We start from the raw sequence: 60,948 nt of genomic DNA, 5'->3' as shown, positions 1-60,948 counted from the left end.
AATAGTATTGCTACAGCATCAAATGATTTCTTTTAAATATGTGCTTGCAAATTTGTGAGAACAATTTGTGAAAACCGACCTATTTGTGTGACAGGTAAGCTTTACTGTTAATAAAAATACACTAACATATGATACCTTTCTAAAATCCCCAAAGGCTCACTATCAATATCAATATTATACATTGAACTGTGTATATACTGTTATTGTAGTATATGTATATTCTCTTTTTCATATATTTGCATTTATTTTAATTTGTATTTCTTTGTTTGTTATTATTATTATTATTATTATTATTATTATTATTTGTTTTTATTTCTCTGTTTTTATTTTTTTGTATATTCTTTTTTATATATCTGCATCTATTTTTATTTCTTTGTCTTGCTGCTGTAACATAGAAATTTCCCCACTGTGGGACGAATAAAGTTTTATCTTATCTTAAGTGTGACTTTAGGTTGTTTAAGCTTTCTTGCCGTTTCTTGAACTAGATCGTGGCAATATTAAAAGTGTGATATCATGACATGTGATATGTGGTGTAGGGTAAAGTTGGTGTAGTAATAATATCTTTTTAGCTGCTTTTTATGCTGCCTTTCACTTTCTGTCTAAGCTCTTTGTACATAATGGACTTTACTCAAGAAATAAGCAAACGCTTCAACGTATTCAGGAAGTAAGTGATGACTCGAACAAACCGACTCTTTGAACCGAGCACAGGTTGTATAGAGAGTCAGCATGACAGGAAGGATCCACGGTACTGCTTGTTAATTAAATATTGTATGTAGACATGTATATTAAGTACGTTATATAAGTTAGTAAAAAAAAAAACACAACAAAAAAAACAACCCTACTTTATTTAATATGCAGAATTGGCCCGGTTTTCTTTGGGTAACAGGAGGAGACGACTCCTCATGATGAAATGAGCCAAATGATTTGACTCACTGAAAAGACCTGGAATTCTCATGTCTGGTTTGAGAGCTTCTGCTCGCCCACGCGCTTTTTTCAAACTCCGCCCAATGTTCACTAGTGAATGAGGCGACATTCCAGTGGGCGGAGCTAATGCCTTTCAATTCCTCATGAATGAGACTCGCGGTCGCAGTGTGGAAAAGTTGTGCGCGCGTGTCGGACACACCGCCCGGTGTCTATAGCAAATGCTCAGATAAAATAAAATAGATAAAATAAAAACTCAGAAAAATGGATTACCGCTTTCGCTTTTTGTTCTCTTATTTATTTATCAACAGGATATTTATTCTGATCCAAGCCAAGGAACGTAAGTATTTCAAACTTACTTTTACAGTAGTTTACAGTTCTTTTAAATTGGGAAATATTTATAATAATTGTGGCGACATGTAGTCTTACTTATAGAACACTCCAATAACATAGTCATATAATAAATAATCTTTTAGCACTATAACAGTGGAAGATTTTAAATATTCATGTGCTTTTTAAACTATATTTATTTTAAATATTATAAATTACATGTGAGTTCCTTAATATCACCATGGCCTTTACTATTTATACTGTTTTAATAATGTTTAAAACTACACACATTGTCATGCACAAGATGAAACAAAAGAATATTAACTGGTTTTTCTTTATTGTTTTACAATTATTGTTAAAATAAATTAAAAAAAATTAACAATACAATTTAACACAAAAACAATACAATTTCCTTTTAGACATTCTGCTGGATATGAAGGCATCTGGAGGAGATCTGGGCTGGCTGGCTACACCTAATGAAGATGGGGTAAGTAGGCCTAGGCTTATTGAAAAAACTTCAAATGTTCAAGCTGTTAAAAAGTCAGAATCCCAACCTGCCAGTTGTTTATGTTTAATGTGGTTTATAATACGACTTTGGTTCTTTCTTTTTCAATAAATCACATAAAATAACTTATCAGACATTTTCCTGATTTATCTGGTGGTAAAGTTTCCATATTACGAATGCCTTTTATTGTATTAATATGATATGATTCACATTTCTGACCTTCTATCATATTCATTTATGGCTTAGAAGATCCCGTGAACAGTGTTACATAGCAGGAAAAGAAAGACACCAAAGCCCTGGGTTAGAGGGGAATGTACAGTCCTCTATCTTTAGTCATGCAGTTTCCTTTCTGAGGAACTGGGGGAAATGGAGACATGGTCAGCGGTGAGCTTCTTTACTTTTGTGAGCTATTGGGATTAAAGTATCGCCTGTGGATTCCTCCTGTGACTCCAGAGCCTCATGAGAGATTTACATGCTAAGTTTGTTCTCCTAAACCTATAGAGCCAAGGAGATGACTGTGTAGGTTTGAGGGCAAGTTCAAGGCATTCACACTTTCAGGGTGCCGATAGCAGGGGTTTAATTACTCCTTTGGAAACTAGTCTTGTCATTTTCTTGTTCTGATGTTGGGAGTCTTGCCTGGGATCCTTGAGCTCTTGAGCCACTGTGTCCATACAAGGCCTTTGAGGTTTTCATGCCTGGTCTGATCTGGTGTTCGAGAGCATTTGGGGAAGCTGAGGGAAATGGAAGGTTTATAACTTGGGATAACAAAAGAAAGAGGCTTAAACCGATACGTCATTACATTAAAGACGGTCTGTCTTTCTTTTCTTTGATGCACCTTAGGAAAGATATGTCTGGACATGTAAATCCCACACCCACACGTTTGTTTAATAATTTCTCAACATTGTGAGAAAGGACAAAATGTCAGTGCTGTACAGTACAGTAGAACAACTGCATTATTACATATGATAAAATCTATAAAAAAATACTATAAATGTGCTAAAACTATTATTTGCGTTGTTAACTTACACTGTAGATTGTATTGTGTTCTAATGTGCTTATAATAATATTATAATATATTAGTTACTGTCTACAAATGTTTCTTTCTTGTTTGTGCTTTCTCTCTCAGTGGGAAGTAGTTCAGACAGTGGTGAATGGCTCACTCCTTTACACTTATAGTGTGTGTAATGTGGACACAGATACTGACCAAGACAATTGGCTTCGTACCACCTTTATACAGCGTCCTCTTGAAGCCTCACGTGTTTCTGTTGAGTTGCGCTTTGTTGTCCGTGACTGCAACACCTTTGATGGCATGTCCCCCTCTTGCCGTGAGACCTTCGGCCTTCACCTGTCTGAAACAGACATGGACGTGGGCACCAGTTTCCGTAAAGGTCAGTTCCGCAAGATTGCCACAGTAGCCCCTGATGAAGTGATAGCAAACAAAGGAGGTGGACCAGCATCAGTGAGCGTGAACGTGGAGACACGTAGCATTGGACCACTATCGAAGCGAGGCTTCTACCTGGCTTTTCAAGATGTGGGTGCCTGTGTGGCTCTTTTGGGTGTCAAGGTATTCTACACCACCTGTTCGGCTATCCATCGCAACCTGGCTACTTTCCCTGAGCGTGTGACCTCAACTGCTCTAACTGAGGTGGAGGGATCATGTGTGAAGAACGCAGTGACCGTTGGCCAGGCACCTCCTCGCATGTACTGCACCGCTGAAGGAGAGTGGGTCGTTCCTGTTGGGCAGTGCTACTGCAGAGCCGGATATCAAGCTGTGGGACAGACCTGCCAGGGTAAGTGGGTTGCACTGTGTGGGTAGTGCCACTCTATTTATTTATTTTTTTTGCTGTGAAAGCAGTTGTAGTTAAATAGATGACTTTATCCTGAGCCACTGGATCCTATTAAATCAAGGTTGGGTTCTAATAAAAAAAACACTTGTAAAGCAGTCAGTGGTTTGATGGTTAAGGAACAACTGCAGGGCTTTGTGGGTGGGCTGCGAGTGTGTGTTTCTGGAATAAGTGCGTGTACTAAGATGCCTTAGTGTGTCGCGCTGTTACCAAAGAGCTGTCTAACAAGTTGACTGCGAACACACTGGAGACAGAGATGACTTCAATGTAAAGGAATGTCAGTCTTGTCCACACCCTCTCACCTGCTTGCATTTTATTTCGGATCTGCGTGAGAGTTTATTGCTTTAGGAAGGAAGCTTAAAGATACTGGGTTACTACTGTGGAAGTGTGTGTGTGTGTGCGAAAGAAATTTGTAGAAAGACGATATTCGCAAAACTGGTTTAGATAGACTAGATAAGTAAATGAAATAGTAAAACACTTTGAGGAGTATTGTTTCTTTTACATATTAAAATAAAGAAAAAGCATAAAGAGGAGAAATAGAGCTCAATTCCTTGGTTTTTATTTCTAATTTGAGATTTTGTTGTAATGAAGTAAAGAAGCTGGTTTAGTCAATTTTAGGCTTACATGATAGAAGGATTTAGGAATTTGGGGATTTTCTTTCCAGGCGTTTCTCTGCTGTGAATTTTCATGTCATCCGGCAGCTGATATGACTCAGTGGACAACCCTGGCATTACCTGAATACTACCTTGTTTCTGTGTGTGTGTTTCTATGACTACACTTAACCACAGATTACAGGGAAGGCTTGGCACACCCTTGCTACCCTGACTCAGTTATCATGTAATTGAGGGCTTTAGCTCTTTGGATGGCTTTTGTAATGGTGGGAAATATAGGTTTAGTCAGTGGTGTTGAAATGTAAGTTTTTTCATGCTGACTAACTGTAACACCAAATCCTATCAAAGATAAAGGAGGCGTTGTTAAGTCGACTTCATAAAGCCTTTGCCTGTTTATCAAACGCAAGCCCAATCTGATATGTTTTAATTGTTGTATGCTTTTCAGTTTCCAAAATTGTTAGGAATTAAGAATATTCCCCTCAATTGCAAAGAACAAAAGCCTTTTACAAATCCCTTGACTACTTGCTTTACACATAAAGTGAAGTGATCTTCCTAATGGGGAACATTGTATTGAAAAAACATGAAGGGCAAAACTCAGGAAGGAATGTTTTGGAGACCTTGACTTCTGCTGATTTAACCGGATTCTATCAGGCTGCACCTGAAACGGACACTGGCTTCATTAGGGATTATGAAGATTTATGGGTATGTGGGTCTATGGAAAGGGGTAGATTCCAAAACTTTCTGACATTCCGGTGTTTCCAGGAGACGCTTCAAATGTTTTTGCCCACCTTCAGTGGAAGGCTGAATGACAAGGCCTGGGGGGAGGAATGTGATTATGAAAAGGGCACCTGGTTATCATATAAGTCAGGGACGAAAGTACAAGCCCAGACTTCACACATTATCGTGTTTTTTTTAAACACTTCTGCGGTACTCACTGTCAAATTGGATGTGTTCTACTTATCACCCATTGTTGTGTACATTTTTTATGAAGCTCACTTAACACTATGGTTTGCACTATTCGGCTTGTTAAGCGGCTGTGAACATTAAAGTTAATTGGGTCAGCTGAGCTACTCTTGAGCAGAAGGCCTTCAGGCTTTCAGTAAAAGAGAAGTTGCTTGCGCCTAAACAACTATGAGGACAATAATGTTGCTGGTGACATTGTTCTCATTGGAGTTTTACGAGCGGCTCTTTGTGTACCACTTCTGTCCTTCCAGGCTTATCGCCACCTGCCAGTCTTCATCAGGTCCTCCTGTGATTGGATGCCAGGCTGGAGTGGGGGGTGGTGACTGATTAGTGGGTTTACACCAATACTGAGTAGGGGAATTCTAAAGCTGCTTGATGTTTCTGTTTTCCGAAGATCAGAGTGTATTCTGGCCATCTGATTTTGTAGGGAAGATAGCATTTCAATGATATATGATGGAATGTCCGGCTCCCTCCCTGCTTCATTATAACGACTAATTTATGATGCCGATAAGGCTCCATAAACAATGACATCCAGAGATTGGGAGAGATTAGTTTAACGATTAGCAGTAGGTGCGTCTCCAACTTGTTCTTTTTAGACATATTATATTAAGATAATTGTTAGTAGCCTGGTAAAATCGAAGATTATCATGTCCTTCAAGGCCAGTAATTTGTCTGGAGACTGACATTTCCAGAGCACTTTATTGTTTTAACTGTTGACTCTTCCACTCACATGACCCTGACTAGTCCCTTTGTGTGGTGCGTTGTTACAAGATGACTTCAGAGCTCCAAATTTGTACTACTGCTCAGCCTTATCTCATTTGTCATTCCGTCGCATGAATCAAACTGCTAGGAGATAACAACAGCAATAACAAATATTTCATGTTACAACACAGTCATTTTATTACACTCTTCCTACACAGTGTCACTGATAATCATCATAGCTGTAGCCACCCACAGTGGGCTCAATGCAAATACGTTACTGCCATAGCCAAATCGTGCATCTGTGTATTTCTGTCTGTAACATTAAAAGCCATCCAAGTAACCTACCTACATATTTACCAAGAAGAGCGTGGACTTGTTGACTTTGTAATTTCCAAGACCTATTGTAAACAAATTTGTTATGCAGTTGCTGGTGAAGCAGTATTAAGTCTGTTTAATTGGCAATACACTCAGCTAGAAAGCTTTAATTTAAAACTCAAAGCTCCTCTCTCTGAACAGATACGGACATTAGGGTTGAAGAATAGAGTGGGAGTTTTCTGCTTACTCCCGACTTCAAACAGCATGGAAAAGGGAGGCTGCTTTTCTTATGCGAACATCTATTCCAACCACCCCCCCCCCCCCACCCCCCTCTATTCATACTCCCTTAAACACAAACACATAGCAAATACACAAACCCCCACAGAAAATCCCCCCGGGAGAACTGCTGTCAGCAGTCCCTAAGAGCAAGTCCCCATTCACAAACACGCACACATGCACCACCTACTGCTCGTCAAACTCCGACTTTATTACTTAAAGCAGAGGCTGAAAGACCGGCTCATGGGGGGTCACACACTCATTCAGAAAGAAGCGCCCTTTTTCTATGGAAATGTTTTTTGCAAGCTTATGAGTTTCTCCTGGTCATTAAATGTACATTTATCACCACCAACCACCTCTTTGTACTGTTCATGTGCTTAAGAATGACCCCCTACATCCTCTTTGCTAGTGATTGTTAGTGTTGAGTTCCTTCTTTTCTGGAATCCTGTACTCTGCACTAGCATGTCCTCAGCCCATGACACAGGAAGGAAAGGAGGAGAGGATGAAGCCTATACAAACTCACAATTCCCGCATCCTGTTTTGTCCAACTAACATCCACACAGTGCTCTATAGATCACCTGCAGGGCTCAAAACCTTTCTTTTATTCAGCTCTTAAACTTCAGCACCTGAATTATTTCGCATACTGTTTTTTTTTTTTTTTTTACGGCTTCGCTTTTGTTAGAGGCTAAAATCACCGCAGGTCTGTTGTCTTGATAAGTATATGCTGTGAGGATTTCTGTCGTCGTTGATTGATTCGTCCTGCCTGTAGCTTAGTTGGTGTGAATCCTTTGGTCCCCTTTGTTTCTCTTAGATGGGGAGAGGGGATAACAGCAGCCTCCTGCAGCTCTATCACTTAAATAGATGTTGAGACTGATGAAATCTCTACTTAGTCTCCTTATAAACCCTTTCCACACTAGCATGCCAAGAGAGAAGATTCAATAATAATAATAATGAAAAAAATGCTTAGTGGTAAATATGTAGTATGTGTGTATATGTATATGCAACCTTTTATGAGATATTATTGTTTTTTTTGTTTGCTTTTGCCCAGCCAAGCGCCGTTTTTCAACACTCCCCTTTACTATATTTTTTTTAGCATGTGATGGAGGCTATTACAAGAGTTCAGATTCCAGCCAACCATGTGAAGTTTGTCCAGCAAACACACAGCAATCCGGCCCTGGTGCTCTCGAGTGCCCCTGCTTAGAAGGATTTTACCGAGCAGCCTCAGACCCCAGCTCTTCTCCATGTTCTGGTGAGTGTTGTTGTCTGCCGAGCTTAACTTAACACTTCCCGCTCCCTTTTTACTAGATATTCATACATAAACTTTATCTGCCACTCCCTCAGGTCCACCATCTCCACCAGAAGACCTCAAGTTCACTTCCCGCCTAACAGCAGGAAGCATAGAGCTGACTTGGAGACCTCCTTCTAATACAGGTGGCAGAACAGATATTGTCTACAATGTGGTGTGTGAGCGGTGTAATGGCGCCATGTGCGCACCATGTGGAGGAAGGGTTCACTTCGAGCCTACGCCTATATCTCTACGTGAGACAGCGGTCACAGTCAGTGAGCTGGAGCCTCACATCAACTACACGTTCAAAGTGGAAGCCTTAAATGGGGTGTCACATTTGAGCCATCAAAAATCAACTACGAACATCACAACTCTCTTACATTTCACTGGTATAAACATCAGCTCATAGCATCTTTAAAAAAATTACGTTAAGATGTTGTAAGTTAAATATTTTAAAACTGTTTTATTTTATTTACAGACCCTCCTAAGGTAACATTCCTCCGAGTTGTGGATTGTACCCCTAGTAGTCTTTCTCTGTCATGGGCTGTGGACCAACATGCAACTTCCCATCATTCTCCACACTATGAGCTTATGTATCGCATCAAGGTATGTCGATTATCTATAGTGTTCGATTGCAGAGTGTTTGCCTCGAGTTTCATTGGGTTAACAATGTATTTTTTCGAACAGGATAATAAAGGAGAGCAGGATGTCACCACATACAACGTTCTGAGGTTGGACAAGAACTTTGTCCAGATTAGCGACCTCTTACCTGGCACTAAGTATGTGTTCCGTGTTCAGACTTTAACCCCAGAAGGCCATCCGAGCAGCCAGAGTGCAGAACATGAATTTGAGACGCTGCCCATGGGTAAGTGTGAATGTGTGTGGGTGTGTGTGTGTGTTTGTGGATGTGCTTGGTGATATTCTGGTCCTAAAATAACACAAAAGCCAAGAATTTTTGTGTAACCAGATGCCTTGTATTTTACAACAGCTGAGTCGCACGCACAGGGCAGTTCCATGATTGTCATGGGAGCCGTTGCTGGAGGCGGAGCCATGTTGCTTATCGTGGTGGTCATTTTACTCCTACATAAAAGGTTAGAGAAGCCTTCATGCCTTCTTACTTTTTCCTCCTCCTCACTATTTTCTTATCATATTTCCTCCTTAAAGCCAGCCTCACCCTCTCCACCCTGTCCTCTGTTTACATTAAAGCTTAACATGAAAATATGAGGCTTGTCTCATTACAGTGCAAGCTTAAAAGCACTGATATGTAAACAGAGTTTTGACTCGGCCCTTTCTCTTATCAGGAGGCTAAATTCACGCATCCGCCAGAGATCAGGGGCCAACTATTTCGCCTGTCCAGGTATAAAATAGCCCAGTTTAACTTTATTAATGCCATTTAAATTCTTATATATACAAGACGTCTTAAATACTCTGTTTTAAATACTTAAATAAGTGTCTAATTGATCTGTAAACATGTTCACTTTCTTTTCCACAGAAAAACATCAACCTCTGAAGACATATGTGGACCCACACACCTACGAGGACCCCTGCGTAGCCATCCTTAAGTTTGCCACTGAAATAAACCCCAATCACATTACTAAGCAAAAAGTAATTGGAGCAGGTAATCTAGCGACTAATAAAATTATTATTACTATTCTAGTACAAACTTTTTTAATTAGTTTTGGAAATAACCAACTAATGATTTTAATTAGTTTCTGTTGATATTATAAACATATATTTTATCAATATAAAAAGCAATTAAATATCACTTTCTCGTTCCATAGGCGAATTCGGCGAAGTGTTCCGTGGTGCCCTAAAGCTGCCGGGCCGTAAAGAGGTGGCCGTGGCAATAAAGACACTGAAACCTGGCTACACCGAAAAGCAGAGGCAGGACTTCTTGAGCGAGGCCAGCATCATGGGCCAATTCTCCCATCAGAACATCATACGTCTGGAGGGGGTTGTCACCAAATGTACGTGTCAACTTTATCACCACAGCTCACAATGCACCCACACAGCCGAGTCATTTAACATCTAAAGCGCGTCATATGGCATTGACCGATGACTGTGTTGTCATATTTTAATTAGTTGCTTCTGTTGCTTTCATTTCAGTCAAACATGCTATGATTGTCACAGAGTACATGGAAAACGGAGCTCTGGATCAGTATCTGCGGGTAAGTTGAACTTTTTACAGCACATGTTGTTTGGATTTATTGTATCATGACATTTCTTGTCACTTACTTCCACCATATTAATTATTATTCCTCTGCTTTAATGTACAGGACCATGATGAGGAGTTGTCCTCATACCAGTTAGTGGGCATGCTAAGTGGCATTGCAGCAGGGATGAAGTATCTATCAGATATGAACTACGTGCACAGAGATCTTGCTGCACGCAACATCCTGGTAAATGGCAACCTGGAGTGCAAAGTGTCAGACTTTGGCCTGTCTCGTGTGTTGGAAGACTACCCTGAAGGCACCTATACCACAAGTGTAAGTTACTTGAATAGTGATGTTTAGTACCATAGCTTCGATTTAGATTAGAAGTATATAACAGTGGAAAGGCTCCTTAAAACACTTTAGTTATCTAATCTGTTTTCCTTATTTTTTTCAGGGAGGAAAGATCCCCATTCGTTGGACAGCACCCGAGGCTATAGCATACAGGAAGTTCACCTCTGCCAGTGATGTTTGGAGTTTTGGTATTGTCATGTGGGAGGTGATGGCTTTTGGAGAGAGACCCTACTGGGACATGAGCAACCATGAGGTACATCATTGTTACACTGAATGTTAACTCATTTCATTTACATCATCATAAATAAAAATACATATGAATATATAAGCTGTGTAAAGAAATGTGCACATACAATTGTTTAATCAAAAGCTGTTAGTCATAGGGTGTGGGTTTAAAGAGCAGGAAGGTGACCTGATTTCCTTTCTTTATCTCAGGTTATGAAAGCTATACACGAAGGGTTCAGGCTGCCGGCACCGATGGACTGTCCATCTGCTATTTACCAGTTAATGCTACAGTGCTGGATGCAGGACCGCTCCAAACGCCCACGCTTCCTCGATATTGTCAACGTGTTGGACAAACTTCTGCGCAGCCCAGAGTCCCTTACGGCAATCGCCAACATAGACTTACGGTTGGTGTCACTGCTCATCTAATATAGGAGAGATACAAATATTTATACAAGGTTGAACAAGAAATACTGCTAGCATGATTATGGGATAGCTTGTGTGAGGTGTGTCACTAAATCTATTTACCTTTTTACTCCCACAGAGTGTCTATTCGCCTGCCTAGCACTAGTGGAAATGATGGAAGCCCTTTTAGATCTGTGGATGAATGGTTAGAGTCTATGAGGATGAGCCAATATAAAGAAGCCTTTGCCCATGCTGGAATTACCACCATGGAGCATGTGTTGCACTTAAAGATAGAGTAAGTAAACACACACAGACAGCCCTACACACACTCACACACCTTTAACTCTATCACATTATAATATTTTACTATTGCTTCATACCAATCTCACCCTTCTTTAATCTTGTTTGATAATATAGGGATATCAAGAAGATCGGGGTGCGGTTGCCAGGTCATCAGAAAAGAATGGCCTACAGCATTCTGGGCCTTCAGGATCCCACTGCAGGTCCCGTGGACGTCTTTGCAGTGTGACACCAAGATTTATCACCATAGCTGAATTCTTCAAAACTCTTAATGAGCACAGCCAAACTGGCCTCAGGTCAAATTGCACTGGGCAGGTTGACAAATACTCCTCAGAATGCTCCTCTCTACTGAAATGGACTCCCATTGTGATGGAATGGACCAATTAGCAATTGAATGCTGACTAAAAATTGACTGATATTTTTACTATCATTATTTTCACTGTTCACTGCATTTTGTAACTATATATAATTGTGTGCTCAAACCTCTTAGTGTGCCCTTTTTTCAAATGCTGGCCAAATTTTAAGTTTTGCTTAGTGTTGAATTGCACATCGAGAGTGTGGCACTATAGTGTGTCACTTTATCAAGAGCTGTTGATAAACTAAGAGAGCTATGAGTTCTCATTGACCATGTTAGAGATTGTGATTTGTTTTAGCTTCTTGCTAGTAAAAGTGTTAGGATATAGACAGAAAATGTTTAAACCATTGAATATGTCTGAAAAAGAAACCACAGGACATATTCCATACCATATCAAGAGACAATATGTTTACATATATTATTTCTGCTCTTCTTTTGATTATTTATTATTTATTGTCTGTTTTTTTTTATTTATTGTCTGTTTACAAAGCTGTTATCTGGTGTGTAAAAATGTTGCTTAAATATTGTTTAATTAGTAAATGGTTATATTTAATCCATTGGGACTATTTACATTTATTTTTTAATTGTACAAAAGAGGAGATTTAGAGTAGTATTATACACATGGTTGTTATCTGGCTGTCAATGTAAAGACGAAATGACAATGAAAACAGGTAATAGATTAAAAAGAAAAGCCAGTTAAAAAAAGGTTGTGGATTTTTTTTACTATTTAAGAAATCCTCATTTTTATCAATTTATTCATTTTATAAAGAGATATAGTTATAAAATAATTCAGTCAATTGAGCCCCATGACTCAAATTGTCTAGTTTAGAAGCAAGCTGATTTGTGGCTTGATACACATTCACTTTATTATACTGCGATTGCAAAAGCTGTAACAACATGTACAAACAATGTGCACGTTTGTAACCGTTACCTTCTTTGCTTCCATTTCTGCATAACTTTTAGTAACTTGAATACATGAGATTTATCTTGTAGCTACCCTGCTGAAAAAAACAAAAACAAAAAAATCCTCACACTGTTAACAATTAAAACCATTACTGAATAGTTTCCATAATGTTATGCATTTGGGTGCAACATTAAATCATCAAAAACTTACAAGAATTTGGATGCTTAATGACATCCTAATGGTACCTATTGGTGTCCAATAAATAGCAGCATGTGATCTACCACTTGCCAAAGGTGTTCTATTAGTGCTTAATGGTATCCACTAGACATAAGAGGTCACCAATACAAGGCAGCAAATTACCTGTAGAGACAAAACAGTGACTATAACATTTTCCATCAAAACCAATACTGTTTCTATTATAACCATTACAAATTCTATTAAGGTTAGCATGGCCGTATAGATAAACTTTGTGGCTAGCTGTTTTGTCTGTCTTTTGAATCGGGGTGAAAACTAGACGAAGAAAGTCTTTTTTTTAGTTGAACTTTAATTTCCAGATAAGGTAAAGTAAATAGTTTATGGTTGTGAATCACCCAGGATCATCTAAACTGGACAACTACAGATTAGAAAAAAACATCACCTGGTCTTTTCCTACACTTCAACTTTTGAGTTCAGGTGAGTCTGTGCTCCTGATAGACTCTAATTCTTATTCTCGGCTGACTGAAATTTACCATGACGTGTTCTTCTTCTGTTGGAGCTAATCCACCTTTAATTTGCTTGGAACCTTGCGATACTTTTCTGCTTACTAAAGCCCTAAAGAGTGATTATTTGAGTAACAAAAGACTTCCTGTCATCTCAAACCAGTCTGGTCATTCTCCATGTACACAAGAGAAGATTTGTCCTAGTAATGTCCACATGGGTGCAATCTGTGTGGTATTGTATAGGCACTGAAATGTCTGTACTATTTCAACGGATAAAAGAAAATCACCAGTGAAATAGAAGTTGTAGATTTTCTTACAATAATATTATATTTTCAGTGAACTTAATTATTTATATAATTGATCAATCTGGTTATGTCTGGTTATTGCCCAATGATCTCATTAACAGGGTGTTTCAGACAGCAGATTAACTAGTGGTCTAAAGCAGTGGTCCCCAACCCCCGGGCCGCACAGAAAGAATACATAACTTACATTATTTTAGTTTTATTTATTATCTGATTCTGAACGATGTTTTATTTTGGAAAATTACCGGATTCTCTCCGCCACATCTGTCTATGACTCACTCTTGAAGCATGTCATGATGCCTCGGTCACGTGTCTTTACCAACATCCGCTACCTTCTTAAAGGGGCTGCTCCGGTGTTACACAGTGGATTCACGTTTATTATTTATTTAAAAAAAATACCAGTTTTTATGTCGGTTGTATCATTTTATTTTGTTGTATTTATCCGCCACATCTTAATGGCCGGTCTGTGAAAATACCTGTCACCGGTCAGTGGCGCAAAAAAAGGTTGGGGGCCGCTGATTTAAAGAACAGTCTTACAAACATTTCATTTTTAACCGAAATCTTTAGAAATTTCTCCCTCTCTGTCTTGCAGAATTATTGATCTGGCAATTGTATTTGTATCACCTTTATCTCCTAGAAGGAGTATTTACGGCGCAGCTGCATTCTCTATGAAAGCTGTGATAACTAATTGCTGTACCTATACTGGTCACTAGATGACAGTAGAGAGCACCGGGCTGTTTTTCTTGGTGACCATGTGCACTACGTCACGCTGTAAAAATGGCGACTCAGTGAGGGCTCCCATGCTTGACTGTTGATACATCACTTTGAAACGATTTCTCGCCCAAATCGTGCAGTAAAGCGACCGAAAAGAAAATGTCGCGGCTTATTGTGAAAAACCTACCGAATGGGGTGAGTATGTTTCGATGCTACACAGAAATATAACGGTAATCGTTACTGTTAAACTTCTGATCCTCATCAGACGCTTTGCAAGCTTGATGATGATGATGAAGTACTAATGAAGACATACTGGCAGGTTATTTTAGATGTGCCACATGTGAGTCTATGTGTGTTTTATGTCTGTAAAGATGAAGGAGGAGCGCTTCCGGAAGATGTTTGCAGACTTCGGGACGCTGACAGATTGCGGACTGAAGTTCACCAAAGACGGCAAATTTCGGAAATTCGGCTTCGTCGGATTTAAGTGTGAAGAAGACGCCTCAAAGGCGCTGAAACACTTCAATAAAAGCTTTGTGGACACGTCCAGAGTGACGGTGAGTGCCTGGCGAAACAGCATCAGCGAAACACAAGCTGACTTTTTCCTTGTCTTGTTTTAAATGGCCAGGGTAATAAAACGTATAGTCACAAAACTATACAACAAGGTGTAAAGAGTACTTGCAAATCATCCTTGAGTAAAAGCTACCTTCCTGGAAATCTTACTCCATGATAAGTCACCAATTCCAATATGGCTTGAGTAAAAGTCTATGAGTAGCTGATCTGAACACTATTGTTGTATTAAGTATTTTATTAATATCGAGCGCAGGCTCAAAAATGGACTAGTCAACACCAAGACACACGTTAGTGAAAAGCCAACAGTTGATTTGTGAGGTTTTATTTCCTAAAATACAAACCGAATTGTACGCCTCAACAGTGTATTAGCCAAGATCAACACATCAGCGTCTTCACCATGCCAGAATGAACCAAAGATAAAACTCGTCAAAAAAGACAAAGTAGTGAAGCAACCTTTTAAAAAGGGATCTTCAATTAACAAATAACATTACAGTACCATGTCACAAAGTTGAAGAACCATCAGTATTCAGTGGACTAATAACATGAAAGTAAATAATTTTAGATAAAGTAAAACCAAAATTAAGTGCTGACTGTAATTTGATGCACCTCTCAGTCTCAGAAAGGGCCAATATTTTTCTGCAACTTCAACAAAAGCTGGTTCTCAACGTTTTTGGATTTTATTCCAGCTCTTCTTTGGTCTGAAAATGAGGCCAGCAATGCTAAAAAACAAACAAACAAACAAAAATACCGCTCACAAGCAGCAGATGTGGGTTGGGAAATGTTGATCCTTAATGACATCTTTAACTGAGGTGTAAAATGTACTTGGTACAGTAATGAAGTACATTTACTCTAATACTTTACACCACTGGTAAATGCAATGAAAAGCACTATTTTCAAAAAACAATAATTGAAGAAAACCGCTAAAACACAGTATAAAAAAAGAAATACAAATAAAATATTGCATCTCAGTAAAAATATTACATCCGCTAACAAAATAAATTAAAAAGGTCACAACAAAAGTTTTACTATGTTAATAGCTTTTATGTTGCTCAGAATCTTTTTTTTTTTTATGAATTTACTACAGTGAATGTGAAATTTGGTAAGAAGTCGTTTTGTTTGTGTTTATAGAAACTAAACTACATATCCTTAAACAACACTGAACAACACGAAAGCAAATTTTGGTTAATAAACGTACGTAAAACAATCTAAAAAAGAAATTACATTAGGCACGCTATAAATTCCTTAATTTGAATTTCTACCAAAAACTGTGCTGTAATGACTGTTATTTATAAAAAAAATATATAGGTTAAGATTTATAATCTGGCTCTCTGTTATCTATTTTTCTGAAATGCATGGAGAAATATGTAAGATATTACACATGAAAATATAGTGATGCAAAAGTTTTCCAAACTGAAAATACTCTGAATACGTCAAGTCAAGAAAAATGTAATTTAAGTACAGTAATAAAGTAAAAATACCTTCTTACTGTCCACCACTATTTACTGCTAATGTAGAGTGATTTTATACATTTCATTCAGCAAGTTGGATCTGCAATATTTTGAATATACAGTGGTCCCCCGGTTATCGAACTTAATTCGTCCCTTAAAACCGTTCGAAATCCGATATGTTCGAAAACCGGACCTAATTATCCCATGAGAAATAATGGAAAACCAATTAATCCGTTCCCGAACTCCACCAATACCCAATAATTAACAATTTTTTTCCTGTTTTTAGCTGTATTAATAGTCAGGAATCCCCCTGCCACGCCCCCAAGAGTAAGAAACAAAATGATTACTGTACTTACCGCTAAATATCACTAATATTGTTCACAAACAGAAGTTGCGATAGATGCTTACTCAGCGATGGTTGAAGCGGAAGCAGTTTCTTCCCCTCGCGCTGGGTTGGGCAGCGTGGGTGGCGTTCGATAACTGGAACTTTGTTCGTTCACCGGACCGAAATTTCGTTCGGAAAACCGTTCGCTAACCGGAATGTTCGATAGCCGAGCCGTTCGATAACCGGGGGACCACTGTATTAGTAACGAAACAATTTTCAAATCTTTACTCAATATCAAAACATTTTAAAGTGAATTAATAAAACACCTGTCATTTATTAGGATGTTACTTTCTAGACCTGGTATTTATTTATTTACCGATTTATTTATTTATTTATTTATTTGATTTTTTTTTTGTCAGGTGGAATTTTGTACAGATTTTGGAGACCCCAACAAAGCAAGACCTTGGAGCAAGTACAGCCGGCAGCCTGAGAAAACAAAAGATGAACAGAAGTCAGAAGGTCAAAATAGAGATGAGAGCAAGGTGAAATAGGACTTGTTTAAGGTTGTTTAAGCTCTGATTATTTACAAAATGTGTGGTTTTGTTTTTGTAAAAATATATTTTGCACTTTCTTACAGGGGAAGAAGGAGAAAAAACCTCATGATCTCCTTGGAGAAGTAAGTTGTTTTTTGTTGGGTTTAGTTTTTTTTGTATTATTAGTCTGTATATAAAATATCATAACCAGATTAACTTTTTAGGTTGTTGGTGAAGCAAGACAAATAATAAAATGATCTTAAAAGTGTCATGGGGAATTTGTCTATGCTCTTTCAGGGCCTGAGTATTGTTCCATGCACATGTGTACTCTTCAGGGCAGATCATTAAAGCTTTATATTTTTGCAATTGTGGGCTCAGGGATGTGCTTTAGATCTGTTTTGAGAAGTTGTGACCAGTGATTACAGCGCTATAATCTATTAAACTTTTAATCTGGAATATAATGAAAGCATACAGAGTGTGCTCTGAGCTGTGCTCACTGCACCATCTCATATTGATCTTTGTTCTGCTGCATTTTTTGTTAAGCCCTGCATATTTAGCACTGTATAACTTTTGTAATGAGATCATATGGCATAATTTTTTTTCTTTCCCCAATCCTCAGCTAAATAATGACGAAGGCTTTCAAGAGTTCCTGGCTGTGCACAAAAATCGCACACAGGTGCCTGTTTGGGCCAACGACGCAGTGGAAGCCAGTGCCGTTGAAAAGAGCAAAACGTCTGAGAAAAAGAAAGAAAAGAAAGCTGTCACCGATGACTACTTAAACTTCGACTCTGATGAGTCTGAGGAGTTGAGTGAGGTTGAGGAGCAGGATGCATCTGATGGTGAAGATAAGCAGGGTGTGTGTTTTGTTTAATTTTTTTCTCTCATCTACTTAAAGGACAGTTTGCAGATACATTTATATGTATTTGTGCTTGTGTGGCTTTGTTAAAACATATTCTATCATGATTGCATAGATTCTGGTAAAATGGCCCTGAAAGACAGCCTGACGGATATGGACTACCTACGCTCCAAAGTAGTGACGAAACCCAACATAGTGGATGAGAAAAATGAGGATGAAAAAGACGATGTGGTTGAGGAGGATGATGCTGGTGAAGAAGAAGAAGAAGAAGAAGAAGAAGGTTGTCCAATGAAACAGATGGACAGTGCATATGAGAGTGGAGATAAAGACAGCCAGAAAAGCATACCATCATCACAAAACAAGGTTTGTTTTAACCACTGTGAAACCTTTCTAAACAGTATGTTCCTGATGTTTGAATTAAAGTTTTTCCTACTGTGGATTATTTCATAGTTTGATCCTGCTACAGAATTCACAGTCAAGCTACGAGGAGTGCCATTCACAGTTAAAGAGGTAAGCACCATTTCTCCTTCTCACTCTTAGTTACATTTCTTTCCATTTAGTTTCATTGTAGTTTTAGAATAATGAATGGAAATTATTAAACAATGATCGTAAATAGAGTTCGACCGCTTGATCGGCCGTTTGTGTTGCGCACTCATGTTTTTTGTTTTTTTCCCCATGAACTCATTCGCTAAGCTAATTAGCCAATCGGGTTGTCTTTCTCGTTAACGAGCTTATGCAGAATCAGCCGAGAAACAGCTAATGCCGTCCGATTAGAGCCAACAGTCCCGAAAAAAGCCGACCGACACGTCAAAATGCCCAACATGCCTCCGACGAGGCTGACCATCGGCTTGTTGTGTACTGAGCTTTAGGTTCTTATAATTCGTTCTTAATTTAGTCTTATATATTTCCTTGGATAAATATGATACTGCTTTTGGAGAGAGAATGAAAATAACATTTAGAGAGAGAAAGAGTAACGTTTTGTATCTGTATTGTTAGTGAGCCTTCAAACAGCTGTATTTTGGGTTGCATGTAGACTCGGGCACAATTACCTGGTAACCAGTGCACTGATTGAAGAGGCTTGTGTTGTTCAATACATGTTTAATTTAAACAATTTTCAACATATTATTTAAGAATGAGATTTTATGGCATGAAGGGGAAAAAATAAATCGACATAAACCTGCATCCGTTAGAGAAAAACCCATATCAGTCGATCTTTAATCAAAACAGTGTCAAGTTGAACAGAATAATAATGTGAGATAGATATAATTTCAGGATAACTGGTGTTTGCTCTATGTTACTGTTTACATCCCTGATTATATTTTCTTTGCTGTAGCAACAAGTAAGAGAGTTTATGCTGCCACTGAAACCTGTGGCCATCCGCATCGCCAAGAACAAAGAAGGCCGTATCTCTGGTAAGTTTGAATAGAAGTTAAAACTATTAACAACATGCAGTATCTGTACAGCCTTTGTGATTTTTCTCCTAGTGCTTTAAATATACTGGGTTATAAAGTGTGTCTTTCAGTAACTGTGGAGTTGTAGTGTATTTTAATTACATCACTGCTGTCTATATCTTTCATGCTGTTCTTATAATTCAGTAAAATAAACAAATCGACCCACAAATTTCACCTAACCTTGGTTGAGTGTGGTCAGTAGAAAATTCCAGAAAGGCAGAAAATTATCATAATATGAATTGTGCACTGTTCTGATTGTTTTGAAATCTTGTTCGATATTCATATCTTTTCCAGCATATCCACACCGTATGCACTAACCAACCATGTACAACTAAACCTTATTTTGCTTAAAACTGGCCCCAATCTGCAAGAGTAGTGATCAGGTAGTAATCAGGTACTATTCTCATACCGACTCTCCTTTGATATAGTTTTACTGTAGGTGTAACTCCCAATAGTCACATTGAATATAATAATCTAAATGGCTTTGACTATCACTTTTTCAACTATTTTAATAGGACTTTTTCTCCAAAGAAATTTAAGAAAAATGCTGTGCACAGTTAGACAACATATGACACAAGTAGACATTACTGTCAAGTGACCAAGTACATTTCCAAAATTCCTTAAAGGTGGACCAAGAAGCGCATTCCTGAAAGGTAAAAAAATGAAAGTGTTTCAGAGCAGTATCACTAAATGATCTTCCACATTGTGGTCTCTAAATGTCCAACCTGGCCACCAAGGTAAAAAATAGTTCATTTTTTATATACAAGATCTATGGGTGTGATTTAAGGTTGTGTTCTCTGTGTTTAGGTAATGTGTATGTGGATCTGCACTCAGAAGCTGAAGTGGAGCGAGCTCTAAAACTTGACAAAGATTATATGGGTATGGCTATAAATGATGGATAAGAAGCTTCAAATGGTTAATTAGAATTTGAGGTCAAAGGTGAATCTATAATTCATTGTGGTTGTGTATTGTGTTCATAGGTGGACGCTACATTGAAGTGTTCAGAGTCACAAACTTCACTGACAGGAAGACAATAAGAGGAGCTCCACAGGAAAGAAACTTTGTCTCCGAGTTGAAAGAGGATGAAGAAGAGGAGGATGTGGCAGACTCTGGTCGGCTCTTTGTGAGGAACCTGCCTTATACGTGTACAGAAGAAGAGCTGAAGGAGCTTTTTACTAAGCTTGGTAAGAGGGCAAATCATTGGCATGCATGTTTTTCTGAGCATATTCTGAGTAAACTTTGTACATTAAACAAAATGTATTGTATTATTAAGCAATGTTTTTCAAATTTAAAGAAACAATTATCTTTATTCAAGTTTTAAGACCTGCCACGTAGCTACCATAAAATGATGCGGCATATGCTATCTATGCCAACAATGCTATTTTTCTTGTAACTACAGAGTTCTACTATAGTAATCTACTATAAACAGGTAGTTACTACAAACAATGGTGAATCTTGTTTACTTGTAGTAATCCAGTGATTATCATAGGTATAAGGAGAAATTGGATATCAGGATAATTCCTGAGACGTCAACATTTCAGTTGTTAAAATTGAGGAAATGTACCAGTTTAATGAAAAAATTTGGTCATTTTTAATTTGGAAATTTACTATTTGAAAACACTAAGCGTCATTAAACAGAAAAAAATGACAAAGAAGCCCGAAGGACTGTTGAGTAAACAACTGGTCTCCTCAGTTCCTAGAGGTATACGGACATTTGTTGTTATAAGATGAGGGGATGCTACTCAGTGGTAAACATGGTCATTTTTCAACTTTTTTGAGACATGTCACTGTCCTCAAATTCAAAATTGCTTTTTTTATTCTTTACAATAATGTTTGCTCAGTTTAAATATCTTTTACGTTCTATAGTGAATCTTTTTTTATTTTTTTTTATTTTACACAGCTTCCCAAATTTGTTTTGTTTCTTTTAAGAATTGGCAGTGTATTTGGGGTATATATAAAAATGTATTTGATGTGTTTTTTTTTTTTTTTTGCTGATGTGTTCTTTGCAGGGCATCTTTCTGAGCTTCATTTTCCTATAGACTCCTTAACTAAGAAACCTAAGGGCTTTGCCTTCATTACCTACATGATCCCTGAAAATGCTGTGAGTGCTTTAGCCCAGCTGGATGGCCATATATTCCAGGTAGAGATATGCTTGCTTTATTGTATTTTTTCATCTTTTGCGGATTTATATTGGTTACATGCTGTTTGTCTTGTAGGGCCGGGTATTGCACATCATCCCCTCCAGAATAAAGAAGGAGAAGCCAGAGCAGGGCCCCAATGCTCCAGGCAGTTCCTCGTATAAGAGGCAGAAGGATGCAAAGGACAAGGCAGCCAGTGGCAGGTCCGCATGAGCAAGCACATTTCCTTTGCCTAATAGCAAATTCTTTTTATAAGTTTTGTAAATGGCAGTAGATTTAATTGTAACATATGGCACGCCTGCTGTATGAATAATATGTGCAGTAATAGCATTATTGTCATTTACATTTTCTAATGCTTTATTTGTCTCACACAGCTCCCATAATTGGAACACTTTGTTCCTAGGAACAAGTGCAGTAGCTGACGCTATTGCTGAGAAATACAACACGACTAAAAGCCAAGTCCTTGATCATGTGAGTTACAACATTAATAACATTCACAGCTAGTATTTCACATGTATTAAAAAACTTGGTTTTGCAAAATGAACAGTGTGTCTGTGTGTTTAGGAGTCACAGGGCAGTCTGGCTGTGAGAATGGCTCTTGGTGAGACACAGATCATTCAGGAAACTAGACAGTTCCTGCTGGACAATGGTGTGTCTCTGGACTCCTTCAGCCAGGTACAAAGTTGCAAATTTGGTTACAGTGTTATACAGAATTTACATTTCAACAAAGCTGGCAAAAGTAATCATCATTCACTCAAGTAAAAGTACAGATACTCATTTTTTTGTTTTAAAATACTCTGGTAAAAGTTGTACTAACTATACTTTTTCACTCGAGTAAAAGTAAAGAAGTTTGAGCTTTGACATGTACTTAAGTAAACATTAGTCATTACTACTACCTGTTTTAGTGTCACACTGGTAACTGGACCTGACATCATATCAATATTTTGGCTGTCAGTCGATTACAATGTTTACTCTTGATTAATCGCACAGTTTTATCTGCACTAAATGTACCAGAAATTAATAGTTTTCAAGTTTTTAATAATTTAATCAACATGGCAATGGACAAATATAGATGCTTTATGCAAATGTATGTTTATTATTATTAAAACCATACTCTATATAGAGCATGAAGACGAAATATTCCTGTAAATGTTTTAAAGTAATTATAGTGTTTTAAATTACAGACACCAAACAGAACTTTTGTTATGTTTTCACACATTCAGTTAATGAGGTGATACCAGAGAAACTGTACCTATTCTTTAATACGGTCATCAGAAACTATTTGTAAGAATATTTAGTTTTAATAAAAATTTCTTTACAAATAAAAGTAGACCCTTCACAGATTCAAATAATGTATTGCTTTTATCTGTATGATAAAAAAAGATAAATTTCAGTTTGTTTCAGTGTTCAAGGAAAAAATGACAGTAGATTAATTGCCGGATGTGTGCATCATGGCAGATTTTGGTGCTGATTTGAGACTTGGCGCATCAGTAAAACAAATGTTTAATGATAAATAAAAATAAATTAGTTGATAAGATGACGAGAAATAGGTTGATGTGCTTAAAAAATGGTGCAATGAGAACACTAAATATTGACATTTTACCAAATAGATTAAAACTAAAGTAACGATCCTGTTTTGAAAACGTACGAAGAAGAAAGTACCATATTTTCCGGACTATAAGCCGCTACTTTTTTTCCCACGCTTTGAACCCCATGGCTTAAGCAGTGAAGCACCTAATTTATGGATTTTTCCTGGGTTTTTCACGGTTTCACAAACTTCAAGCCAAAAAACTGAGACCCATAACATTAGACCAATGAAATTGCAAAACGGGTTCAGGTGAACCAATGAAACTTTTTATATTAAATCAGATGCGCTCCCACTGAATCAGACTGCACCACATCATAAATATGAATGAGGTTCCTCTGACGTTTGACCTGCTGCTCACTCACTAACCCCAGTTGCAACAGAAATCATATAAGCACAGACAGGTTTCCAAAACTCGTGCTTTTTAATTTTTGGCAACAGCGTTACGGGTTAGTCAAAGAAACTTAGAAATGAGCATCAGAAAATAATAAGGACATATTCTTCGGTCTTGCACACATGCAGTAATACCAGAAAAATGCGGTGGCAGGCTATTCATATTTCACCTGTTACACCGTGTAACAGACACTGTCTTTCATTAAAGCCTGTGTAAAGTTCATTAGTTTCAGTGTAGAGAAATTTTTTTTATAGTTTTTTATAAAACTACTATAATTTATAGTGTCTATAGGCTTATAGACAGGTGCGGCTTATTTATGTTCAAAATAAAAATCTTTGTAAAATTCAGTGGGTGCGGCTTATATTTGCGTGCGCTTTATAGTTTGGAAATTACGGTATATATATTTGAGTAAAGATTTTAGGTGAAATAAATAATGAAGTAAAGTACTGATACCAGAAAAATGTATTTATTCTTCATTACTTCCCTCCTCTGCATTTCAGTATCTAAAGGTTTATCTTGAAAACCTGGTTAAAGGCGGGTTAAGAGATGTTCTTGTTTACATTTTTGTACCTTGTGACTTTAATCCATTTTATAATTTCCATTTTATTTTTTGTATAATAAAATGTCCAGGCCTCTGGTCAAAGGAGTAACTCGGTGATCTTGGTAAAGAACTTACCGTCTGGAGTACAAGTAAAGGAGCTGGAGACTCTTTTCTCACCTCATGGCTCTTTAGGCAGGGTTCTGTTGCCACCTTCTGGCCTCACAGCTATTGTGGAATTTCTTGAGCCCACTGAAGCCAAACGTGCTTTCACCAGACTAGCATATAGTAAGGTACATATATCCGTCTTGCTGCTCTGTATCCTTTACATCTTCTTTACATTTCCAGGTGCCCATGTCTTAAATTAATTTTTATCTTCCTTTTATCCTAGTTTCAGCATGTTCCCTTGTATTTAGAGTGGGCTCCAATGGCTGTCTTTACAACACCACATAAGCAGCACAAAGCAGGTAAACCTTTTGATATTTATTCCGAGTTGTTTTCAGCTTTGTTGTTTGTATTCCTCATCGCTAATTCTTTTAATCCCGCTCTCCTTTCTCAGCTGAAGTTGAAGCTGTGAAAGAAGAAAATGCATCAGATCAGCAAACAAACATAAAGGAGGACGAAGGTGAAGAGGAAGATGAGGAAGAAGAGGAAAGTCCACCTGGCTCAACACTCTTTGTTAAGAACCTGAACTACAGCACCACTGAGGAGTCACTAAAGGAGGTAGGGGTCAGAGTTTATAGAACCAAGGAAGTGAAGATTGTTTTATTATCACAAAGTATGGAGTTATTTTCTTGTGAGTCTTATTTGTGTGTGTTTGTTTGTTTCACAACAGACCTTCTCAAAATGTGGAGCAGTGAAAACGTGCTCAATATCCAAAAAAAGAGATAAATCAGGTATTATTGAACTCGCTCGTAATCTTTTGTATTCATTACATTTAATTTTTGAAATACAGTACCTGTCAACAGTTTGGAAATGCCTTTTATGTTTTTGGAGAGACACATGCATGTTCCTCTTGTTTATATGCAGGAAACTAGGTAATTTAACACTATGAACATTTACTTTAACCAAACAAATATAAAATTTGCAGATGTTAAACTCTATTTACAGTATTTTTTGGACTATAAGCCGCTACCTTTTTTCCACATTTTTTGCGGCTTAAACAACGAAGCGGCTTATTTATGAATTTTTCCTGGTTTTTCCCGGTTTCACAAACTTCAAGCCGAAAAACTGAGCTCCATAACATTAGACCAATGAAATTTCCGACTCCAGTTGCAACAGAAATCATATAAGCACAGACAGGTTTCCAAAACTCATGCTTTTTTATTTTTTTTGGCAACAGCGTTACGGGTTAGTCTTAGAAACTTAGTAATCAGCATCAGAAAATAATAAGGACATATTCCTCGGTCTTGCACACATGCAGTAATACGGAAAAATGCAGCGGCAGGCTATTCCCAAAATGCCGCTCTGCTTTTAAAGGAGCCACAACATATTTCACCCATGTAAAAGACACTGTCGTTAAAACCTGTGTAAAGTTCATTAGTTTCAATGTAGGAAATTAAAATCTTTGTCAAATTCAGTGGGTGTGGCTTATAGTCCGGAAATTACGGTAATTGAAAAACACTCCCTTAGCATAAATAATAGCTTTACACACTAATGGCATCTGGACAGTTATTTTCTCCAAATGTATAGCTGAAATATGCTTTGCCATGCCTCATGTAAAACTTGGATATTTCTTTCTGACCTTGTGATCCAGTTTATCCCAGAGCAGTTCAATAGGATTTGGGTCCGGTTAATTGGGTGGGGCATTTCATGATGGATTGCACTCTTAATAATGCTGGATATATGCTTCCAGTCATCGTCTTGTTGTTTGCTGAAGTTGGTTTCATTTAGCTGCAGACCAGACAGAATTGCATGGCATTGAAGTATGGACTAGTAGCCATGTTGGTTTAACCCCGACCTGCACCAAAACAACCCCAAACTATTAAGATTTTACCTCTATGTTTGACTGAGGTTGTAAGGCAGTCTGGTTCCATCTCTCCTGTTCTCTGTCTTAATTTCTAAATTTCATTCAATGTCCATTTTTTTTCCCCTTTTACTTTGTTGCATAAATATATAGAATCTCACAAAAGTGACTACACCCCTCACATTTTAGCAGTTTATTGAGGGAAACATGTGACATTGTGAAGCAGAACATGATGCCCTCCTTTTAAACTGGGCCGAACAGCAGTTATCCAACAAGATAACAACCCCAAACACACTGCTAAATTGGCAACTGCCTTGCTAAAGGAGTGGCCAAGTATGTCTCCAGACCTGAACCCTATTGAGCACCTGTGGGACATCAAGTGGAAGGTCCAGAAGGCCTGTGTGTCTAACCTCCAGCAGCTCAGTCATATCATTATGGAGGAGTGGAAGAGGATCCCAGCAACAACCTCTGTAGCTCTGGTGACTTCCATGCCTAGGAGGATTAAGGCAGTGCTACATAACAATGGTGCTCACACAAAATATTGACACTTTGTACAGTTTTGACATGTTCACTTAGGGTGTATTCACTTTTGTTATTTAGACAATAGTGGCTGTATGTTGTTATTTTCGGAGGACAGTAAATCTGTACTGCTATACAAAGTGCACATTGACTAAAATATATCAAATACATTTCTTTAGTATTGTCCCTTGAGAGGATATACTAATATGGTTGCTGAAATGTGAGGGGTGTACTCACTTTTGTGAGATATTGTTTGCAAATGTAACACGCATGCATCTCAAAAAGAAAAGACTAGGTGTTTTCAAAAGTTTGACACAAACTGTGTTATATGCATCAGATTTCAGATTTTCAAATGTTATACAAATCATGTCCAGTAGAGGGAGCATTCAGTGTTATTTTGATCTAAGGTTTAATACTCTATTAGCTATAATGCTTCTGGGGAAACATGTCATGCTTCCGGGAAGCCTGTTTGTTGCCATTGTGGGCTGCATGCATTAAAGGATCATTAGTGTCCTGTAATCATGTGCAATGGCGTCTGCTAAATGCCACAAATCTAAATGTAATCTCTCTTATAGGCAAACTGTCATCTATGGGTTATGGGTTCATCCAATACAAAACTCCCAAAGCAGCTCAAAAAGCCATCCGCCAGCTCCAAGTAAGTACTTTTTAACAAGCATCAGTCCTGTATATTCCTGTTTCTGGATAAGATTAGTGCAGTTGTGAAAAGAAAAAAAAAATTCTTTTTCTCTGCAGCATTGTACTGTCAATGGGCATCAACTTGAGCTGAAAATTTCTGAAAGAGAATTAAAGTAAGAGGAATCTGGCTGCAAGTCAGTCTATAAAATTTTAGTCTGCTGGCTTAGATTCTCATAAAGGATATTTAAATCGGTCTGAGGTGAACATTCTTTGTCATATATGCATGTTCACTTGTGTGTCTGATCTCAGGTCAAGTGTGACGCATACTAACAGGAAGAAACAAACAGCTAAAAAGCAGGCAACATCTAAGATCTTGGTGCGAAATGTTCCCTTCCAGGCTACAGTCAAGGAGCTTAGAGAGCTTTTCTGGTAAGAACCTTTTATGAATCTTACAAAAGTAAATATTTATGGTGAGACCAGAATTGTAATTAATCAAAATTGTATTCTATTAAATGTACTTATTATATATTTTTCATTTGAGAGTATTGTCGCAGTTTAAATTAGAAAAAGGACTAATAATCATGCAATTGTTGACCAGCGCGTTAATTTCTATCGCTCTTCTCCAGTACATTTGGGGAACTGAAGACTGTCCGCCTGCCAAAGAAAGGAGTCGGTGGAGCCCACCGTGGCTTTGCTTTTGTGGACTTTCTCACGAAGCAGGATGCCAAGGTGAGTACATCTGTTTCTGTCCCTCTCTCTTCTGCAGTTATACCGACATTCTGCCACTCCGTTTTTATTAAGAATCCACACTGAATTTAGACAGGAGCATGTAATAAAATTGTAACTTGTCTTTTAGAAAGCGTTCTCAGCGCTGTGTCACAGCACCCATTTGTACGGTAGGAGGCTGGTGTTGGAGTGGGCCGATGCAGGGGAGAGTGTAGAAGAACTGCGGAGAAAAACGGCTCAACATTTCCATGGTAAGACCAAATACTTCAGTAACAATTAATTCAATCTCTACCTACACTCACTGAACATCTTATTAGAAACACTATATACAGTGGAACCTCGATACTCGCAACCTCGATAGTTTGTGACTTTTCATTAGGAACCGGACTGAGAGAAACTCGCGAAAAATCGGATAGTTCATAGATAGAGTTTTGAGTACTAATAAATTACATAATGTTTGAAAAAATATATTATTGTATTATTCATTTAAAGTAGTAAATAAAATGTTTGACAAGTAATTCCCAATTTATTAGAGTTTACCGTATAGTACATCAAAAGGAGAGTTTTCGTTACCCGCGAGGGGGTCATAGAACGTAACCCCCGCGAGTATCGAGCTTGCGCTGTATATATTTGCAGCGCGCAGTTTCTGCAGATCGTTCATGTTTACTTTAATGCTTCTCCCATTTTACCAGATCCCGAAGGTATTCCATTGTTATATCCATGAATCTAGTTTAAGACGACTTTTGCTTTGAGACATGGTTCATTATCATGCTGGAAGTAGCCATTAGAAGATAAGTAAATCGGGGTCATGAAGGGAGGCATCTCATATAGTGTGTAGCTCTCGATTCCACCACTAAGCCCATGTCCAATGCAGCCTCTGGTTTTGGCTGACAGAAGTGGGACCTGGTCTTCTGTTCATGTTCTGTTCATGTTCTGTGCATTTTAAGATGTATTTCTGCTCACAACAGTAGCTGAGAGTAACTGAAGCCTTTTTTGTTTGTTTGTTTTTCTCTTTTTTTATTTATTTATTTATTTTTTTTAAGCTCAAAACATTTTGCCCATTCTCTATTGTAACCCTCTTATTAACAAGATGTTTCCATTAGCAGAACTGATGCTTTCTGGGTGTTTATTCCTTTATTGAAACATCCTGAGTAAATTCAACAGACTGCATATGTAAAATAAAATCCCAGATCAGCAGTTATAGTAATATCAGCCATTCTGGCACCAACAATCAGGCAAAATTACAAAGATCACATTTTATCCCCATTCTGATGGATAATGTTCCATATATAGATGCTTGCCTGTAGCTACATGATTTTGTACACTGCACTTTTTGCTGATTGCATAATTGCAAGAATGGTTAGGCGTTCAGGAATTCATATTAAAGGTGTTCACTGATGTGTACCAGGAATAGTTCATACGAGAGTTGTAGTAATATACTGGGGCAAAATTCTTAGTTATTCATTTATCACACTTTTATTTATAATAAATATATTTACAAGAGTTTTTCTTGATGAAATTGCCGTTGTTGATGTCTTTTTCTAGATGCTCCTAAGAAGCGGAAACAAGCACAAGTTTTGGAGGGCATACTGGAGCAAATGGAGGTTGGGGTCAAAGATGAATGAGGGTAAGAGGGTACATTTTTATAATAAATTATTGTTTCTTCTATTATATTTCTATTTTTTTTTTCTTTTTTTTTATTTATAACTATGTTGTTGCTTTCCCTCAGATGAGCTTTGCATTGGTCACTGATGATTCACATGGAGAACCTCTATTTTGAAGAGAAGTGTTTGTTTGATGGACTCATTTGTAATCTGGATAAACTTTGTAAACCATCAATCTGTCACAATTTGTGTGGGTGTCCATTAAACCAACCACTATAATTATATAAATATTTTAAAATAATGTCATGCCTGTATTTTGATGTTTATATAGTTCTGCAAACTGTTGTTTCTTTGTAATTTAACTTTTTATGGAATGACGGTAAAGTGTTTAATTTCCAATTTTTAGGGTGATATATTTATAGACAAGAAAGTAATGTTGCTTTTGTCTATTAAAATAAATATTCCCTCTCTGTTTCATCTGATTGTTGGTTCTTCACAAGAAGAAACTGAAATTATTTATATAGAGTGAAATTGTACAGGCTTGTTAGTATTGTGCTCCGTTGCCCAATGAAAAGGTTAGAAAAGGTTCAGGGAACCTCTTAAATAGGTTTATGTATTTAGTAACATACCAAGTGTGCAAATGTAAGAATATTTGATAGTGTGGCAGCTCAGTGGTTAAGCATTGGACTCTGGTGGACGGATGGTCTCGAATTCAAACCCCAGCACCACCAAGCTGCCACTGCTGGGCTCTCGAGCAAGGCACTTAACCCTCAACTGCTCAGTTGTAAGCCGCTCTGGATAAGGGGGTCTGCCAAATACTGTAAATGGTAAGCGTTTCAACTATGCATGTGTTTCAGTGATTTATCAGCAGTAATTTGTGGTCCATATCAGTAAATGTTCAGAAGATCAAAGGGACCACATATAATGTAATATATACGATTAGCTTGTGTGTGTTTCTTAGACAATGCTCTTAATAAGGCCCTTCTCTGCTGATTGCTCAATTTGGCTGGGCAAACAGCTTTTTGTAGAGTCCTGGTTGTGCCAAACATTTTTTCATTTGTGAATTATGAAGGCCACTGTGATCTTGGGAAGCTTCAGTGCAGCAGCAATTTTTCAGAGATTATTTGATTCACAGTAATCTTGTCTCTGAGCTCTGCAGGCAGTTTCTTTGACCTCATGGCTTAGTTTGCTCTGAGATCCATTGTCAGCATAAGGCCTTCTGTAAAGAGTTGTATGCCTTTCCAAATCATGTCCAATCAAAACTTTCTAAAGGTAGCCTCTGATCAAGAGTTTTAAACATCATTAAACGATCAAGAGAAATGGGAAGCACCTGAGCTAACTTTTCAATTGTTGTTACATAGAGTCTGAACATTATGTACGTTATTTTTAATACAAAAAATCTGTTTTCACTTTGTCTTTGAGCGTAGATTAATTAGAAAATAAAAATGTAATTGATTGTAGTATTAAGGTGCCACATAACAACGAATTATCGGGGGTTGACTGTGTGTGTGTGTGTGTGTGTGTGTGTGTGTGTACCGTAATTTCCGGACTATAAAGCGCACCCATATATAAGCCACACCCACTGAATTTGACAAATATTTTTATTTTTAACATAAATAGGCCGCACCTGTCTATAAGCGTGTCTACACTAATATACTTTACACAGGCTTTAGCGAAAGACACGTTACACACGGTGTAACGGGTGAAATATGTTGCGCTTCTATTAGGAGCATAGCGGTATTTTGGGAATAGCCTGCCACTGCATTCTACCGGTATTACTGTGTGTGTGTGCGTGTGAGTGTGCGTGTGAGACTGAGGATTATGTCCTTATTATTTTTTAAAGCTTCTGATGCTAGCCAACCAAGTAAGTCATTGTTCACTGTCTTCCTCCTTCCTTTCACAACTACAGTGGTACCTTGACCTACGAGTGCGTTAATGTACGAGTTTTTCGAGGCACGAGCGGTCACTCAGTCGATTTTTTTGCTTTGTTACGCGAGCAAAAAATTGAGGTACGAGCTCGAGACACCGCTGCTAGATGGCGAAGCCAGAAAGCGAAGACTGTGACGAAAATTAAGATAAGCAACAAAGAAAAACAAATTTTACAAATTTTAAAGTTTAGGGATATGTAGAGTGCAGGAGTGATAGTAAAAAACAAGTTTTCCCTCCGCTTATCGCCTCTACCCCCTCTCCACACACACACACACACACACACCCCACCGGTGTTTTTGTTAGCTCAAGTCGTCTCATCTCCAAGGAAAATACACTAAATAAAACCTTATTATATCTTTACATATTCTTTCTATTATGTTTTTATACAAGATTTGTTATTTAGAAATGTATTTTCCAATTTAATAACATGAAACATAAAAACGGGGTGTCATTTTGAGGGTTGGAACGGATTAATGCCATTTTAAGTATTTTCAATATGGAAAACTAATTTGATGTGCGAGCAAATTGAGATACGAGCTCGCCCACCAAACGAATTAAACTTATAGGTCAAGGTACCACTGTATTTCTCTGGGGAGTTTATCTTTTGTCATCGTCTTGCGCCGCCGGTGGAAGTTTTTTTCCCCGATGCCGTGAAGCTCAGAACACAGGTGAGGTTCGTTTTTTCGTTTCCGTTCGGCAATTTCATTGGTCTAATGTTATGGGGTTCAGTTTTTTGGCTTGAAGTTTGTGAAACCGGGAAAAACCCAGGAAAAATCCATAAATTAGCCGCTTCGTTGTTTAAGCCGCGCGTTTCAAAACGTGGGAAAAAAGTATCGGCTTATAGTCCGGAAAAATACGGTAAGTTTAACATCTGCAAATTTAATATTTGTTTGGTTAAAGTAAATGTTCATAGTGTTAAATTACCTAGTTTCCTGCATATAAACAAGAGGAACATGCATTTGTCTGTATGTATGTATGTACGTAGGTACGTACGCACGCCGGCTAATTTATTAGGTACACCTTACTAGTACCAGGTTGGACCCCCTTTTGCCTACAGAACTGCCTTAATCCTTCGTGGCATAGATTCAACAAAGTACTGGAAACATTCCTCAGAGATTTTGGTCCATATTGACATGATAGCATCACGCAGTTGCTGCAGATTTGTCGGCTGCACATCCATGATGCGAATCTCCCATTCCACCACATCCCAAAGGTGCTCTATTGGATTGAGATCTGGTGACTGTGTAGGCCATTTGAGTACAGTGAACTCATTGTCATGTTCAAGAAACCAGTCTGAGATGATTCGCGCTTTATGACATGGCGCGTTATCCTGCTGGAAGTAGCCATCAGAAGATGGGTACACTGTGGTCATAAAGGGATGGACATGGTCAGCAACAATACTCAGGTAGGCTGTGTCGTTGACATGATGCTCAATTGGTACTAATGGGCTCAAAGTGTGCCAAGAAAATATCCCCCACACCATTACACCACCACCACCAGCCTGAACCCACAGCCTGAGCCCACAGAACTGCTGCTCACTGGATATTTTCTCTTTTTCGGACCATTCTCTGTAAACCCTAGAGATATAATATGGGGTGCTATGTGTACATTAATAAGGAAAATAAATGAACTTAAATGATTTTAGCAAATGGCTACAATATAACAATGAGTGAAAAATGTAAGGGGGTCTGAATACTTTCCGTACCCACTGTATATATAATAGAGAGGTTTTCAGAATAACATTCTGCTTAACATATTAGACATAACTTTTCCTATGTCACATGTATGTACTGTATATACATAGTAAATTGTTTCTTTTCTAATGTACACATCTCAGATGTCAAAATTAATGTGTTTATGCCTTATACTACTGTTTAACAGAAACTATGTTACAAAAAAGTTAAAATAATAATGTGTAATAAAATATATTAGAAATTAACTAAGACAGAACAATAAGAAATCTATTCATTTCTTTTCTTCTTTCAATTCTTGGCAAATCTGCTATATGTTCTACAAATTTTTTTTTTTTTTTTTTAAACATCATTTACACATTTTATATGTGGCTTACACCATCAAAACTAGGAGCCAAGTCTCCTGACTACAGCTGGTGTTAATAACACTTGCAGCACCTCCTAATATAACACACCATCCACGGTTTAGACACAACTGTGGTATTCTGTTCTACTAAATTAGCACTTCTCTCAACCCAGGGTCATGCTAAACATGCAAGTCTAAATTACCAACATGACAGCTGGTATGAGATCTATTCTATAGGGCAGTGAACAGAATGGCAGGTTAAATTGTATTAGAATAGTTACACACCTTCATACACATTAGATAATAGGGGTGGTGGGTACATCGATGCATATAGAGTAAAAGTTACAGTAAAATGAATATAAGTACATTTCATGAGATACATGTAATATATACCATCCAAACACATAGATATTCACTGTGAAAGTGGGTCTTTCTTAAACAACAGTTCTGTAATGGAAGATTCAATCATCAACTTTACCATAGCAACTAGAAGGTGGCTGTAAAAATAAACCGAACATCTAGTGCTGCTGCCTCAAGCTCCAGATCTTGAGGTTTGATTCTGAGATTACTTAATGTCTTTGTGGAGATTCCAGTAATTCACCTTGGTTTCCAGTTTCCTCCCTTCCCAGAAACATGAATCCATCTTCAATAATCACACTTATGCACGGTATATATTTAACACCTGATCACCACAAGGTCAGTGAGAATCACCTGGACACCTTCTTGTGCAAAAGTCACAAAGCTTAGTCATTATTTAGTCATTAGTCATTACTCTTTTATATGCTTGTGAGAAGAGCTCCTCAAGATAAATATCTTTGTCCTTGGATCTTGCTGACTAAGATTCATTTACAGGGTGATGGGTGATGTAACTTTTTGATGTAACAGGTTATTGTTTGTATTGTTTGTTTCTTTTCTAATACTGTTACTTTATGGAACTGACTATATTTTTCAGTCAGCAAAAAGCAACTTCAAGAGTTTCATTAACAGTGTTACAGCTCTGTCTTCTTACTTAGGCTTGGTCTTAAAACCACACATCAATGCTCTCAGTCTGGTCATAAACTTGGGTAAAATTGTAATCTGTCTCAGCCTCCAATAGCACCTGACACCATAACATTATTTTCATGAACAATGTGCAAGCTCAAAATGTCTATCTCTGTATGTGGTTGAACATAGCTAATACGTTCAAAGTTTTACAATCTCAAAATACTTTATATGATTATGTTTAAAATATGTGTAATGCACGGTTTAATTTCTTCTATCCAAATCAGCTAGAAAAGATCAGTAAACTATCAAATCTGAGCATCTGGTCTGGGTATCCACAGGAATTATTGGTCTTGGGGTCTTGCCCCGTTGTCAGACTCAGTCTTAACTAGGACTCCATTGGCTATGGTTTTGATCTTGACTTTTCTTGGCTTGACTTTGATCTTGGCTTGAACCCACAACCTTGTGGGGATCTGCTAATCAGTAAACTAACATATTACCCAGTGAGCTACCACTTCCCAATTCTGCAGCAAGTCAATAAGCCTAACGAACCAACATGGCTTCTTTTCCATACTTTAATACTATGTAACTCATTAAAAGTAGGCCAAACAAGTCTTTTAAAAAAGACAAAGAAATAAAGCAATCTTTTAAACAGGTCTCTTTAATTACCAAATAGATTTACAGTTTAATATCACAAAGTAGACAAACTATTAGATTTCAGAAGAGAAATTAAAGTTTTATCTTGACAATGCCAGGGCTTGAACCCCCAAACTTGTGGGGACCTGCTGATCGGTAAACCAACACCTTACACACTGAGGTACCTCTCCCCAATTGTGCACTAAGTCAATAAGCCTAATGAACCAACATGGCTTTGTTTTCATTCAACACCATGTAACTCATTAAAAGTATGCCAAACAAGTCTTTAAAAAAAAAACAAAGAAATAACAGATCTGGGATTTTCAGTACAGGGTAGTGTCACTACAGATCGGGTAGTGTGAGTGTTAGTACTAATCGGGTAATGTAAGTTCAGATCGAATAGTTTCAGTACAGATCTAGTAGTGTCAGTACAGATCTAGTAGTGTTAGTAAGTATTGAGTAGTGTCAGTACAGATATGGTAGTATCAGTAGTATCAGTAAGGATCGGGTAGTATCTACGGATCGGGTATTGTAAGTACAGAACTGGTGGTGTGAGTACAAATCGGGTAGTGTGAGTGTCATTACAGATCGGGTAGTGTGAGCTCAAATCAGGTAGTTTTAGTACAGAACAGGTAGTTTCAGAACAGATCATGTAGTTTCAGTACAGACTGGGTAGTGTGAGTACAGTTCAGGTAGTGTAAATGCAGATCGGGTAATGTGAGGACAGATCGGGTAGTGTGAGTGTGAGAACAGATCGGGTAGTGTAAGTACAATTTGGTTAGTTTTAGTACAGATCAGGTAGTGTGGCAAATCGGGTAGTTTCAGTAGTGTGAGTGCAGATCAGGTAGTGTGTGGACAGTGTGCGGGTAGTGTGTGGACAGATCGGGTAGCAGATCGGATAGTGTGAGTGCAGATTGGGTAGTGTGAGTACAGTTCGGGTAGTGTGAGGACAGATCGGGTACTGTGAGTGTGAGAACAGATCGGGTAGTGTAAGTACAGATTGGGTAGTGTGAGTACAGATCTGGTATTGTGGGTACAGATCGGGTTGTTTAAGTGTGTTTGTACAGATTGGGTAGTGTGAGTGTGAGAACAGGTCGGGTAGTGTGAGTACAGATCGGGTAGTTTTGGTACAGATCTGGTAGTGTGGGTACAGATCGGGTAGTGTGAGTACAGATCTGGTATTGTGGGTACAGATCTGGTAGTCTGACAGTTCAGGTAGTGTAAGTGCAGATCGGGTAGTGTGAGGACAGATCGGGTAGTGTGAGTGTGAGAACAGATCGGGTAGTGTAAGTACAGATCGGGTAGTGTGAGTACAGATCTGGTATTGTGGGTACAGATCAGGTAGTGTGAGTGTGAGAACAGATCGGGTAGTGTAAGTAAAGATCGGGTAGTGTGAGTACAATTTGTTAGTGTGAGTACAGATCTGGTATTGTGTGTACAGTTTGGGTTGTTTGAGTGTGTTTGTACAGATCGGGTAGTGTGAGTGTGAGAACAGATCGGGTAGTGTGAGTTGATATCAGGAAGTGTGAGTTGATATCCGGTAGTGTGAGTACAGATCGGGTAGTGTTAGTATGGACGGAGTAGTGTCAGTACAGATCGGGAAGTGTGAGTACAGATCGGGTAGTGTGAGTGTGAGTACACATTGGGTAGTGTGAGTGTCAGTACAGATCGGGTAGTGTAAGTACAGTTTGAGTAGTGTGAGTTCAGATCAGGCAGTGTGGGTACAGTTCGAGTAGTGTGAGTACAGATTGGGTAGTTTCAGTACAGATCGGGAAGTGTCAGTACAGATTGTGTAGTGTGTCAGTACAGATCGGGTAGTGTGAGTACAGATCAGGTAGTATGAGTGCAGATCGGGTCGTGTGAGTACAGATCGGGTAGTGTGAGTACAGATCGCGTAGTGTGAGTGCAGATCGGGCAGTTTCAGTCAGTACAGATCGGGTAGTTTTAGTACAGATCGGGTAGTTTTAGTACAGATCGGGTAGTGTCAGTACAGATCAGGTAGTGTGGGTACAGTTTGGGTAGTGTGAGTGTGAGTACAGATCGGGTAGTGTTAGTACAAATTGGTTAGTGTTAGTACAGATCAGGTAGTGTGAGTACAGATCGGGTAGTGTGAGTACAGATCGGGTAGTTTCGTTACAGATCAGTTAGTGTCAGTACAGATCAGGTAGTGTGGGTACAGTTTGGGTAGTGTGAGTGTGAGTACAGATCGGGTAGTGTTAGTACAAATTGGTTAGTGTTAGTACAGATCGGGTAGTGTGAGTACAGATCGGGTAGTGTGAGTACAGATCGGGTAGTGTGAATGCTGATTCGGTACTGTAAGAACAAATCGGGTAGTCTGGTGTGTGTGCAGGTCGGGTGGTGCGTGTGCAGATCGGGTGGTTCATGTGCAGATCGGGTAGTGTGAGTACAGATTAGGTAGTGTGAGTTCAGATCGGGTAGTTTCGTTACAGATCGGGTAGTGTGCGACAGATCGGGTAGTGTGGGTACAGATCAGGTAGTGTGAGTACAGATTGGGTGGTTTCAGTACAGATCGGGAAGTGTCAGTACAGATCGGGTAGTGTGAGTGTGAGTACAGATCGGTAGTGTGAGTACAGATCGGTTAGTGTGAGTGCAGATTGGTTAGTGTAAATGTGAGCACAGATCGGGTAGTGTGAGTACAGATTAGGTAGTGTGAGTTCAGATCGGGTAGTTTCGTTACAGATCGGGTAGTGTGCGTACAGATCGGGTAGTGTGGGTACAGATCAGGTAGTGTGAGTACAGATTGGGTGGTTTCAGTACAGATCGGGAAGTGTCAGTACAGACCGTGTAGTGTGTCAGTACAGATCGGGTAGTGTGAGTACAGATCGGTTAGTGTGAGTGCAGATTGGTTAGTGTAAATGTGAGCACAGATCGGGTAGTGTGAGTACAGATTGGGTAGTGTGAGTGCAGATCGGGTAGTTTCAGTCAGTACAAATCGGGTAGTTTCAATATAGATTGTATAGTGTGAAGACAGATCGGGTACTGTGAGTACAGATCGGGGAGTGTGAGTACAGATCGGGTAGTGTTAGTACAAATCGGTTAGTATGAGTACAGTGCGGGTACAGATTGGGTAATGCGGGTACAGATCGGGTAGTGCAAATACAGATCGGGTAGTGCGAGTACAAGTCAGGTGATTCAGTACAGATCAGGTAGTGTGAGTACAAATCGGGTAGTTTCGGTACAGATCGGTAAATGTTAGTACAAATAGGGTAGTGTGAGTACAGATCGGGTAGTGTGAGTACAGATCGCGTAGTGTGAGTGCAGATCGGGCAGTTTCAGTCAGTACAAATCGGGTAGTTTTAGTACAGATCGGTTAGTGCGAGTACAGATCGGGGAGTGTGAGTACAGATCGGGTAGTGTGAATGCCGATCGGGTGGTTTGCGTGCAGATCAGGTAGTGTGCATACAGATCGGGAAGTGTGGGTACAGATCGGGTAGTGTGAGTACAGATCGGGTAGTGTGAGTGCAGATCGGGTAGTTTCAGTCAGTACAAATTGGGTAGTTTCAGTACAGATTGTATAGTGTGAAGACAGATCAGGTACTGTGAGTACAGATCGGGGAGTGTGAGTACAGATCAGGTAGTGTGAGTACAAATCGGGTAGTTTCGGTACAGATCAGGTAGTGTGCGTGCAGATCGGGTAGTGTGGGTACAGATCAGGTAGTGTGAGTACAGATTGGGTGGTTTCAGTACAGATCGGGAAGTGTCAGTACAGACCGTGTAGTGTGTCAGTACAGATCAGGTAGTGTGAGAACAGATCAGGTAGTGTAAGTACAAATCGGGCAGTTTCAGAACAGATCGCTGAGTGTGAGTACAGATCAGTAGTGTGGCAGATCGGGTAGTGTGAGAACAAATCGGGTAGTCTGGCAGATCGTGTATTGTGGCAGATTGGGTAGTGTGAGTACACATCTGGTAGTGTGAGTACAGATCTCGTAGTGCTAGGAACAGATCGGGTAGTGCGAGTACAGATCGGGTAGCGTGCGTACAGATCGTGTAGTGTGGCAGATCGGGTAGTCTGGCAGATCATATATTGTGGCAGATTGGGTAGTGTTTGTACAGATCTGGTAGTTTCACTAAAGATCAGGTAGTGCGCATAAAAATCGGGTAGTGCAAGCAAATATCGGGTAGTGTGAGTACAGATCGGGTTGTTTCGGGACAGTTTGGGTTGTTTCGGGACAGATTGTGTAGTGCGAGTACAGATCGGGTAGTGTGAGTATAGATCGGGTAGTGCGAGTACAGATTGGGTAGTGTTAATTCAGATCGGGTAGCGTGAGTACAGATCGGTTTGTTTCGGGACAGTTTGGGTTGTTTTGGGACAGATTGTGTAGTGCGAGTATAGATCGGGTAGTGCGAGTACAGATTGGGTAGTGTTAATACAGATCGGGTAGCGTTAGTACAGATCGGGTAGTGTGGCAGATCGGATATTGTGCCAGATCAGGTACTGTCGCAGCTCGGGTACTGAGTGTGAGTATATATAGCTGGGTATCATCAGCATAACAGTGGAAGCTAATCCCATGCCTCCTAATAATATTTCCTAAGGCAAGCATGTATATTGTGAAAAGCAGGGGTCCTAGAACTGAACCTTGTGGCATGCCATAATTTACTAGCATTAACCTGGATAGCTCTCCATTTAAGTCTACAAAATGGTAACAATCAGACAGGTAGGATTTACACCAGCTTAATGTCTGTCCCTGAATGCCGAAGTAATTTTGTAAGCGATCTAGGAGAAGATTGTGATCTATAGTGTCAACAGAGAGATGAAGCCTTGGTCTAAAGCTAAAAACAGGTCATTAGTGATTTTAACTAGAGCAGTTTCTGTGCTATGATGGGGCCTAAAACCTGACTGAAACTCTTCAAAGATATTGTTCTCTTTTCTAAAATCTTGTCGCTGCCCAGTTATGTTCCTGCTTACAAGAGAACAATATCGCAACATAGAACTAAACTACACAAACATACATAAAAAGAAAAATAAATTAATTATATGTAGAGGGAAGAAGAGAAGGAAAAAGTAGAAAGAGAGAAAGGAAGTCATTATGCGCTCGAACTTAAATCACGCATTTAAATAGTTGGTAAACCGGTTACTTGCATTGGCTTTGTTGCTAAACAAGAGTCTGGATGGGTAGACAAAAGGAGATTCTTAATGAGTCTTTTAGGAGGTGGTTAGGTGTCTGACAGGTTCTCCTGAAGATCAGAGTAGGAGAAGTTCTTAGAGGTTAAGTTTGCCGGTAAGTAAGGACTGGGCCGTGTCAGTACAGATTGGGTAGTGTGAGTTGAGATCAGGTAGTGTCAGTACAGATCATGAAGTGTGAGTACAGAGTGTTAGTGTTAGTAAGTATTGACTAGTGTCAGTACAGATATGGTAGGATCAGTAGTATCAGTAAGGATCAGGTAGTCTCTACGAATCTGGTATTGTAAGTACAGATCTGGTAGTGTGAGTACAGATCGGGTAGTGTCAGTACAATTTGGGTAGTGTGAGTAGAGATTGGGAAGTTTCAGTACAGATCGGGTAGTGTCAGTACAGATCGGGTAGTGTGAGTGTTAGTACAGATCGGGTAGTGTGAGTGTGAGTACAGATCGGGTAGTGAGGGTACAGTTCGGGTAGTGTTAGTACGGATTGAATAGTGTCAGTAAAGATCGGTACAGATATGGTAGTGTCAGTACAGATTGGGTAGTGTGAGTACAGATCGAGAAGTGTGAGTTCAGATCGGGCAGTGTGGTTACAGTTCGGGTAGTGTTAGTACCGATTGAGTAGTGTCAGTACAGATCAGTACAGATCGGGTAGTTTCAGTACAGAACAGGTAGTTTCAGTACATATCATGTAGTGTGAGTGAGAGTGCAGATCGGGTAGTGTCACTATGCATCAGGTAGTGTCAGAATGGATCGGGGTGTCAGTTCAGATTGGGCAGTGTCATGAGTGTCAGTAAGGATTGGGTCATGTCAGTACAGATTAGGTAGTGTGAGTTGAGATCAGGTAGTGTGAGTACAGATCAGGTAGTGTTAGTATGTATAGAGTAGTGTCAATACAGATCAGGTAGTGTGAGTACAGATTGGTTAGTGTCAGTACAGATCGGGTAGGGTTAGTAAGTATTGAGAAGTGTCAGTACAGATATGGTAGTGTCAGTACAGATCGGGTAGTGTCAGTACAGATCGGGTAGTGTGAGTACAGATTGGGGAGCGTGAGTGTCAGTACTAATCGGGTAGCATCACCAAGGTGGCCGCCCTGAGCTTTTTGCAGGACTCCTTAATTCTCTGTGCTGAATTGGCATTGTACTCTCTATTGAATATATGTACTTTATACTCCACTATATATTTATATCTAACATTAGCTTGAACTTTATTACTTTGTCTTTTTTGTATGTCTTGTTTGGCCTACGTTTAATATGAGTTAAATACTTAAGTACTGTTCAAATCACATACTCTACATATTACATGGTTGAAGTATGGAACCAAAGCCATGTTGGTCCATTAGGTCCCGTGACTGTTTGCACTGTGGTGGAGTGGTAGCTTAGTGGTTAAGGTGCTGGTTTACCGTTCAGCAGGTCCCCACAAGGTTGAAGGTTCAAGCCCCACCATCACTAAGGTGCTTCCCGCAGGGCTCCATAATTCTCTGTGCTGAATTGGCATTTATTAAATTGTAAGTCAATATATGTACTTTGTACTCCACTGTATATTTATATCCAACATTAGCTTTAACTTTATTACTTTGTCTTTTTTGTAAGACTTGTTTGACCTACGTTTATTATGAGTTAAATACTCAAGGACTGTTCAAATCACATACTCTACATTTCAGTATGGAAGTATGAAGTATGGAACCGAAGCCATGTTGGTCCATTGACTGTTTGCACAGGGGTGGAGTGGTAGCTCAGTGGTTAAGGTGTTGCTTTACTGATCAGCAGGTCCCCACAAGGTTAAGGGTTTAAGCTCTGGCATCACCAAGGTAACATTTTTATTTCTCTTTGAACTCTAATAGTTTGTCTACTTTGTGACATTAAAATGTACATTTCTTTGTTAACTAAAGAGACCTGTTTGAAAGATTGCTTTATTTCTTTGTCTTTTTTGAAAGACTTGTTTGGCCAACATTTAATATGAGTTAAATACTCAAGTACTGTTAAAATCACATTCTCTACATTTTACTCATCATACTGGAATTGGTGACTTATAACTTGTAATGGAGTAAGTTTTGCATAGTTTTAATAGTTTTACACAAGTAGGTTTGTCAGGAAGTCTTTACAGCACAGGTTGTGGTGAAGTTGGTTCCAATTAGCTGCAGTCCAGACAGAATTACATGGTGTTGAAGTATGGAAAAATAGGTCTGCTGACTGCTTGCTAAGGTGGGGAGTGGTAGCTCAGTGGTTAAGATGTTGGTTTACCTATTTTACAATATTTAATTTAATATGTTCTAAACAGTTTGTTGCTATAATCTGAGTGGCAGTTTTTAGGGAATCCATCACTGTAATAGCAAAGGGCAAATCATCTAACCAAAAATGTCATAAATTATTTATCAATCCATACACCCTTCATGCCACTTATTTTATACAGGGTTTCAGGGGAACCTAGAGCCTATTTCAGGTAACTTGGTTGCCAAACAATTACACAGCATATTTACTGACTGGCATTTCCATATTGTCTGTTGTGTGGGCCTGCACTACAGACTATCTGGAAATGCCACTCAGTCTACAACACATGTCTTAGACCCACCCATCCCCAAAGCAAAGGATGCAAATACCACAAACAGAATTCACTACCACCAGAGGTGCAAGGCAAAAATGCTACTAAATGCTAAGCCCCTGAGCCTTCAAGTCCCTTAGCTATTTGCTGGCCCTTATGTGTTAAACCCAATATTTCTCTTCAATCTAAACAGATATGTGATTCATGTAAAAGATGAACGCCTACATCTAAGAAATGTGCCACCCCAGCCTTTTTAAAAGTCACAGACCACATGGTGGAGCTACTGGATAAAAAATCAACACATTAATTCTTTATCTAATGAAATGCTTTAAAACTATCTCAAGGTTAAGGTACTGTAGCTCTTGAACACAACACAAATATGTTTTGTCCATTCAGTAAGTTAATATGTATCAAGATTCACCCGGGGGACATTTCAGACCAGCACGGTTGTAAAAGAGATCGTTTTAGAGAAATGAACAGCAAAATCTTCACAACAAGAAAGCAACAGTGCAGATACATTTATTTCCTGCATTCCCTTTGCACTTATTATATGGTTAGTTGAACCTTTTTTTTAGTGCAATCTTTTTTTTTTTTTTTGCCTGTTTTTCCTAATGGCCTTAATGGAAATAGATGAATAGAAGTGTATATACAGGTTTTCTACATTGTTGCATCATATGCATGAAGATAATTGCAAAAAATCATACAAAAAAGTAATAATAGCTGAGAAACAAAAAACAATACTGCATGATATTTATTTAGCATACTGTATTTGGAGACACATTTTGGTGCACTGCATACATGAAAGAAATTGATTTAACCAATTGTGGAAAACCTCAGTAATCCTGCCAGTAACATTCTTTATTAAATTAAAGAAATTCAATCCAATACATCAAAATTCACACATTGTGTTGGTAAAAAGTTGCACAATTCTTTGTGAAAGGATATGTGAACAAAATACATTTCTCCACTGTTTGAGGATCTCAACTGCTTATGCAAGAGACCACCTGTGTATAGCATGGAACATTTAGGTGTACACTTGCATGTGTGTGAAAGCGCGGCTGTTTAATGTGGCAACTGACACAGACAGAGCACAGCCAGGTATGCGGAGATGAGGGGTTGGCACTCTGTGTGCCTCATTAGTGGGGCTGTGTGTTGAGGTGCTGTCTCTGTGGCTCGCTCCCCTGCATGCCCCTCATGGCTATGTACAAATTGGTGATCGGCCTTCAGAGTGCCCACTTGTGCACTGGCCTCTGTCAGATACTGCTTTTAAACCTCTACAGAGGGAGCACTGACATCTAGGGGCCTTGGGAATAGGTGAGTCAGGACCTGAAATGTCGCAATATGGACGAGTTAGGGACTTTAGTGGGAGAGGAAAGTACTAGTGTCGACAAAATAACGGCAGTCATTAGTGGGCGCACATATTTTCTCGACATCTGTTGGGCTTTTTTCTCTAATTAAAGATCTTTATCAGAGCATGGAGAACATTTGATATGACAGACCTGTCAGAATTGGAGTTAAGTCTGAATAACTGTCTAAATGCACCTTTCTATTCCAGGAAAAGGCTAAAGAGCATTGAAACCTAATTGACCGATGAAAACCGTTGTAAAAGTGTGTTGGGAGAACTCTACAGTTTCCTCGCTTCCATTACACTGTCAGTACCTCGCATTATCTCTGCATCACCCCTTAACACTTTTCCTCTCTTGCCGTCAATCCCCCTGACTCCCTTTAGAAGTATTCCCTGATGGTATAGCTCCTGTCACCTGTCTACTGCCTTCATCATGCTTCAGGCCTGGGTGTGTGTACACAGGCACATTTGGGATTGAGACAGGCTCGACTGCCGACACACATCTTATTATTTTAAATTTGAGTGTGCCACTCTTGCAGAAGGACTATTTTTCACCCAGTCACCAATTTATTTCCCTCCAGGTTTTTTATTGGAAATGTTGAATGTGACAATTATTGGGAGTATTCGGTGGAGAAGGTGCACTGTGTTCCAGGAAGCCCTGACAGAGAGGCAGAAAGAATGAAGCTCCAGCTTGTCAGTGTTTCTTGGCAGTTCCGGATTTGTATATGAGCCTGTAACTTTTTGTCAATCATGAATGGTGGTTGGGAACATGGGCCAGCTTACAAGAGAAGCATTGGCTGTTCTATTACAAAATATTCTGAATATTCTCCAAGTATAATGTTTTGGCAGCTTGTCTTGTTGCATGATGTAAATGGCTGAATCGAATACTGGTTTGTTTTACTAAAGCCTTAATTAAAGCCAGTGTTTCTGCTTGACTGGGACATTGCACATTGAAATTGAATATGCTCAAAAAACTTAAAATGCATTATGGATTTTGGGCAAAACAAAAACAAAACAAACAAAACACTACAAAATGAATTTGAAGCTATTGCCAGTCTTAAATTATTTTAACTTAACCATTTTTTATTTTATTGTTTTTTTTCTATGCCAGCATTTGTAATTATGCAAAAAAAAAAACAATCCACAGTACACACCTGAGACTCCAATGATGCTAGAATGGTTTTACGATAATGATATAAACACATGAGATTGCGGAGAATTTGAGAATATTTGTGGATGGTGTAGACAAAGCCTGATTTATGTAGAGTAATGCACCATGCTCTCTTTCATTTTATGCAATCTAAATATCTCCAGCAAAAAGAGGTAAAATACATGACATAAAAGTACTAAAATAATTAAGTAGGAAAATTTAGTTAAGGAGAATAATTCTGTGTGGTTCATGTTAATAATCATGAGACCATGGAGGATTGCAGTTTATTCTGATCTTAAATGATTCTGGCTTTGGTTGTACATGAACCCAGGGCTGTTAAGCTGGTTCCAATGTTTCAAACATAGTGTTATTTTTAATACCTTTTACACATTTAAATTAAAGATTTTTTTTTTGTAATTATCTACAGTTATTTTGAAGATAACATTCTCTTCCAGTGCCTGCATGAGAAACACTTATTAATGGATATGCCACAATGTCACATGTTGTAATTGCGTTTTTTCCCCCTCTCTTTCCCCTCAGAGTATCTACATTCAATTGCTTAGGCTCCTCCAAAAAGAGAAATCAAAGACACAATGGAGGAGAGCAAAATAACCTCTCCAAATAATACCATGAATAATGCCAGAATATTAAAGGATATTATTGCAGCCATTTACTATCCACCAGGATAATGAATTTATCACTTTATAGCAAAATATCATAATGGAATTATCATAAGGTGTTATGAAGACACTCAGGAAAGTCATTACAAATGGAATTATGTGTCTTTTCGCTTCTCTCTCGTTTTCACATCTGTATAGATTATTAGAATAAATGAACATAATTCTTTGGCACACACTGTGTTTGTGTGTGTGTGTGTGTGTGCTAGTTCATGTCACACTCTTCTTCTTCGGACAAGCAGTAATAGGATGGCCTGCAGGAATCCTCACAGTCTGATTGAGAATTAAAAATATATTGCTCATCCCTCCTATACCCTATCTTCTCTCTCTCTCTCTCTCTCTCTCTCTCTCTCTCTCTCTCTCTCTCTCTCTCTCTTTATCTCACCCCCTTCTCTCTCCATTTTCCTCTTTAATAGTTTTTTTTTGTGAAATGTTTTTCTTTTTTCTTACTTATTTTACTATATATAGAGTTATATATAAAACCTTGTATAATAACCTGTCTAAATTATTATGCTTCACTAGAGATTACACAAAGCATCTTAATTTGAACTATTATTTTCCTGTCAAATGTACCCTTACCATATGGATTGGTGTTAAACCTGAAATTCACACATGCAAATAAAGTTTGCTTTCATGTTATAATGTTATTTGTCATAGTACACTTAAACCCAACACACAGACACACACACACACACACACACACACGCACACACACACACACACACACACACACATATATATATATATATATATATATATATATATATATATATATATATATATATATATATATATATATCATATATCTTAATGGATTAACTAATATAACTAGCATATTACAGTCCATTGTATAAAAGACCTTTGAACCATATTTGCATCACTTTATTTATTTTATTTATTATGTTTTAATGCTGAGATGATCTATATTTCTCTCTCTGTCTCTCTCACTCATACACACACATCTTGCTCTCAGGCATACCTTCCTCCATATCTTTTCTTTATTTCATTTTATTTTTTTTTTGCATGTAATCTCATTTCTGAAAGCCGAAGGGAACTTGAAACAATAGGATATCCTTTTAATGGGACTCGCAGGTCTGGCTCACCATAATTCTCTTTGATAGACTTCCACATTGCAAAATCAATTTCCTTCCACCTTCTCTGACTTGTAAATAATATATCTTTCTCAGGCAGGAACATGGGTTCTGCCTAAATCAACTGACTGTGGCCTGCTGGCTGACCCAGAACCCCACCACCCCTGCTCCAGCCCCCCAGCACAGCCATAACACGGTCTTCGTATTATTCACTAACGCTATTATTGTTACTGACATAATGAAGATGCTCTGTCAGAGATGTAAGACTGCTAAAAGAGAGATGGCTCTTATTTGAAAAGACACGTCAATAATTTTCATCTTTCTCTTCTGCTTTCCTTTTTTTTTATTTTGTCCATTCTGTATTCCCAAAATACTTACAAACACAATTTATGAGCGTTTTGTTCTGAACCTGAGTGAGTAAGCTCAGGTTGGTTCTGATCTCTGATGAATATGAGCCACTATATATGGTGAGAGTAAAATAATATGATTTTGCATGTGTATTTGTGTAGAAATGTGTGTGTGTGTGTGTGTGTGTGTGTGTGTGTGTGTGTGTGTGTGTGTGTGTGTGTGTGTGTGTGTGTGTCTGTGTGTGTGTGTGTGTGCGTGTGATCATTGGGCCCTAGTTAGCATTGAATTGCTGTGGAGGCATTAAAGAATAAGACCAACTCAGCAGCTCAAGCTCATACACACATTAGTCTTCATTTAGTCCAAGTCGGGCTCCAGGGTCTCGGTGTCTCTCACTACAAACTGAAATTTATTGAGCTGCCCTGATCATGATAATTGAAAGAAATTGTGTGTCTCTTTGTGTTCTAGGCGGTTGAGAACTCAAAGAGGTGGCACTTTAAAGCTTTAGCTGCCCCTTGAGTTTTCCCATTAGACTTTAGCTTGTGAAAGTACATGACACAGAGCTGCACAGTGTTAGCTGAACACTTCCTGTTTAGCACCAGGCATGTTGTCAGGCCTCTTTAACGCAGCATTAGCTCTAATATGCCCTTGTTTGACCTTAGTGAACTGCATTTACTCAACAAGGATATTAGCAAAGAACCAGGCTTTGTGCCAGAACTGTTTTGGCCATTCAATTCTATTTGAATTTGTGTAGCATTTTAACAACAGAATTTGTTGTAGAACAGCTGTATGCAGATCAAGAGACTCAGTAAGAAAGTCAGAGGGAGAAAGTAGCAAGCAAAAAAGGCCAATCTTTTTTCTGTAATGATAAACCTATACATATATAACTAATACAGCTTATTGAAGCTTGGTTGTCAGGTTTAGCAAAATTCCTAAATCCAAAGTACATTTTTATTATAATAATAATTTTAACTCGACTAATGGTTTAAATAAAGTCCACATATACAATATCTCACAAAAGTGAGTACACGCCTCACATTTCAATAGAAATTTGAATAGCCAATTCAATAGAAATTGAAACTTGGATATATTTAGAGTAGTAAATGTGCAGTTTGTATAGCAGTACAGATTTACTATCCTCTAAAAATAACTCAACATAAAGCCATTATTGTCAAAATAGCTGGCAACAAAAATTAGTCTACCCTAAGTGAACAAGTCAAAACTGTCAAAACCAAAGTGTCAATATTTTGTGTGCGCACCATTGTTATGTAGCATTGTCTTAATCCTCCTGGGCATGGAATTCGCCAGAGCTGCTCAGGTTGTTGCTGTGATCCTGTTCCACTCCTCCATAATGACATCACGGAGCCGCTGGATGTTAGACACATGGTGCTTCTCCACCTTCCGCTTGAGGATGCCCAACAGGTACTCACTAGGGTTCAGGTCTGGGTTCAGGCCACTCCATCACCTTCACCTTCAGCTTCCTCAGCAAGACAGTTGCCATTTTGGCAGTGTGTTTGGGGTCATTATTATGTTGGAAAACTGTTGTTCAGCCCAGTTTCTGAATGTTTAGAACGTCACCGTATGTTTACATGTTTCCCTCACTAAACCGCAGCTCCACAGTACCAGCAGCACTCATGCAGCCCCAGACCATGATGCTACCACCACCATGCTTGACTGTAGGAAAGACTTTATTTTCTTCATACTCCTCTCCAGGGCATCACCACACATGCTGACACCATCTGAGCAAAAAAAGGTTTATCTCAGTTTCATCAGACCACATGAAGAAGAGGCTTTCTTCTGGGACGACTGCCATGCAAACCGATTTGTTGCAGTTTGCGCCGTATGGTCTGAGCACGAACAAGCAAAACTTCCGCTTCTGCAACCTCTAAAGCAATGCTGGCAGCACTCATGCGTCTGTTTTTTAAAGCTAGCTTCTGCACCTGACACACAGCACTCGACTTCTTGTGATGCCTGTTCCAAGTGGAACCTGTCTTGGAAAACCTCTGAATGACCCTGGTCACTGTACTGTAACTCAGTTTTAGGGTGTTACCGAACATCTTATAGCCATCTGTGTGAAAAGCAACAATTCTAAATCTCAAATCCTCAGAGAGTCTTTGCCATGAGGTGCCATGTTGAACATCAGTGGTCAGTATGAGAGAGTTGTACTCAAAGCACCAAATTTAACTGCTCTAATACAAGATAGACACATTTGTATGGTCCTGTAAAGCAGACAAAATCATGAACATGATGAGTAGGACATGGTTAAATATCATACAGCTGTTATCACAGGGTGTACTCACATTTGTTGCCAGCTATTTTGACAATAATGGCTGTATGTTGAGTTATTTTCAAAGGACAGTAAATCTGTACTGCTATACAAGCTGCACATTGACTAAAATATATCCGTTTCATTTTTATATTATTGTCCCTTGAAAATATTTACTAAAATGGTTGCTGAAATGTGGGGGGTGTACACACTTTTGTGAGATACTGTATGTTTGAGTTGCTCTCTAAAGCTTATGCAGACCACAAACTGTGCACAGAGCTGCATTTCTCTGCAGGGCGCTTTACAAATCATTTTATTAATATTGTATATTGTAACACTGCATATATTTAATGTGCTTTTTTGTCATTCTTTAATGAGTCAGAGTTTGACTGGCACCAGCACTGTAAATGTATCCCAGCTTAAAAAAATATCCAGCCCACTTTTATGATATGCATGGAATGGAACAAACTCAAAAACTAAAATAAATATGATTCAATAAAGTTAGATGGCCATTGCTGTCAAGCCTAAAGATTTTGTGTTTTTGGGAAAGACATTGCTGTTTTGTTCCACACAGCACCGGATACATTTAAGTCCCACAAATTGTTATCGGTAAATGAATTTACGATTGATTAATTGTTATTGATCAATAAAAAATCTAATTTCTAATCTAGCTATCTGTTTTGATATAGCAGCCATCTTCTGCAGTGTTTCGAAGACATTGTGGTGAAGTTAGCATAAAAACTCTTCCAGTATATACCATGCAGATATCTGGTTTAATTCTGGATCTGAAAATAGATCTGAATATTCTGGACACTACACAGATACAGATACAAATACAGATAATAGCACTGTATTACAGCACAGAACAATATTTTTATTATAAGAACATCATTATTATTATTATTATTATTATTATTATTATTATTATTATTATTAACAACTATAATAATATTACTAATATAGTGTATCTTATTAATTATGAATTTCATTGACTATAATAAATATAAGGATTATAATCATTTGATTAAAATATTTCATCGTGATTAATCATAATCACAACTTAAACACACATTTTTATTTGTTCTATATCTACCTTACATTAATACTTTTCAGGTTTTTAATACTCTAATCAACATGGCAATGAACAAATATGGATGCTTTATGCAAATGTATGTTTATTATTAGCAAAACCAGACTCAACATAGAGCATGAAGACAAAATATTCTAACAAATGTTTTAAAGTAATTAAGATGTTTTAAACATAAATCATCAGGACACCAAACAGAACTTTTGCAATGTTTCCACATGGATGGTTTTAATTGCTGGATGTGTGCATCATGGCGGATTTTGGTACTTGATTTGAGACTCGGCAGTAAAACAAATGTTTAGTGATTAAAACTAATTTTTCAGTGAAGTTTATTGTTTTTATATATGAGTGAAAAAAGGACATCGTTACCAAATTTGTGTTGCGTGGAAGGTTTTAATTTTGCCTCTTTTATATTTATTTATTTATATTTTTAATAATAGAAATGTTATCAAATGTCATTAAATGCTGCATTAACAGCGCATTAATATATATATATATATATATATATATATATATATATATATATATATATATATATATATATATATATATATATATATATATATATATATATATACTTAAGATTGTGATTGTGATACTCACTGTGATACACAGCAAATAGTGTCCTGTTGTTTCTAGATATTCATGCCATTTTTAAGTCTAGGGAGAAATGAAGGTGAAAATAGAGAAAAACGTACAAAATGTACAGTGTTTTTATTAGTCTAGTTAGTGTTGGTAATGCTATTAGGGTCACCATTCTATCATTCCGAACTGAATGAAAGGCCAAAATTTCACTTTCTCTGTTTTGCTCTCTCTCTCTCTCTCTCTCTCTCTCTCTCTCTCTCTCTCTCTCTCTTTTGCTTTCACACACATACACACACACACACACACACACACGCAGAGCAAGTAATGCTCACCTGTTACAACATTTATGGAGGTTTTGTTGAAGGTTTTCTAATGCACACACAGATACACACGCACCCTTTCCAACATTTATGCAGGTTGTGTGCCCAAGGTCATCTAATGTGTCTCTCACCACAGAAGAGGCCATGACCCTTGCCGTTCTCATGAGAATCTAGGGTCATGCCGATGTATAACAGGTTTCACTATAACAGAGATGCTTCTGTATGTATGGCCTTTTCTCACTCCTGAATTAGGAAAAAAAAAAACATTTATATTTCAACTAGGGTGGGTTCTAACAGACAAGCACAATCCTTTGGAAACAATAGGTAATGCGCTTGTGTGTTTGGTGTGTAGTGGTCGAGATGGATGTGGGGAGCAGCTGTTTTTTTGTTTTTATTTTCTTGTATTAATGCATCTCATTCTCTCTTCATGTGGTTCACCTGATCACCTCAGCTACATCAGTCTGTTTGAGAAATGCAGCAGCACACCAAGGCAGACATATTGTCTAATTTAAAACACAGGTCTGTGAGGAGATGTTGCAGAAATATTGATAGATGTGATAGTTCTATTTTCATATACAGTAGCTTTCTTCCTAGTTTATTCAAATCGATCAACCTGTATGCAAAAAATAATAAATAACACAGGGGTTCTTTGCTGCAAATATTGATTACAGGGGTCATTCTGAAGACTATTGGCTTTGCTTTAATGGCACAACATACATGTGATGTATTGTGAAAAAAATATGTAACAAAAATGACCCATGGCTGTTGTACATCTCATAAAGATTAGCATCCCTTGTGTAATGGGTGTTAGAACAGGGCAGAACAAAGCCTCACCTGTGCAGTAATGAACAGTAATTAATTACAAGTGTCACACCGAGGTATCTCATGACAAGAACCTGTCCGGCCCTGGCACACTAACGCTAATTGAATGAAGCACATCTTAATTACATAATAGTCTCATTAAAGGCATCAGAGCCGAACAGTTAAGTGCTTTTGATGCTAAGGCTTACGGCAGAGGAGGTGTATGTCTGACCTTACTGCTCTTTATATCAATCAACCTGGGTGAATAATTCCCATAGGTCAAAGGGCAAAGTCAAGTCCATCTCATTTCTTAGCACACACTCCTTTCAAACAAGCAGACACAGCAAAACTCTGTGTATGTGTGAATGTGTATGGCCAAATAAATTAGTGTAACAATTTCTATAGTAATTTCATTTTTGAAATACACTAAATGGACTATTGTTTGTGCACACCTGTCTATAGGAGTTGTATGTGCTTTCTGAATATACCATTCCACATTTAGTCCCCATTTGTTGTTATAATAACCTGCACTCTTCTGGGAAGATGTTCCAATAGATTTGGGAGTGTGTTTGTGAAAAATTGTGTTCATTCAGCCACAAGGGTGTTAATAAAGTCAATTACTGATGTAGAGTGAGGAGGTCTGGGGTGCAGTCAGCCTTCTGATTTATCTCAAAAGTGTTCAGATTCCTTTAGCAGGCCACTAAAGATTTTCAATTCCAACCTATGCAAACCATAAAGGCAGGAAAAATGTTATGCTACTAAATCCAAAGACATCCTATACAATTCTGTGCCTCCAACTTTGTGGTAACATGTAGAGGAAGAAATGTTTTTTTGTCCATATAGTGTATCATAAATGAGTAATGGAGGTCCAAAACAATACATTGGAGGAAAGCAGACAGGTATAAATTATTAAAATAAATCAGCAATGATACAGCAATTAATCCCATCATCTCCTGCATCTCACAGTCTACATTAATGCAACAGTCCAAATTAACGCAATCTGCATAAATACCTGACTTCAAAACCAAAAATGGACATATGCAAGAACATATTGTTTTTAAAATGTTATCAAATCTGTTATTTGTATCAATTTACAAAATGCAAAGTGAGTGAACAGACGAAATATTTATATCAAATCAATATTTGCTTTGACTACTGTGTGGCTTTCAGTTCTTACACTTAGGCAGTTTGTACACTTGCACAAAGTCAAGGATTTTGTACGATCAGAGACAAGCATACGATTAACCAGTTATACAACAAGCAGGTGCTAATGATCATCAATTTCAATTGTAGGTTGAAACACAGTCATTAACTGAAACACAAACAGCTGTGTAGGAGGTTTAAAACTGGGTGAGGAACAGCCAAACTCTGCTACTAAGATGAGGCTGTGGAAGACAGTTTCATGTCACAGATCATACACGATGCCACGACTGAGCACAGCAACAAGACACAATTTACAATGTGGTATCAAAAAGTAGGTATTTCAAAACTAGGATTGTTCTCCGACTATTATAATGCTGAAGTTGCCGAATTGTTTCAGCATTTTTGGGGGTGGTGCTTGTTGAAGGCCTTCCTGATCTCTCATCGTCTTCCAGTAAAGGTATTCCGCTTTTGAAGCACACGTGCAATTCTAAATACTTTGAACGACTTATTGCAGCATCGCCTTATGTCAAGCAGATGTCATGTCAAACATCTATGTCCCAGGTTTTCCCAGTTTCATGCAGAATTTCACGTTTGCTCTTTGTTCTAACTTGCTGTCCATGATTAAATCGCAGATGTGGTAACACATTCATCAGAATAGTACCAGTTAGGACCATTTGTCTCAAAACCATTTAAAACCACCTTGTAGTAATACTGCATCAGCAACGTCTCGCCCAGGCAAAGCAGGTTATAAAATGTGCTGTTCAAGCTATTTTGAAGAAGCCAACAGAAAGGACATAGTTGGGGGCCATAGATGCAGTGGTTGGCCAAGGATACTTAATGCAGCAGAAGAAATACACATCAAGCTTACTACCCTTCAGCTTGGAGGATGTCCAACAGTTCTTTCAGCAGAGAACTGGCAGAAACCAGTGGGACCCATCTATTGTCTGAAGAAGTCTTACTGTGAAGAAATATGTCGGCAGGTGCTCTGGACTGACAAAATCTAAAATATTTGGCTGTAGGCAGGATGCAAGTTGTATGCTGAAGGACTGGAGAGAGGCACAATATCTGCAGGCATCAGTGTATCTGCAGGCAACAGTGAAGCATGGTGGAGGTTCCTTGCAATTTTAGGGCTGCATTTCAGCAAATGGATATGGGGATTTGGTCAGGATTAATGGTGTCCTCAATGCTGGAAAATGCAGGCAGAGACTTATCCATTATGCAGTACCAAAAGAGAGGTGTCTGATTGGCCCCTGATTTATTCTGCAGTAGGACAATGACCCCAATGATGCAGTGTCCTGGTAGTGATGGTTTGGCCCCATAGAGCCCTGATGTCAACATCATTTAAGTTTGTGTGGGATTACATGAAGAGGAAAAATTATCTGAGGCAGCCAACATCAACTGAAGGCTATGGTTATTTCTTCAAGATGTTCAAAACAAAATACCTGCAAGTGTACTTGGTTTTTATGCTGTTTTGGAGGCAAAGGGTGATCACAACAAATATTGTTTGATTTGGATTTCTCTACTTTCTATTTTGTTAAATGCTAAAAATCAATTATTATCCATTTTCTTTTTGCAAGCAATTTACTCTTTTGACTCTTGATCTCATTTGCACCTGCCTAAAACCTTTGCACAATACTGTATATTATGATTTAAATAAATTATTATAGTATTAAAAAAGGACAACAATAATTCAAGTTTTTTATACTGGTATGTGAATTATTTTTTTCCCAGATACACATCAATGTTGGTCACCTTTTGACAGATGCTACTTAATCATTATGATATTGTATTGCAGCAAGTGGAAGTCTGAGGTACACTCCTAGTGTATGCATTAAGTAATCCAACTTTTTGATTTATTTTTGTATATTTAATCTCAACAGCTGTTTTTTGACATACAGGAAGCTTATTCTATTTGCATTTCCACAGTCCATCAGTGAGCCCGATATACACACACACACACACACACACACACACACACACCCCTAGGGCCAAGAAGAGTAGTCATCTTACTAGCTGGTTTTAGGGAGGTGAGAGAAAAACATTGTACCTGGACACTATTGAAACCTTATGACAGTAGCTGAACTGTGAGGCACAAATATGGTCCTCTGCACCACCAGGCTACAATACTACCAATAAAATATTGACATTAGAATAAAGACAGAATATGATAATAACTGAACAGAGAACACCTGATAAGAGACACACACTCCAGATCTTATTAAAATAGTCAACAAATATTATCAAGTGTGTTTTCAGTGGTGCATCATTTATTTAAGCCTCTAATCATCCAGCTTAAAACATGTTAGTATGTGAGGACACCTACATGAGTTAATTAATTGGATCAGATGTTTTTAACATAAAATGCACAACTTGTTATTATTACTTTTAAAATTTTTAATAATGCACTATATAGACAAAAGTATTGGGACACCAGACTTTTCTAGCCGAATGTAGTGTTTCGCCAAATTTTTAGCACTAAGTTGGAGGTACACAATTGTATATGATGTCTTGGACACGTTAACATAAAATTTTCCTTTTTCCTTTGTACTAGTAGACCCAAACCTGTTCCACCATGAATATGTGGTTTACATGGTTTGGAGTGGAAGCTCTTGAGTGGCCTGCTATAGAGCTCTGACCTCAACCCTATTGAACATCTTTGATGATTGATGATTTGATGATTTATTTTCTAATGCTTGATTTCCACAAGCACACTCAAGAATCCAGTGGAACATCTTTCCAGAAGAGTGCAGGGGAGTAAATATTGAATTAGATGTAAAAAAAAAAAAAAAAAAAAAGAAAAAAAACCACAAGAGAAATTGTATGGTCATATGTTCACAAACTTTAGTGTATGTTTGACAGTAATGCTTTTTTCCTACTAACAATTCATTGTTGTGACATGAATTTATTTGAGGATTGATAACTTTTTTTTTGTGGTTTAGGTTCCCTCTGATATTTTCAGCAGCAGGGTAATGTAATGTGGGAAATTTTACATTATTTCACACAAGTGGATTATATGATACATTATTAATAATAGGGTGGAAGTTGCTGTCCATGTTGGCCAATACTTTTATATCTCTCTATTTAATAATGTAGGCCATAATTTCCATTTCTTGACTTTAGATGAATTTTTTCAAATAAATGAAATGTACTTTTTAACAGTTGCTTCTAATATAAACAATAAAAGTGAAATAGCAGTGAATTGTGAATCATTACAATAAAAATTGAAGAAATAGAATGAAATTATTACAAAAGTGACAACAGAAAAAGGTAAAAAAAAAAGTCATTTTATTATTCAGTTATTATAATTTGTGGAACACTGCCATGTGCAAGTGCAAATTTATTTTTATTTACAGTGCAATATGTGGAAATACAAAAAAAATAAAATTAATAAATAAAGACGATACAACAAGACAAAGAACCAATTACCAAAATACATCATATTGGCAAAAGTATTAGGAAATGTGCCTTTTTCAGCCTTAGTTATTTTTTTTCCCCCTAAACTGTTACAAGAAAGTTGTAAGCACACTAAAGGATGTCTTTGGATGTGAAGCATTAACCAAATCAAACCCGCTCCAGCATGACAATGACCCTGTGCACAAAGTTAGTTGGAGTGGAAGATCTTGAGTGAGCAACAAATTACATTCCAAGATACAGTGGAAAATATTCCCACAAAAGGGACTCAATATGGAATGGGATGTTCTTAAAGCACATGCCTATCTTATGTTCGGGTGCCCACAAATTATCTGTTCATAAAGTGTAACCTGGAAAATTAAACATGAAGCAAGAAAAACAACAGCATTGGAAAGGTGCAAGGCAGTCTTTATAGAAGTGCTAGATTTTTTAATAACAGTTTGACAAAAAACAAACAAAAAAAATAAATAAAAGGAAAATATCATAGGGTTACTCAAATAATTGACATTCCAAAGTGCATAGAGTGAATAAGTGCAACAGAAGTGCAACAGATTACAGTAGCTTTCTATACCTTTAGAATGTGTGTACGAATGCAGTTATGCTCATCTCAGGGTTATTTTTTTTAGTACTCTTTTCTGTATTTTGAATGTAAATGTAAAGTTTAATTTGAGCTCCTAATATATTGACCTGCAGATTTATTCTGTTTGAGTTGCTTTATGGTTAGAACTATATGCAATCCTAGATGCTGTGAATGTGCACAGTCAGAAGTACCCTTTATTTTGTACCATGCTCTGTATGGAATATAAAACATGGACAGGGCAAAGCACAACATTCATCGCAAAAAAATAAATTCTGACCTCCCTTGTTTGTTGTACCTGCTAGTGTTCTAGTGGTGACAAAAACTAAATATGCTAGAGGACTGTAAACACTGTACAATAGTTATTTAGCTGATCAGAAACTACTTTAGACACTACTACTTCTATTCACGTTTATTTGGCTGCATCTTTTTATATCAAATGATATCAGTCAAGTTCCTGCATGCTGTTACTGTATTTAAATCCATAGCAGCAGTTGTATGTAGATGTTTTAGGTAAATGCACGTTACAAATGTTTACAAAGGATGACACTAGAAAAATGCATGTTCCAGAAGGAACGATGTCAGATCAGATTTTTGTTTTATATTTGTGAGGTAGCCTGTAAAAACCTTTAAGATGCTACCACAGTTGACCTTTGGAAAACGTTGACGCCTCTCTTTTAAGTAAACGGAGATATATTTCACTAAAGCAACATGGAAATAATGTAAATGGTCTAGATTCTTAAATTTCAGTTGGAGAATCTTCTGGCTTAGATTTAATCAGGAAAGGATTTTCTCTCCCTTCACTTTTGGGGGGACTTCAAAATGCTGTAACTTGTGGTTGAGAGACATGTTAAAGGAAAATACACCTTAGTCAAGAACTAAATACAGTTTTTAAGAATTTCAACCAAAGGTCACCACTTATATCTCTGACATTATGGGGATTATTACTGTTTATAATTTACATATTTATATCATTTATAATCTTAAACCAGAGGAATGAATGAGTCAGAACTTAATGTGTACACATACATGCAGTATGTATTCTACTACTCCCAAAGCAGCCAGTCAAATTCAAATATCAAATTCAAATTCACATTTTATTTGTCACGTACACATTCATACAGAGTACAACATGTAGTGAAATGCGTTTGACTGTCCAACATTAACAATAGAAATAGAATAAACAATAAAGTAAAATAAAATACATACATACATACATAAAAATTTAATTGAGTATAAAAGTATAATAAAAGTGTAAGTATAACTATAAAGTATGAAAAAAAGGTTAATTATATATATACAGTGGAACCCGGTTATCTCGCCCTCGGTTACCTCGACAACCCTATTAAGTTGACGTTTTTGAAGTGGAACCGCCAAATTCTCGCTTTTTCTAAGCATTTTTTATCGGTTATGTCGACTTTTTTTATGTCGCCGAACCCTAATATCTCGAGCACAAGGGGGGAAAAATTTGCCATTTAACGTCGGTTATCTCGGTGCAGCCACAGAAGAACTCGCGGAAGTGGCTGAAAAATCAAGGCTTACAGCTGCTACAGGTGTTGTATTGTATACTGGTGAATCTCTGCTGTTAGTTAGTGCACATATGCCTTTTGTTGTTAAATGTTATGCGATGAACGGGAGGCGAAAGCCGCGCTTGGTAGGAACGTGGGATGAGCAGCAAAAGCATAGAATGAACATCGGCAGGATCGGGGGGGAATCCGTGGTGCGCTTTGGGAAGAAAAGCGCAGCCGTTGAGAGAGTGCCGGTGGGAAGGCACGTACCAGGATACACATGAGCGATAACAACGACCGCCGTGAACCAACATATGCCAACAATAACGGACAGTGAGAGTGTGGAAGTTTAAATAGGAGCTGGTGATGATGATAAACGAGCACCATATGCGCGATTGAAGCCGGAGCTTCAGAGAAAGCGGCGGCACCTGCCACGCCGAAGGGGACCGAAGGGGGCGTGGCAGGTGGATTCCTGACAGATAAACATGTACTGTATGTATTTTTAAAGCATGCCTTCATCAAACAAATCGCGGCAACGCTGTTGTGTAAAAAACCCCTTCAAAAACACGTGCATGCACATTCTTATTTATTAACGCACATCATGTATATAAAGAAATTTCAAGCACGTTAATATATTGCCGCCATTTTGATTTTCGTTTATCTCGATCATCGGTTACCTCGATGCTTTTTGGCGACCCCCTAGGACATCGACATAACCGGGTTCCACTGTATATATATATATATATATATATATATATATATATATATATATATATATACAGTCAAACCATAAGTGATAATATAAACATCTGTAGCCACAAGAATATTAGTTATCTAATACCAGGAACATCATGGCAAAAGAAAGCACACAGACATAATGTGGAAAGGTTTTTTTTTAAACTCTCAAAAGATTTAAGCCTTCAGAGTGCTGTATAAAGGAAGTAAGAGGATTCTGGGGACTAAATAAAAGTAGCAACTGGCCTCCAGGAATATAGTTCTCAGTATATATAAAATGAAAACCAAACACTGATGACTGAAAAAAAACCCTGCACAATCATAAACGATGGCCATTAAGAAATCACAGCCAGCTGGTGGACCAGAGCCAAACAGATGCCTGATACTCTCTCATTTTAAATAAGGTTAGTTAGACCCAAGCAACCAACCAAGCATTACAAAAACCTGGAATATCAGGGCGTGTAATTGTAGAAATGTAGCTCGCTGATGAGTCATGAGCAGTGATAATCAACGCTTCATAATTATCTTAATTTTTCCCCAATCACAGCAAATCTGTGGGTCGTCCAACTGACACTTCAGATTGCAGTTCTGTTTTATTTGGCTAGCTGCTCGGCAGGCCTGAGTACTCCGAATATTCTGGCTCATGCTGTCAACACATTTTGATTGGCTGTATGGAAAATGAGCAATCACATAAATCATGCAGGGCTACTGGTTATGTTAGCCCCCTAACCCCACATGATGGTGGCATGACCAGGTGTTCTATCACAGATGAATAGCTGTAGTTGGGCTGGAACATGGGCTCTGATTAGGTTCATGCATTTAAATGAGTGAAACTGTGCAAGTTTCATAAACTTAAAACTAGCATTCACAAGGATCCAGCAGTCAGACGTAGGGAGTGAAAAATGATTGAGGGTTAAACATGGACTTATTGACATTCACTGAAGAGCAGATGTGCCAGGAGTTTTAAATGAAAGAATTATACTCACACTAAAAGTACCTGTAATAACCTGGCATGCTTTCATTTTGATGTCTGTCAACTGCATTTATAGTAAATCACAAATCTTTCTAAATTGAAATACACCTACACTGAATGCTGAGACATTGTACTACAGATACATTATATGGACACCGTATTAGGACACCCATCTTTTCCAGTTATATGTGGTTATTCCCCAAACTGTATAAGCATATAGTTT

At 38.1% G+C, this 60,948-nt stretch overlaps 2 protein-coding genes across 2 annotated transcripts; both read left to right on the top strand.

Moving 5' to 3' along the window:
• The first annotated feature begins 1,070 nt into the window (after positions 1 to 1,070).
• Positions 1,071 to 12,095, top strand: epha2a (eph receptor A2 a). The gene is made up of 17 exons (XM_046846422.1): positions 1,071 to 1,261; positions 1,671 to 1,738; positions 2,883 to 3,546; positions 7,561 to 7,716; positions 7,809 to 8,141; positions 8,231 to 8,358; positions 8,440 to 8,617; positions 8,741 to 8,843; positions 9,054 to 9,109; positions 9,245 to 9,370; positions 9,534 to 9,719; positions 9,859 to 9,920; positions 10,029 to 10,238; positions 10,360 to 10,509; positions 10,692 to 10,885; positions 11,023 to 11,178; positions 11,301 to 12,095. Exons 1-17 carry the CDS (start codon positions 1,186 to 1,188, stop codon positions 11,410 to 11,412), a joined length of 2,958 nt encoding a protein of 985 aa, XP_046702378.1. The 5' UTR covers positions 1,071 to 1,185; the 3' UTR covers positions 11,413 to 12,095.
• A 2,033-nt stretch (positions 12,096 to 14,128) lies between these two features.
• Positions 14,129 to 29,922, top strand: rbm19 (RNA binding motif protein 19). Its single transcript, XM_046846435.1, has 25 exons — positions 14,129 to 14,351; positions 14,528 to 14,710; positions 16,919 to 17,041; positions 17,137 to 17,175; positions 17,652 to 17,886; positions 18,004 to 18,251; positions 18,339 to 18,398; positions 19,222 to 19,300; positions 20,147 to 20,218; positions 20,320 to 20,523; positions 21,349 to 21,479; positions 21,556 to 21,680; positions 21,852 to 21,948; positions 22,042 to 22,152; positions 24,087 to 24,287; positions 24,386 to 24,461; positions 24,554 to 24,717; positions 24,830 to 24,890; positions 27,055 to 27,134; positions 27,233 to 27,288; positions 27,425 to 27,544; positions 27,742 to 27,844; positions 27,972 to 28,092; positions 29,387 to 29,468; positions 29,571 to 29,922. The coding sequence occupies exons 1-24, from the start codon at positions 14,316 to 14,318 to the stop codon at positions 29,464 to 29,466; spliced, it is 2,805 nt and encodes a 934-aa protein (XP_046702391.1). The 5' UTR covers positions 14,129 to 14,315; the 3' UTR covers positions 29,467 to 29,468; positions 29,571 to 29,922.
• Positions 29,923 to 60,948: the final 31,026 nt, after the last annotated feature.

Source organism: Silurus meridionalis, chromosome 1, assembly GCF_014805685.1.
Source record: "Silurus meridionalis isolate SWU-2019-XX chromosome 1, ASM1480568v1, whole genome shotgun sequence".
Taxonomy (NCBI): domain Eukaryota; kingdom Metazoa; phylum Chordata; class Actinopteri; order Siluriformes; family Siluridae; genus Silurus; species Silurus meridionalis.
This window is presented reverse-complemented; position numbering and strand designations above follow the sequence as displayed.

What these genes read in the sequence shown, in the direction of transcription:
- epha2a (XM_046846422.1), top strand. Translation starts at nt 1,186, where the DNA reads ATGGATTACCGCTTTCGCTTTTTGTTCTCTTATTTATTTATCAACAGG. An exon ending in AAGGCACCTATACCACAAGT is followed by an intron (nt 10,239 to 10,359) that starts GTAAGTTACTTG and finishes TATTTTTTTCAG; the next exon opens with GGAGGAAAGATCCCCATTCG. An exon ending in GGGACATGAGCAACCATGAG is followed by an intron (nt 10,510 to 10,691) that starts GTACATCATTGT and finishes TCTTTATCTCAG; the next exon opens with GTTATGAAAGCTATACACGA.
- rbm19 (XM_046846435.1), top strand. Translation starts at nt 14,316, where the DNA reads ATGTCGCGGCTTATTGTGAAAAACCTACCGAATGGG. An exon ending in TGATGGTGAAGATAAGCAGG is followed by an intron (nt 17,887 to 18,003) that starts GTGTGTGTTTTG and finishes ATGATTGCATAG; the next exon opens with ATTCTGGTAAAATGGCCCTG. An exon ending in CTCTGGACTCCTTCAGCCAG is followed by an intron (nt 22,153 to 24,086) that starts GTACAAAGTTGC and finishes TAAAATGTCCAG; the next exon opens with GCCTCTGGTCAAAGGAGTAA.